At 50.3% G+C, this 70,557-nt stretch overlaps 2 protein-coding genes across 2 annotated transcripts; both read left to right on the forward strand.

Moving 5' to 3' along the window:
• The first annotated feature begins 652 nt into the window (after positions 1-652).
• On the forward strand, positions 653-48,251 carry SCIN (scinderin). Its single transcript, XM_043967094.1, has 16 exons — positions 653-998; positions 7,009-7,163; positions 10,639-10,800; positions 21,523-21,672; positions 31,718-31,810; positions 33,167-33,299; positions 35,663-35,751; positions 36,898-37,113; positions 38,386-38,507; positions 39,840-39,930; positions 41,743-41,913; positions 44,152-44,329; positions 44,722-44,843; positions 45,637-45,714; positions 47,116-47,176; positions 47,811-48,251. Exons 1-16 carry the CDS (start codon positions 794-796, stop codon positions 47,936-47,938), a joined length of 2,154 nt encoding a protein of 717 aa, XP_043823029.1. The 5' UTR covers positions 653-793; the 3' UTR covers positions 47,939-48,251.
• Positions 48,252-60,519: 12,268 nt separating this feature from the next.
• Positions 60,520-61,952, forward strand: ARL4A (ADP ribosylation factor like GTPase 4A). The gene is made up of 2 exons (XM_043969315.1): positions 60,520-60,535; positions 61,128-61,952. The coding sequence occupies exon 2, from the start codon at positions 61,223-61,225 to the stop codon at positions 61,826-61,828; it is 606 nt and encodes a 201-aa protein (XP_043825250.1). The 5' UTR covers positions 60,520-60,535; positions 61,128-61,222; the 3' UTR covers positions 61,829-61,952.
• The last annotated feature ends 8,605 nt before the right edge of the window (positions 61,953-70,557 follow it).

A 70,557-nucleotide genomic window follows, 5' to 3' on the forward strand; every position in this document is an offset into this window, starting at 1 on the left:
GTGCCCACGGTGTGCCTGCCACCGCCACTGGGCGCTGGGACTACAGGGACCCAAAAGGGACAGCCACCAGCCAGGGCAGGGGGGCAGTGTCAAGTGTCACCACGCCCGGCCTCCTTCATCCCTCCCAGTCAGGTTAGGACCCTAGTCGGAGGACTGGGACTTAGGGGGAAAGGGAGCTGAGGGCTGCTACAGAAAAGGGAAACTACCAGGATTGCTCGGTTGCCTAGGCCTGGTTCCTGTTTTCGATCTCAGCACACACCTGGAGCCCAGGGCGGGGCCTCTCCGGAGACAAATTCCCAGGAGGAGCCCCACTGTGTGTGTTTGGGGGGGGCACTCCTTCATAGCCCAGGCCGGCCCGTGGGAGCTACGGACGGAGGAGGCCAGGGAGGCCGGTTTATCACAGTTATCACAGCCTTTCGCTTCACTGATTCAGCCGGGATCACACGCACAAACACACAAGAGTCTCGGGAAGGGAGGTTGTCCTTAGGTGAGGGGGCGGGCAACTCTCCGGGAAGGGGCGGGGGTCAGTGGCTTGGCCCCACCCCTCCTGGCCGAATTAGAGTGTAGAAAGGGGGCAGCCCCGCCCCTGGGCCCCTGGCTCCCTATAAACCTGGGCGCGGCAAACACTCCGCACACTTGGGCTCTCCTCCTGCGCCCCAGTCCGTCCCGTCTTGGCCCATCCCCTGGGAGAAAGCTCTGAGCCTCCGAGGGTCAGCCCCAGCCCCGCGGTTCGCCCCCTGTGTGTGCTGCACCGCTCTCCCACTCTGTCCCCGCGGCCCCCCACCCTCCGATCATGGCTCCGCAGCCCCTGTACCACAAAGAATTCGCCCAGGCTGGCCTCCAGCCGGGCCTGCAAGTGTGGCGCATCGAGAAGATGGAGCTGGTGCCAGTGCCCCCCGAGCAGCACGGCAGCTTCTACATCGGGGACGCCTATCTGGTGCTCTGCACTCGCCAGGGGCCTCGTAACGGCTTCTCCTACCGCCTGCACTTCTGGCTCGGTAGGGATGGGAGTGAGGGAGTCGAGGGTGGGGGACGTGGGGGGACGTGGAGGGTATGGAGGGTATGGAGGGGCGGTGCCGCCCCGAGGGCCGGGCAGGGGCTGCGGAGGGCAGCTCGACTACACTGAGACCTGGGAGTCCTCTTCCCACCGAATTTCGCTTTGCCAACCCGGGGGGAAGGTCAGGGGATGGTTTGTGTACCAGCAGCTGAGAGGGCCGGCTCGGTCGCTGTCATTACCGCCCCCTCGAGCCTTCGGGAAGGGACTGGGGCGCAGGTGCGGGAGGTGAGCGCCAGCCGCTCTTCCCGGCCACGGTGCAGGATGAGGCAGAGTACCCCGGCTCCTGCGGATCTCCCACAGAGAGCTGGGAGGGGCCAGGTTTTCTGGATGATGAAACTGGCTCCCAGTGGGCCCAGATCGGCCCAAGATCAGAGGCTTGTTGGTTCCAGAAGGGAATTTAGAGCCCAACCCCCTCCAACTACAAAGGAGGAAACTGAGGCTCGGGAAGGGTCACACAGGCCTTCAGCGAGTGGGAGAGCTGGGATGTCCGGCTCTCTGACTGTGCGGCCAGTGCCCTGTCCTCGGTCCGCTCTGCTTTCTCTCCTGGCTCTTTTCAAGGCTCAGCCCGGGAGCCACCTCCTGTGGGAAGCTTTCCCTGACCCTCCTCCGGCTGTTCATTCATCCTGTGTTTCCTTGGAGATTCGCCTATTTTAATCCCCTTAGTCTGCATCTTCCCCCACCCCCTGCCCCGCCCAGCCTGGCACCTGCAGGAGTTTAAGGAAAGGTATTGACTTGTCGGCGTTTGGACTTTACAGCGTGGAAGCTGTGTGACCTTGGGACAGTCCCTTCCCCTCTGCGAACCTTCATGTCTTCATCTGGTGAGGGGCGGGCTCTGATATTTATCTGATACCTGCTCGGGGCTGGTGGCCAAAAATCTGTCGCTGGAGTGCTAGACGACAGTGGTTCTGAAGCCCTAAGAGCAGGTCGGGCTTTCCCCCAGTCCTTCATCTTCCTCATCTCACCCTTCTTTCATTGGATGGTAGAGCTGGTGGGACCAGAGCAGCCCCTTCATTTTACCTATGAGGACCTAAATGGGAGCCCTAATGGGGAAGGGACTTGTCCAAGGTCATACAGGTAGTTAGCAGAGCTGGGACTCAAACCCATAACCAGGGCTTCCCCCACTGGACTTCATTGCTCCCCCTTCACTCCCTTTCCCCCAATCCCTGTGGTCCTGCTGAGTGGTCCTCTCTTGAGGATGATCCCAGATGCCATATATAGGTGGGAGCCCAGCCTGAGTCTGAAAAGTGTGAGTGCTCCTTGAAGGGAGGGAACAAGCATTTAATAAGCACCTACCACACTTTACAAATATTATCTCATTTGATCCTCACAACAATGTACGTGCTATTGTCATGCCTACTTTACAGTTGAGGAGAGTGAGGCAAACAGAAGTTAAGTGACTTGCCCAGGGTCACATAGCAGCTACTAAGTGTCTGAGGACCTGGGCTCAAGCCCTCACTCTGATACTTGCTACTTGTGTGACTGGGCAAGTCACAACCTAGCTGGGCCTCAGTTTCCTGATCTGTAAAATGGAAGGGGGTTAGATCAGAGGTATCCAACACTTGTGGCCAGCAATACCCCCAAGAGCTACTGCACCAGATTAAAATGTAATCGGGAAATGTTTGGCAAAATAAATCAAATGATAATAGAACAGAGATAATGTCTGAAACAGGGCTGTCTAAGCCACAGCATCTTGCAAACAATCCTAATGTGTGTGTCCATTTCTATTGAAGTCTGATACCACTGAGCTCAATGATCCCTAGACCCGTCCAGCTCAGGCCATGATATGACAGGAAGCTTTTCCTGGATTTTACTTATTTCCAGTTTCTAGATTTGTTAACAATCTACTTTACAAAGCCTGGAGGCTTCTCTGATAAGGACCGAGGCCAGAGACTCATCCTTGCCATGATCTCAGGAATGTCTTAATTGATTTTTAAAACCAGCTATTGTGTGGGGACCCTTTGGGTGGGGATGCACCCAAAGCATTTCCGTGTCCTTAAGAGCAAAGTCTTGTATTTCTAACTGACCAGGAAGTGGACCAGCAGGTTAAAGGAAGAAAAGTAATTGGGACAAGGGGGAGGGACCTGGCCTACAAAACAGCCCTTCTCCAAGGCTGGCCTGAGCCCTCTGGGCTGCTCTTACAGACCTGCTCATTGTGACTGTGTGTCCTTCCTTGGATCATCGTGTCTGGCGTCCAGGAGCTGGCCAGCACAGGCCAAACAGAGTTTTCCCCAGCTCAGTTTCTTTAGAAGGTGTGGTTGTTTATCTTCCAGCTGAGAAAACGGAGGGCTCAGAAAGTCACTTGAGCTCACACATCGGAGCTGCCAACAGCAGCATCTTTGGCCTCTTGTAGCTGAATTCTTTGCCCTCCTCCTGAGGAGGGTTCAGAACCAGCACAAACTGATTCTTTGTTGGTTGTACCAAGGGCAAAAACTCCACCTGGCCAGAGGAGGTTCGTTTTGTGATAAGAAGGAAGAGAGGAGCAGGAAAGTCTTTCTTCTAATGATTTCCATGGCAAGCCACATTTGAAAACTTATTTTTCATTGTAGTTACTCAAAAGAGGTTTTTAATAGCTACCCTGTGGTGCATTGAGATCTGTTCTGAATCTGGAGCCCAGGTGACCTGGGTTCGAATTCCTCCACTCCCACCAACAGAAGGATTGTGGGCAAATCCCTTAATCTCTCTGAGCTAGTTTCCTCATCTGCAAAGCAGAAGTAAAATTCTGTGAAGTACATAATTTTCCAGGGTTAATTAATTAAGGGGCCTCTTGGGTAGGGATGGTGCAGCCTCCCAAAAAATGGAAGAGAAAGATGGTATCCCAGCAAAAACAAAATAACTCTTAGAGCCATCAGCTCTCCTGTTTACTTAGGAAAAAATGAAAACCCAACCAGTTTCTACTTTGAAATCTTCCCCCAAAGCTTGGGTACATGTCTGACTATGCCCAGCTTTACTCTTCTCCATCATAGATTCTAAGTTGGAAGCCCTTAAGTTGCTGCACCCAGGAGGCGTGTTAATAGAGCACTGAACCCTAGTTCATTCCAGCATCAGACATTCACTAACTGGGATACTCTGGGAAGGCCACTTAGTTTTAGTTTCTTCATCTGCAAAGTATGGATAACAACAGCACCAACTTCCTTTGTTGTGAGGATCAAATGAGATAGTGTTTGTAAAGCATTTTGTAAATCTTAAAATTTGATAAAAATTCTAGTTATAATTATGATTATTATCCACTATTAATCATCCCCTTCTGTGGGGCACTTATAGACATTTAATAAATAGGTAGTGCAGTACTTAGAGTGCTCAGCCTGGAGTCAGGAAGAGCTGAGTTCAAATCCAGCTTCAGACATTTCCTAGTTGTATGACCCTGGGCAAGTCACTTAACCCTGTTTGCCTCGGCAGACCACTCTAGGGTCTGCAGAGAAAACTCCAAATGGAGTCATGAAGAACAGGACATGACTAAACAAGAACGGCTACAACAAATCTCAATGGATTGCCAGAGGAAACTCTGAGTGGGGGGAAAGAAGCCAGAGTTATGATGATCTTGGAGAATCCATTGCTCCAAGGAGAAGCCAAGACTTGGTGTTCTTGCACATGAGCTGTACTTCGGCATCTGTGGGGGTGCTGGGTATTTCCAGGAGATAACATAAGCTCCCCAAGGGGAAGGTGTTTCCTTCACTGTCTCTGTATCCCCAGTCCTGGGGCAGTGCCCAATAAGGGCTTAAGTTTGTTGGGTTTGGAAAGTGCCATGGCCCAGTTGATCTGGGAGCTCACCCCGTCTAGACCGAAGCCTTGTTGGTGCATTCTCCTTCTGTGCTCCCTGGGCACATGCCTCCAGGAATCCTTTCTGGGCTTCCCCCTCCCCCATTTGTGTGGGTAATGCTGGCCAGCATTTACTGAAGGGAAGAGGGATTCTTGACTTTTACTTTGCAAACCTCCTCATTGCTGTCCCCAGGTCTGGAATGTCCTTCCTCCTCCTGAGTGTCCCAGGCTTCCTCTGAACTTCAGCTGAAATCCCAGCTTCTGCAAGAGCTCTCTCCAGGTCTCCTCCTGCCCCGCTCCCTCCCCACTTCCCCTTGGCTGGTGATAACCTTCCATCTACGCTGTGGAGATTTTCCATTTACATGGTTATTGGCCACTGGAAATCAAGCTTTTGAACGCAGGGGCTGCCTTCACTTTTTTTCCTTATCCTCAGGGCTTAGCCTAGTGCCTGGTGTGCCTAGCAAGCACTTAATAAGTGCTGGGGGCATTGATCCACTTTCCCTTTTAAGGCTTGTATAGTCTGGTGGGAAAGGTCCTTTAAATAGGCTCACTTTACAAATGAAGAAACTGAGGACCAGAGAGGTTAAGCAATTTTCCCAGGAGGGCACAGCTAGCATCAGCAGCCAGATTGAATCCCAAATCCAAGGCTTTCTGCTTGCTGGGGATCTGTAAGGATGTAACCAAAAAATAACAACATGGAGTTGTTGGCATGAGTCACTCACCAAGAACCATCTGTCAATCATTGGGTGGGGAGGTTAGGGGGTGGGACTCAATGGAGCTGAGTTGGTCAGTTTGTGGCTTCTCTTCCTAATAAGCATAAAGACCAGAAATAGAAGCTTTGCGGGGGAGGTCAGGTCTCAACATCGATGAGGTGGTGGGGGGGACAGACAAACTGACCTGGACCCTCAAGCAGTAGGACTCCAGGAGTCCCCCGGGGTGAGGGAAATTCTTGGCTGGCTGGCCAGGTGGAGGGCTCTGACTCCCCTTGAAGGCTCTGGGCAGGAATCCTTGGGTCTAGAGCCAAGTCAAGAGGTAGAATGAAAGATCTGAATCGGGGAGGGATGAGAGTTGAAAGTTAATGGTGATTTGCTGGCAAAAGAACACTGAAAAAGGGGGACCTTGATTCAAATTCTGGCTCTGCCCATTACCATCCATTTGAACTTAGGCAAGAAGTGGGGTAAGGGTGTTGGATCTAGTCATGGTAGGAACACCACTTTCCACAGATGAACCTGTGGTCCTAACTCACCCTAAATGAGGAATATTAGGCTGGTGAGATTAAAAGATTGAACAAGTGAATATGTTTAAAGAAATGTGGGCTGGTTTGTCTTTTGCTTTCATACATACAGAGATAAGATTGGGGAACAAAGATGTGCCTTAGAGATCCTGCATCTGCACTGACATTTAATAACAGTGTATCCTTGAGCAAGTATTTCTTTCCTTGGCTCTCAGTTTCTTCATCTCTAAAATGGGAGGGTAGGCGTAATAACCTCTGAGGACCCTTCCAGCTCCATCCAGCTCTACTAAGTATGAGGGGCTTTATTTTCAAATACTGAGCATTCTCTTGGCCATGAGAGCCTGTGGGAGGCCCTTTGTGTTGCTGGCCATGCACCCACTCTCTCCTCTGACCATTGGACCACCCTTCTGCAGAGGCTCTCAGGTACAAGCCCCTCTTGATGCAGAGAAGGCCCAGAGAAGATCCTCAGATCATGGAGCTGGAGTTAGAAGAGCCCTCTGAGGCCACCTAATCTAGCCATCCATCTAGCCATCTGTCTTTACTGATTAGAGAATGGAGGCCTGGGGCAGCTGAGGGTGGGGCTGGGGGGAGGGGTCACTTAGGGCTTCAGGAATACCCTGGTAAGGAACTTTCAGGGCTGGGATTTGAACCCCTCACCCAGAGTGGAGGATGGTGGCAACTTAAACATTTTGGAAAAAAAAGAACCAAACCAAACCAAACCCAGTAATCACCAGCATGGCTAGGGCCCACTGCAGTACCCTCCTGTCTCACAAGGTGTCTGTCCATGTTGACATACTCTTGAGCCTGGTTAGAAGCCCACTCTAAAAGGACCTGAGCCTGGCTATCGTGTGTGGTTCTATAAACTGCCTTCAAAGACCAGCAGAAATCCTGAGGACAGACACTGAGAATCTCAGATCTGGATCCCATTGAATTGATGCCATCTCGTGGCCTCTTATTTTAGGGAAGGAATGCACTCAAGATGAGAGTGGAGCAGCTGCCATCTTCACCATGCAAATGGATGACTATCTTGGTGGGAAGCCCGTGCAGAGCCGAGAAATGCAAGGCTATGAGACCACTGACTTTGTCGGCTATTTCAAAGGAGGGATGACATACAAGGTGAGCCCCCTCCCCAAAGCACAAGCTTCCTAGCTTTCTTCCACCCCAAGTGTGCGGCCTGATTCCCAGTCTGACCTTGGAGGAGAGCTCAGAGGCCAGTAGGGAGCTAAGTGCTCGGCACTCGACATCCAGCTGCTCATCAGGGTCTCTAAAAAAGAGTGTACGGAACCCTTTTATCCCTTTACATTTCTTGGGATTGTTGAAACCCTACAGCCCCGAGGAAATATGTGGGACACTAAGTGTGAGGTTTTATCTGAGCTCTCCTGTGAGTGTCTTATTTTAGTCTCAAAAGATTTGATGAGTTGGAAAACTTGATCATGATTGAAGGTTTTCTCAGTCTTTTTTTGTGTTGGGGCAATGGGGGTTAAGTGACTTACCCAGGGTCACACAGCTAGTAAATGTCAAGTGTCTGAGGGTGGATTTGAACTCAGGTCCTCCCGAATCCAGCACCTGTGCTTTATCCACTGTGCCACCTAGCTGCCCTAGGTCTTCTCGGTCTTAAGAAGCCACAGCATGAGCCAGGCCTCACAGAAGACCTTCTGATCCCTCTGGGACCCAGAACTCATGTTGTCCATTTGTAGAGTCCTTTTGGTTCCTATGTTCGTGACAACTGTCAAGGTCATCATCTCCTGGATCAGCACCAATTGCCTTCAATTTTGCCTTCCTTCCCATCATTCCTAGATAAGGAAAGCCTTGAATAGTGCATCAGGGTCTTGGCTTCTTGATGCAAAGATGGAAGGGACCTTATGAAATCAGAGACAGTTATCTTCCCTTTATACTTCCCTGTGTCTGCCCCTGAAATCATGCTTCCCTCACATGGACCAAATGCACCCAGTGAGTCTGAGCTGTGTGGTATCCTGCTGTTGTCCTACCCTGCTCAGAATCTGCTTGAAGACAATCCAGCTTTGCTCTGCCTTGAGGTCTGTGCCTTAGTCAGCAGCATGAAAGCCCTCCAAGAAGGGGAAACTCCATAGATAGAGGCTTCTGACAAGAACTCAGACCATACCCTGTTACTCAGGCATGATCAGACGCTGAGCAGGCAACAGTATCTGCAACCACAGCTGGACTTGATAGGAAATGCTTTCATGGAGATAAGGGAGCACTAAAAACATCCAAGCTCATGAAACCATTTGCTCTTTCTCTTTCTACCCCACGTGGTGAGTTCTTAGTTTAAAAACAAATAGCTAGCATGCACAGCGACCCCAGAACTTCTAAACTGATGCTAAATACTTGGCAGATCCTCTCAAATGTTTGAGCAGAATTTCTTCTGAGACTGAGAATCAGCCTAGGCTGAGTAGCCTAGCTGGATGCTATAGGGAGGGATTATGGAGGGTGGTGAGTGGTAATAAGCTAAGCGTACTCTAGTGGAACAAAGTCACCCGGGAAATGTTGGAGCACCAAATGTGAGGATTTAAACATGCAGGCAATATGAACCCTTCTATACTCAGGTACCCCTGATGGGACAAGGCAATAAGTAAAATGCCTTATTCCTTTTTCCTCATGAGAGAAAAGATGCTTGTAAAAAAGACTGGGGAGGGCAAGCCTTTCTTTGCTGCCCTTTCATTGCTGGTGCATGCTTCCCCATCCTGCCTTCAGGGTGATATTTGTGCATTTGCTCCTTGCCTGGGAGCTCGGACCTCACCTGGGTGGATGACTGGGATTTGGTTGCCTGTGGCCTGACTCAGGTTACCAGGTGAACTGCATTTGGCAAGAGAAGAGCTGTCAACCTCTTGACTCTTTGTGGTCTTTCTGTTGACACTGAATCCTTAAAGAGAAGAAGCAGGAAGGAAAGACTTACATCTCAGAGCCAAGCAAGGGCTTGGTTTGCCAAGGAGTTTCATCCCAGTCAGAAATGGAGTTTTCATACTCCCTATTGTTGCTGCAGCTCTTTCATTGGTTCCCTAAGACCTCTTTGTTTTATCCAACTGGGTGATTAACCTTTTTTTTAATCTGTTACTTTTTTGTTTTTACACATGAGGTAACATGTAAAGTGCTTTGCCAAACTGAGAGGACTGCAGAAATGCTGGTTCTTGTTGTTTCTTGTTACATAACACTCATTTCCCAGTGTACCTCCCTACCTCCATTGGACCTTGCCATGAAATATAGAAAAAAACAACTGTTGAACAAAATCATTGACCGAGTTGATTAGAATAGTCTGAGAAGGCGAAGACCAATAAGAGCAGGGCCAGGGCTATGCAAAGCTAGAAAAGAAAGGAAGGAAGGAAACAGACATTTATGAAGCACTTTGATGTGCCAGGCACTGTGATCAGTGCTTTACAAGCATCGTGTCATCTGATCCTCACAGCAATCCTAGGAGGTTCAGGTACTATTATCCCCATGATGAGGAGAATGAGGCAGACAGGTTGAGTGACTTGCCCAGGATCACACAGCTAGTATGCATCTGAGTTTGGATTTGAACTCAGGTTCAAAGAGAAGAGTAGCCTAAAGAAGAAGATAATCAATGATTATAATAGCTAGAATTTAAACAGTGGTTTGCATATAATATCTCTGTTTATCCTCCCAGTTACCTACCTGTGAGGTAGATGCTATTGTTATCTCCCCTTTTATAGATGAAGAAACTGAGACTCAATGAGATTTACTGACTTGCCTAGGGTCATACAGCCAGTAAGTTTCTGAGGCAGGATTTAAATTCAGAGCTTCTTGGATCTCAGACCAGCACTCTATTTGTTGCGCGCACACACACACACACACACACACACACACACACACACACACACACACACCCTGCCCCCATTGCTGAATGGTGTCAAATGCAACGAAGAGTTGAATGAGGATTGAGAAAAGGTGTTCAGATTTGCCATTTGCAATGTTAGGAGCCAGATCACAAAGGGTTGAGGAGTGAAAGGAAAGGAAGGAGAGACTATGAATGTAGACATTCCCTGTCCATGGTCCTTGATTTCTCTGCCAAAAGAATGAAGGTGTGTGGCATCAACTGTTCTTGTGGGTTGAACTTGGTCACTACAATTAATGGATGTTCAGCTGCTTTTCTGAGGTGTTTTATTTGCATTTTTGAAGTCATTATGCATATCATTTTCCTGGTTCTGCTTTCTTCACTAGGCATCAGGGCATACACATCTTCCCAAGATTCTTGGAATTTTTCATTATTGTCATTACCTCTAGGACAAGAATATCCTATTTATATTTATGTACCCAAACTTGTTCAATGCTTCCCCATTTCCTGGAGATTCCAGTTCTTTGCTGCCATACTATGGATTGTAATACACAATTTGTTATTTTGGGGACCTTCCTCTCTGTTTTGGTCCTCCTTGTGATATAACCAGCAGTGAGATCTCTGAGTCAAAGGACATGGATATTGTAATGTCTTTTATTTCACTATAGTTGAAACTTAATGATGTGTTTTTTCCATGAACTCCTTGGGTTCTTTGTGCTGCCATCTTGGTAGGGAGAAATATCATTGAACCAGTTTTATGACCGCCCATCGTTTTCGGTTTAGGTTGGAGGTGTGGCATCTGGATTCAATCACATCATCACAAATGATCTGACTGCTGAGAGACTATTGCATGTTAAGGGCCGCCGGGTGGTCCGTGCCACAGAGGTCCCCCTCAGCTGGACCAGCTTCAACAAGGGAGACTGCTTCATCATTGATCTTGGAACGGTAAGTTTGTCAATGTGAAGGACTAGGGAAAAAAAAAGTACTGCACAGCTGTCGCCTGAAGGCGACTTTGCTGAGTTGGGAAGACCATCTTTAGATTGGTCACAGAGTGATGCTGTTTGGGCTTAGCAACAGAGAAAGCTTCCTGAGGGCTAAAGGAATTGTGTGATCTGCATGGGGAACTTAGATGAGACCCAACCACAAAATCATGGATCCTGAAAGAGAAAAGGAAAAAAATAATCACCTCAAGTTGGAATTATTCCATTAGCGTGCTGCTGATCAAGTCCCCCTTCAGCCTAACTGACTTTGTGCCAAGGCTTCTGTGAGGGGATGTAAATATATCTTGCATGAAGAATGGGAGAATTAACAAAGAATGCCAACTGTCACCTCAAAGGTTCTCATCTAATGGTTAAACCAATTATTTGGTTGCTCCTGCCAGATGGTCAGAATTAAAAAACATTCCCAACTAATTTCTTTATTGAAATGTCTTCCTCAACTTTATTCATTGAAGTCATGAAAGCCAGAACTAGTGGTTTCCACTGTTTGTTTTTCTTTTCCTGAGTTTGGGTGAAAGCAGAACTTGAACAAAGGTGGTTCCCTGAGCTCTGAGGTCCTTTTCCTAGATATTGAGCACCAGGGTCAGGGCTGCCCTCATTGATAGCCAAGAATGCCAGATGTGGAGGTGGGGGCTCTAGGTCCAAATCCTAGCTGTGCTCTAGGTATGCAAATCTCATTCCTCATGCGGATAATGAGGGGGTTGTTGGGCCAAATGACCTCAGGTCTCTTCTGTCCTCCAAACCTATTTCCACAAACTAACTCTGGCTGTCATTTGGGATAGCATTAGCTGTTGGCAGAGAGGGGCAGGATGAGCTAAATGTTCCTGGAACATTCAGTGATATAGATAATAAAGAATATTGAGGGCAGCTAGGTGACTCAGTGGATAAAGCACCGGCCCTGGATTCAGGAGGACCTGAGTTCAAATCCGGCCTCAGACACTTGACACTTACTAGCTGTGTGACCCTGGGCAAGTCACTTAACCTCCTGAAAAAAAATGAGGGTCCTGAAATGCATGAAATTGAGTATCAAGGATTTCTCTGTTGTCTTCATTATCTCAGCCCCTTCCTTAGCTTCCTCCCCAGTATGTGAAAGATCTCAAACAAGCTGTCTCATGAGACCGGATGGCAGAATAATCTTTGCATCTCATTGAAACTCATTGTTGTCCTACAATCTCTTGCCATCAGCTTTCCTGGCCAGGGTAGGATGACCTCATCACCCCCAGGCCAGTCAGGCCAGTTCCCATGTAGAAAAGACAGGAGTGTCACCTGCCCCTCCTCCCTAATACACACACATCCACACCTCAAAAGGCTGGAAGGTAACATTCTTTTTTGGCTTGGTCTTGGGGTCAATATTTGGTCGAGGTCATTTGTTTGCTTTCCAATCAGCACCATTTATTCATTCATTCACTCACCTAATAAATACTCACTGGCCCAACACTGCGAGTCTATGTGGAGGAGATGGGATGGCTTTATCAGAAGCTTCCAGAACTTTCTATGGACCTCAGGACTCAGAGCTTCTTTGAGTATTAGAGTTGGGATTCAAGTGTCCTGATGACACATGCAGCATTCTTTTTTTTTGGTGAGGCAATTGGGGTTAAGTGACCTGCCCAGGGTCACACAGCTAGTAAGTGTTAAGTGTCTGAGGCTGGATTTGAACTCAGGTCCTCCTGAATCCAGGGCTGGTGCTCTATCTATCCACTGCACCACCCAGCTGCCCCATGCAGCATTCTTTCCACTGTACCAGACCCGATTCTAAATGAGCCTGGGCTGATCCAGCAGACAACTTTCCTGAGTCCATTGACATTCAAGATCTAGAACTTTTGTGAGTGTTGAAAGCAGGATTCAAGCCCAGGTCTCTACGGCTCTTCCATTATGGCCTTCGGATTTCCACAATTAAGAACTGAGTGAGACCAGTAGTTTCTGTGATAGAGATGCTGATTTTAGGCAGAAATGCTGATTAAATTCCACTGAAGGTTTGGAGGATTTCTCATGTTTTGGGTCCCTTTACTGCTCAGAAAAGCTGTCAGCGTTAAGAACCAGACCAGTATCAACCGCTAGCCAAAGTGCTTATGGTTGTCAGCTACAGAAAGGATGACCTTTAAGCCATCAGCTGTTTGGGGTCTGCTGCCTAATACAGAGACTATGCGTGGGGCTCTGAGGGGGGAGGACGACATATGTCCAACCCAAAGACCTGTGTGTGAATCTTGCCTTGGACCCACCCCTCCTAACCAGGTCATGTAAGCATATGATTTCTTCCCTCTGAACCTGAGTTTCTCATTTCTGAAATGAGTTTGTTAATTCCTGAGCTCCTGTTCTCAAAGACTTCTGAAGTACATGAGGCCACCTATGGCCATGGAGCATGTAGTAACTGTTACTCTAGTAATAATATTTCAATTCACACATGTGTGCTAGGTATTATATTAGGGGCCAGATACCAAAGACAAAGGACCAAATGATCCCTGACCTTAAAGAACTTATATTCTCAGATAGGGGCAGGGGCAGGTAACAATATGTACTTAGACAGTTAAATGCAGGCAGCTGGGTGGCACAGTGGATAAAGCACTGGCCCTGAATTCAGGAGGACCTGAGTTCAAATCTGGCCTCAGACACGACACTTACTAGCTGTGTGACCCTGGGCAAGTCATTTAATCCTCATTGCCCTGCCCCCCCCCCCAAAAAAAAATTAAAAGAAAATTAAATGCAAAAGAGACAAAGTTGTTGCTGGAAGATAGGCATCCCAACTCGGGAGGGTTGGGGACAGATAAACTTTCTGAAGGTGATTGTGCTTAAGTTGAGCTTTGAAGGGAAGGAGGAATTCTGTAAAGGCAGAGGTGAGAAAAAAATACTCTCCAGGCCTGGTGAGAAGCCTGTGCTAAGGTCCAGAGATGGGATATGAGATATCAACTATGGGGCAGCAAGCAGGCTACTTTGGCTATAAGGAGACTGTCATGCAATCAACCTGGAAAAGTAGCCTGAAGTCAGCTTATAGAAGAAAGCTTTAAATGCCAAACCTATGATTTGGCAATAGGGAGCCACTGGACCTTCTTGAACTAGGGAGTGACTTAGTCAGACCCGCATTTTAGGAATGTTACTTTGACATCTTTGTGGAAGATGAATTGGAAAGGAGAGAAATGGGGCAAAGAAATTAATTAAGAGGTAGAAGTGAAGGGCTGAGCAAGGCTGGTGGCCATTTGAGTAAGTGTAAGATATATTGGACAGGTAGACTCTACAAGATAATTTTTAGATGATTAGATATGAGGGTGGACGTAGAAGGAAGACTGGAGGATGATCCCAAGCTTGTGTTCTTTGTGATCACAGACCCCCAAATCCAAAATGGTTTGAGAAAGAAATGTATATGGTTGTTTGGTAGAAGAGAGCAAATGGAAAGGGAGTGACTCTTTCCCCAGATCTCGGAAGATTTACAGCATAGAGGTTGTTGACAAAGGTTTCCCATACAGGAACCCAACATGCCAAGTTAAGCAATTTTGCAGAGAGGGTAGCCTGAAAGCAAGGTAGATTGATATAGAAATGAGTAACTGGAACCCAGAGCAGAAGTTTGGGCTGGAGCCCTCAGGAGCTGTGGTCACCCCAAAACAAGAATGCTCTCGGTGGATCCTGGGTCTGGGGGGATCTGAAAGACCCTGGAGCCGTCTCTGGCATTCCTAGAGTTACTGGGATCAGGCACCATTCTGGGTGTGACCAACCTTTAATCCCATAAGGTTGGATTAAAATAGTATAATAAATTATCACAAACAGTATAATAGATAATTTTTTCCTGCACTCACAAACTTGAGTGACTGAAAGGATAGCAGTGCCCTCCATAGTTAGGAAGAGGTCTTGGCAGACAATGATGAGTTCTCTCAAAGACATGTTGAGTTTGAGATGCCATGGGGACATCTGACTTAGATGTCCAACATAGAGTTGTAGATGTAGGACTGGAGCTCAGGAGAGAGGCTAGGGCTGGAACTATAGGCTAGGGGCATCTGTAGAGAGATGCTCATTAAACCCATAGGAGCTGATGAAGTAACCATGTAAGAGGGAGCCTGTGGTGAGAGAAAGGGGCCCAGGATGGTGAAAACCCAAAGATTTACCCACACATAGAGGTTAGGACATAGAGTATACACCAGCAAAGGAGACTGAGAAGAAGTGGTCAGACAGGTGTGGGTAGGTCTAAGAGGAAATAGTGTCAACTATTTAATAGTTGATCATTTCCCCTTCTGGAGTCTTTAGAAACCTCAGAAAAGAGGTGAGCCTCACTTCCCAAAATCCATGCCACTGGGGTTGCAAGCTCTAACAATTCCTAATAACTCACATTGACCTCCAATACCATGCCTGTGATGGACTCTGCTTCTCTTTTCTGAGGACCTGCCTAGCCAGTTGTAGAGGGACTCTTTATCAGCTTAGATGGTAGATGCTTTTTTGGGGGTAGGGGAGACACAGTTCTTTTTTGTTTTGGGGGCAATGGGGGTCAAGTGACTTGCCCAGGGTCACACAGCTAGTAAGTGTCAAGTGTCTGAGGCCGGATTTGAACTCAGGTCCTCCTGAATCCAGGGCCAGTGCTTTATCACTGCACCACCTAGCTGCCCCCAGGGGACACCGAGTTCTTGAGGACTGTTTACTAAGTCCCAGAGTATCAGGCATCTGCATTAGGGTCAAGTGTACCTGTGTTGATGAAGTCACTGGTCTTAGAATTACTACCCTTCATGGAAGGGCAATGATGACCCAGTGCCTCCACCCAATAAGCACAAGATCTTCTGGTGTCCAGAAAGGGTGCCTGGCCCCCTCCTGGGCCCTTCCTGGTGCCCTGTGATTCATCTGTGTTCCAGTGGCCCCAGGGCTGGAAGCAGCACCTGCAGGGGTTGGGGCTGCATTGGCGCCATCCACTCACTTTCCCTGAACCTCTAAATATGGTTGGAATTGTCAGGGGAGGCTTGGAAACTGTTACTGATTCCACGGTTGGGACCTAGAGCCTCAAACAAGCAAAGCGCAAGGTCCCAACTGGTTTCAAGGAGCCAAGAACTTCCAGTCATTGCTTCTCCCTCCTCCCCAAACTCAGCAGATGGCAAATCGTGGTGAGCAGTGAGGAGAAGGGCTTTGGGGCTTGTCACCACGGTGACAGAAAAACACCGACCCTTGGCAGCTAGGTAGCGCAGTGGATAAAGCACTGGCCTTGGATTCAGGAGGACCTGAGTTCAAATCCAGCCTCAGACACTTGACACTTAACTAGCTGTGTGACCCTGGGCAAGTCATTTAACCCTCATTACCCTATAAAAACAAAGGAAAAAAAAAGAAAAACACCGACCCCAAACAAAAGGGAGGAGCAGGCATCCCCATCTTGACGGTGGCATCTCACCATCCCAAGCAACTTGGTGGCCTGGCAGATGGACCACTGGGCCTGGAGTGAGGAAGACATCGGGCAAGTCATGTCCCCGCTGTCTCCCTCAGTTTCCCTTCTGTCAAGTGGGGATATTAACAGCATCTCCCTCCCAGAGTTGTGGGGAACAAATAATTGTAAGTAGTTAGCCCAGTGCTGGGCACAGAGTCAGTGCTATAGGAACACGTGTTCTCTCCCAGCTGAATCTTTCCTATGGAGACACACTGGTCAAGGACAGTGTTCTGTAGGAAGCCTTCCCTGGTTCCCTTCCTTGTCTTAGGGCCCTCCCTCCCCGAACAGCCAACAGGGAGCCAAACAACCTCGTTTTCTTTGATTTGGTGCTTATTCCTTTATACTCACACACACACACACACATGCCCTCATTAAAGTGTTAGTTCCTGGCAAGTATGGACAATTTCCTTCTTTGTCCTTGTATCTCCACACCAGCACAGGCCTCCACACAGTAGGTGCTTTTTCCACCCTTGCTGACTGGTAGGAGACTAGCCTAATTTCCACAGTTCCTTCCCTCCCCAAACCTCTACTAAGGCCCCACTCAGTATAGAGCTGTGGGCTTGGCTCCTGGGAGAGATGGAGGATTCTGGTGAGATACGGTCCCTGGGCTTGAGAACTTCTGGTGAGGCCTGGGGAGTGAGGGAGAATGTGAAGGATTTTTCGGTCTTGCTTGATCACCTTCTGAAAGCCATTGGGCCACATGAAAACATAGATCAAAGGGCAAACAAATGCACTCAGAATGAAAATGTAAGAAAAACAATCTCCCCAGATGCAGGGAGGGCAGCTGTGGCCTTACATTTAAAAAGGAATCACTTATTTGTCCTGGGAAAGGGGTAAGTAGGAAGGCCTTGGGGCTGGGATGAGTCAGCCTCACATGGGTGCCCAGTGGGTCCAGCTGGGCCTCAGGCCCCCAGGATTGAGCTTCCTTCTAAAATGGGCCCTTTCTGCTTCCTGTTTTATACCCGAGCATGGCCTTGGTTTGCTGGAGTATTAGACTGAATCACTCTGACCACATAGTTTAAAAATAACAATAAAAACAAAAACTGAACTTCCAGTCAAATGCCACAATCCCATTTCCCAGGCCCCTGGGGAGGGGAGGGCCTTGCAGCTCTCAGGCTGTTGGTTCTCGTTTCCCGATGGACTAAACGAATCTCCAGTAATTGAGAATTTTGCTTGTCCTTTCTACCCCCTCCTTTTCCACCCCACCCTTTTCCTCTGTATGATGAGGCAGAATATATAGTTATACACATGTGTGTACATGTATGATCTCACACACACACAAAAATAAACATGTGCGTGTGTTTGTATTTGTGGTCTCCGTGAGTAAGCCCTTGGTTGGGGCCGCAGCCTTGGGACCAACTGGAGAGAATTCAACGGCCTTGGAAGAAGTCCTACAGCGCCACCTCCTAAGGGGGGGTCTCCCGGATTTCTCACCCTTTTTCTCCCCCATTAGCAGTCTTTCCGTTTTGAAGGGACGCGCCTGCCTCCGATTTACCTGCTGACAAATACTGGCCCCCCGCGACGTCACTCCCTTCTCACACGGGCCCCCAACAGCGATGGGCCAGACAAACTGCTCCCCTACTCCCAGGAGAATGTGAGTTTCTCCAGGGAAGAGGAAGTGTGCTTTTGTCTGCCATCCAGCACAGTGACTGGCATACAGTCGGCACTCAATCAATGCTTCTTGGATTCAATTTAGAACTAGTGCTTTCAAGTTTTCAGAACATTTTACAAATGTTATCTCGTTTTATTCTCACAACAGCCAGGGAGGCAGATAAGGAACCTGAGGCTGGGGAATTCGCCTAGGGTCACACAGCTAGGAAATATCTGAGGGGACATTTGAACTCGTGGCTTCCTGACTCTGTATCTGGGGCTCTTTCTACTGCTCCACAGCTGTTTTTTTTTTTTTTTTGTGGGGCAATGGGGGTTAAGTGACTTGCCCAGGGTCACACAGCTAGTAAGTGTCAAGCGTCTGAGGCTGGATTTGAACTCAGGTCCTCCTGAACCCAGGGCCGGTGCTTTATCCACTGCGCCACCTAGCTGCCCCCTCCACAGCTGCTTTAATGCTAGCTGTGATTTAAAGGACTTTTAGCCAGAAAAGATGAGGTTTGGGGTTGGGTTCCTCAGTCCTCAGAAGGGTGAGGCTGTACATTGTCACCACCAGCCCCGATGCCACCTTGGATAGTTTCCTCTCCCTGACTCGGACTGCGGACGAATCCTTGGTGCCATCGCAGGGAAAGACTTCTGTGTGCTCCTTGCAGCCCACTGGGGCCAGCCCTCCTCCACCTCTGCTGGGCTGAACAGCTGATAATTTACGGGAAAGACTGGGGTTGTTGTTGTTGCAACTTTGAAAAAACCCTCCCTTCACAGCATGAAACACAGAGCGACTTTGTCTGGATGCTTCTCAGGAAGTGGTCTTACTCCAGACCTCAGTGAATTGAGTAAATGTCTGGGGTGGCCCCTTTTATTAATAGGTCCATATGTGCTTATGGTCCTGCACTGTAGAGCCTTGTTAGTCAGGAGCAGCCTAAGGCAGCTCACAACATACACACATTCATACTCACTCATGTAGGGACCAGTTTTTAATTGGGGAGTGCTAGCTAAGCGGATCACTGCAATGTTAGGGCAAGGAAGGAGACCGGCAGCCTCCCTCAAAACAGAGCAGGATTTATTTAACAAGAACGAACTTAAAAAAACACAAACAGGATCAGTAGGATTAAGGGAAAGGAAATAAAATGGGGAAAGGGAAATAATACAACCTGAATAACACCACCGCCCAGGAATCAGCTGAGAACACACAGCAGCGTCCTGTTACCTTCGAGCTTCAAGCTAGAATGGCGAAAAACTGCCCTTCTTCCCAGCAAGCCCCAGGCTAACCACACACAGCCCCAAGCCAATTGGCTGGCCACTCTGACAGTCACATGACTGCCCTCACTGGGCTTCCAGTCATTATAATTTCGCCAGGTCCATGTAGGCGTCAACAGGTGCCAGCGCCATGGCGACAGCTACAACCAGTGGGTGGAGCACCCTGCCATGTGTGGAGGCGTTGGCCTGAGCCCCAGGCCAGTGCACGTGCCTGGGTTTTTAAAATTCTAGCCAAAAGATGGAGTCATAAAAACCTCAAATAACAATTAATTCTTTACACACACACTCTCTCTCTCTCTCTCTCTCTCTCTCTCTGTCACACACACACACACACACACACACACACACACACACACACACACACAGAGTTTAGCTTGACCCTTGGGTGCCTTTGTGAGCCTCTCCCTCCAAGGACCACACCCCCTCTGCCTTCTCACCCGAGGGCACTCTCTTCTTAGTCTTCCCATAAATCCTTAGGGAGGGCACCCTTTCCTCCTCTCCTCCCCTTGACAACATATGCCTCCCAGAGGGAATTAGCCCATTTCCTGGAAATCTGAATCAGATGTAAACTGAACTGAATTCTCCAAGAGTGTGGGCTCTCACCTTTCTTTGCCCTTGTCAAACCTCAGTTTCTCCAGCAGGGGTGTGAGCAGGATTTGTTGGCCCTTCACAAGGACAAACTCTGGCCGTGGGCTTCTGACACCTGCCCGGGATAGAGGCCACCTAAGGTGCCTCCGTGAGGCACTGTTGTATGTGGCAGAGGAACCAGAGAGGCCTGGAGGGCCGAGCTCATGCCTCGCTCCCAGGCCCCACTGCAGAATTCCTGGTCATTTGGTTTTTGTGTATTTATCCCCACAGAGTGTCGAGGGTAGGGTTATAATTAGTTATTAAAGCTTGTCCTTTAAACTGGGTAGAGTTGGGTCGGGTGGGGCAGGAACGCCTTTATAAAATGTCAACAACAGCAGAGAGGAGTTCGCTTCAAATGAACAGGGTGTTATTTCTCTCTCCCACGGCCCTTCCCCGACCAAGACCAACTGAAAGGGAACATTCAGATAGACGTGGAGATATATTTAGGGACTTTCTCTGGCCGCTTGTTCACTTGGCCTTTAAGAGATCCTACTTTAAAGAACTCTACAAACCCAGCTCACTCCATAAAGGGCCTGGCCTCCTTGGGGTTAATGGTGAGAGTTGGGCAGAGTCAGGCCAGCTCCGTGATGGGGTGGGGGTGGGGAGGCTCTGTGGTACACAATAAGAAGGAGGCTGTTTGAACATCTTTGGCTCCATTTGTCATTGTTTCTGGACAAGTGAAGGTATTTGTTCCATGTTTGTGCACGTGTGCGTGCACACACACACACACACACACACACACACATTGAGGTGCTGACCCACTTTGTGTTGTTGGGGTCCTTGTGATCTGACCATGGCCTTCTCCTTACCTTCCAAGAGAATTCTTTCTTGGCTGATGATGCAAAGCAAGGGGGTGGCATGGGGGGCAGAAGCTCTTTTCCTTAGAAACTCATTTCTAAAGACCCATGAAAAAGATGCTCTCTGTCCCCAGCTTCCAGGAGCACCCTCTTCTTCTTGTTTTGAACGTGCAACCTGTGGGCCTAACTGGGAAATGTTTAACAAAGCAAATATAATAATGTTAGCCTGTGGTTTCCACGTCAAGGACGTGCACCCACAGAAAAATCATTCTGCACAGTTCAGTGGCCCTGGTTTCTATTTGACTTTGACACCACTGGGGCACACCTCTAGGAGAATTAGCTGTGTGATCTTAGGCTAATCTCCCTACCCTTCTGGGCCTCAGCTAATTAGCTGGAAAGGGGGACAGGTAGACCCCCAGATCTCTCAGGCCCCTGACAACTCTAAGTTTGTATAAAGTGTTAACACATCAGAGGTCTGGTCTTGTTTGGGGTCCTATCTTGACCTTCTAATTTCCAAAGCCATAGTTGTTTCATTTTGCTGAATACCCCCTCCCAGTAACCCTGGGCACTGCTGAGAACATGGAGGGTTATGAAGAAAAAGTGCCTGTGTCCTTACTGAGCCTAACAGCCCCAGAGTCACAGTGGGAGCAGAGCTATGGGGCTTGTGTCCAGGGTGCTGACCCTATCTTGGCAGGCATGGAGCTTAGTTGTCCAAGGACTCCTGGTATGGAGCCTGGCTTGTCTACTTCTTGGCTGCCTTGAATGAGTCCCTTCCCCAGCCGGGCCTCCATTCCCTCTCTGCAGAATGAGGGGGTTGCACTCGGGGGTCTCGGATGTCCCTCCAGCCCTAGAGGAGTGATGTGGTTGGCCTCACAGTAGTTTAGTCTTTGAAAATCAGAGTGAGCCCATTAGGTCCCCAGACCTCTGTGTGTCTTCTATGCCCAGACACCAGCTGAGTCCTCTGGCCAAGTTCAAAGTCTCTGTCTTGGTTTCTTAGGAAATCTACCAGTGGTGCGGCTCGTCCTGTAACAAGTATGAGCGCCTGAAGGCCAACCAAGTGGCCATTGACATCCGAGACTCTGAGAGGAATGGAAGATCCCAACTGATTGTCGTGGAAGATGGGAATGAGCCCCCAGAGCTCCTCAAGGTAGGCACATGTGATGGGTGAGTGGGGCCTCATCATGTTCCCAGGGCAGGAGCTCCCTCCATGTAGGGAGAAAAGACCCCTGGGGGGTCCAGTTAACAATGCTGGGCCCTGCTCTCCCCCCCCCCCAGCCTGATGGTCCCAGGCAAAGGCATGGAGTTGGGCCAGCCTTAGAGAACCAGTCTCCCCTGAGTCCTGGAGGGCCCCTCTCTGGGCCCGAGGTCTTCATGAAACAAGAGCTTGGGATTAGATGATCCTCAAGCCCCAAACTTGGGATCCTGCCATTCATCCCTGCTCTGTGAGCCCTGCCCTGCCCCAAGGGTTGGACGTGGGCATTACTGACCTGCTCCCAAGTCTCCTGGGCTCCCATTGCCTGAGTCTTGCCTGGCCACTGAAAACCCCACACGATCTGCTCCACTTCTCCTTTCCAGACCTCTGATCAGTCTCCAGTGATGGGAGCTGGGACCCCTCACTTGATCCCCCACCTCATTAAACTTCCTCTCCCCCAAGTCCAGTGCTTTGACACAGATCTCGGACCCTGTGAGAGAGAGGGAGGAGGGGGATGGCACTTGGTCCCTCCAGCCCAGGCTAAGGTTCTGAGCTCTTGCCTGAACTGTCCCTGTCATGGGCATCTTCTTTGTCTCCGATGCAGCTTCAAGCCAGCTGTGACTCAGTCTTGGCCTCCCTTCCAGCATTCTCTCTATGACCTTCCTGCTTGCTCAGTCTTTTTCCCTCTTTACTGAAAACACTGCCTTTGAAAGGTGGCACATGAATTATTTAGAAACATGTTCCGAGGGTCCATTGTTCCTTTTGTTATGTGAAAAGCAAATCATGAAAGTGAAGAGAAAGGAAATGGGGCTCGGCTCTATGGACTTAAAACCCACTCACTGCCACCAAAGAGGGGCTCAGGGCCTCCTGACCTTGGGGGAGGGCTGCTTGGGCTACTTCTCTTGGGGGTTTCTCTGGAAAAAAAATAATTTTAGAAACTTTACCAAAAAACTATTTCTTGAAAATGCTGTGTTGGAAACGAGAAAGAGGAAGCAGTTGGCCCAATGGCCCCATGCAATCACGAGGAAGGCCAGGCTGTACTTTTCCACACGGGAAGGACTTGTTCCTGAGGTCATTCGGTGGGTTGGTCAAGCCCAGAGCCATTGGCTGAGCAGACACCTCAGGGAGAGTGGGGAGCAGATCCTAGCTCTGAGCATGTTGTAAGACAGCTGGAGGGGTAGGGTGTCCTCCTGGACTCTGGAATATCCTGCCCCCTCCTCTGTAGCACTCTAATTTTGGAAAGCCCTTTATATGCATTATTTCATTTGACTCTCCCAACAGCCCTGGGAGTAGGTGCTATTATTATCCCCATTTTACAGATGAAGAAACTGAGGCAGGTGACATTAGCCAGGGCCATCGGGCTAGTCGATGACTGAGTGGGTCTAGATCACATTTCCTGGTACCAGTCCATCAGTTTTCTTGAGTAGTCAGTCCTCTTACACTTCTGGGTGTGCCTTTCCCCACCTCCTGTCCATTGCTTACTCTGGGTCATGCCTTTCTGTTTCTTCACACCCACCCTGACTCCCCGCTGCCCTGGACTCTGGAGTCTTTGGAGCTCATGGTGTTTCATGAATGTGAGCCTGTCGTAGCTACAACATAGACTACAGGTATTGTAAAGGTGTGAGAATGGCTCCATTGAGACTTAGCGGAGCAATAACCATTGTCATAGTCACTGCATATGGAGTTGGCAGAGCTTCCTAGGGACCCCTCCTCCATGGAGGCCTCCTGGCCTCTTCTCCCGGTCCACATCCATGTCTCCAGAATTCCTCCTCCTCAGTGAGAGGACGGTGCATGAAGCCCTTTGGAAACCTTGAGGAGTCTGGGCTGCCATTCCTACGTCATTCCCTGGAGGAGGAATCCGGGGGCAGAGAAGATCACGTTGCCTTTTCGTATTTCTGAGGCTGTTACAGGGAAGACGGCTAGACTTGTCTGTTTGGCCACAGAGGGCTGAACTAGGAACAGTGGGCGGCAGGAAATTGGCCAAGATGTCAGGAAACCCTAAAGACGAGAGCTGTCCAAGGTGGAGGGATGCCCTCAGAGGCAGGGACGGAGCTTTCCCTTCGGGTAGGCTCCAAGCAAAGGCTGGTGGGTCTCTTGCATCTATTGGGTGGCGTCTGAGGCGCTGCAGTCTGGGAGATGCTGGGTTCAGTGAGCACACCTGGCTCTGAGGACGCCACCCAGAGAATGGAGCCCACATCAGCCCTGTGAAAGCTGAGTTCTAATCACTCACCTTTCTGCAGACGTGGACTGAGCATCAGCCCTGTTCCAAGCGTGGGGCTGGGGGTTGGGGACCAGGCTGGGATGAACGATGACTCACCCTCCCATGGTCCTGGCATTTCATCGTTACCCACAAAGCAGTTCAGCAATGGGAGCTGCCACTTATGATGACTATGCCCGGGGTGGGGGGGCGGCTTTTGAATAAGGAGGATGGCATGTCAAGGAAGGAGTCTTTGGCCTGGGTCCAGTCCCAGCTGAGGTGCCTACCAGCTCCATGACCAGAGTGGCTCACTGTCTCATCTGTAAAGTGAGGGATGAGGACTTGTGAGAGGAAAGGGCTCTGTTTACCTCCAAGTGCCACAGGGGTGTGAATTCTTGTGAATCTGCCATTGGTGAGAAGCAAGGATGGGGAGGAGGCTGCCTTCCTCCGTGGCTGTGGGTGGTCTTTTTCAAAATTAGAATGGGAAAGCTGGTGGTCCTGGCTCCCCACTAACCACACGGGTCTTTGGAGGCTGCTGCCAGGTAACCCGGACCTTGTCTAAGTCTCCCTTCCTGTCTTCAGTCAAAGAGCAGCAGTAATGTCCATATGGAAACAATCTGAGCATAACTAAAGAGGCCAGACCTCATCTCTGCAGCTCCTGCCCCTGGTCATTAGCTGTGATTAGACATTGAGAGTCTGGTGGGGAACCTGATAAAAGGTCTGTGGTCTCTAAAGATTCAAAGGAAGCCACATCAGTGCCCCCCAGCCCACCCCAATGGCCTCTTGTTCTCATTTCCTGGGATCCTCCCAACTGAGCTTCTGTTTGTCATCCTAAGTCCCCTGATGAAATTGAACCTAAACTACCCAGACCCACCCATGGCCCCAAAGGTTGATGCATGGATCCTGCTGGGGAGGAATGGGAGGACTTCACTGGTGCTCCCCTAGTCCCTGGCACCAGTTCCACCAGGGCCAATGGGGGCGGTACCTACTCAGTGGATTCTCTGGGGAGTGTGCCTCCCCAGGAGCACAGTGCAGTAGATGCACAAGATGTGTTTGTGGGATGAACAAGCTGGATTCATTCCTCTCAGTGGTCCAGGCAAGGCTGTGCCCAAGTTCCCTAGGGCAAGGTGGCAGGGGCCATTTTTAGACCTTCTTCCTGAATGCCAGGGCCACATGGTCCTAGCTCAGATGCTTGCGTGGTTGGAAGGAGGCAGCCAGGCTGGGACCTGAAGGTGCACTGATACTTGGCATGTAGTAGTTGAGGATAAACAGCTACTGACTTTGAATGCTGTACAGATGCTGGCTTGTGCGAACTTGGTGCAAATATTAATGTGTGCTTACCCGTGCCAGGCATGGCACTAAGCATTGGGGATGTCCAGATGAGGGCAGAATAACCCCTGCCCTCCGGGAGTTTATATTCTAATGAGCAGATCACTTGTAGAAAGAGAGGTAGATACACAATGGATTGTTTATTAATCTAGATGTCAGAGGCATGATGGGGAGAGCCCTGAATCTGGAGCTCAATCGGGGTCAAATCCTGCTTCTGCCACTTGCTTCCTGGGTGGCCCTGAATATGTCTTTCCTGTCTAGCCCTTCACTTCTTCATCTGTAAAATGATAGGGGTCCCTTTCTCCTCTGCAAGGTTCTGATACTCAAGAATGTGGGCAGCCCAAGGCTGTCACCCATCCAGAGCCTCTAAAGAACCCCCCCCACACACACACTCTGTATGTCAGACTGGGGGGGCGCCGCTCTCTTCTGTGGCCCCAGGCTCCTTGGCCCCAAGGTTCCCGTAACTTCTTCTTTACTAACCATATCCCTGTGATGTGCAGACAAGGCCAGAACAGCTCCTTGGTCACTGCCACCACCTTGTGAACATCAGTTGTCCTTAAGGGAAGTCACAGGGCTATCAGCAGCCCTAGTTTTTCTTAAACACCAAGAGATACCCGCCTCTTCTTCCTCGCACAAGACTCTGGGCATCTGTGATGTCAGAGGGAGCTGAGCATGTGGGCTTTTTAATAGACCCGTTTGGACTGTGAGGGAAAGAGGCAAGGAAATTATGTCTGGGGCAGGACTGAGATGAAATACCTCAGTAGTCGATGTTCCTGGGGTGGGGGTGGGGGTCTCCTCTTGCCACATACAAGCACATACTTACCTGGTGTGAAGGAGAACGGTCCAATGGAAGGAATGGCCTTGAGGAAGCGAGAGGCTAGGAGAGGAATCTGAGTGTGGGCAGGGCCCTTAGACTGCCCAGTGTGTCCCCTCCCCAATGAGAGCCTCCTCCTTCACTCCCCCCCGGGGGGGGGGTACTTCACCCCCCACCCCTGTCTGATGGGGGATGTGGAATCCCCCAGAGAAAAGAGGCCCTGCAGCCCTGAACATGAGCATTGGGCAGATGGAGAGAGGGAGCGTGGGGTGGGGGAGGGGGGGGCAGGCAGCAGGGCATGACCAATGAGGAACTTTAAATGGAATGAGCCTGACTGGAGGGAAATGTGTGATCAAGGAAGAGGGTGAGCTGGTCCCGGGGCAGGTGAGCACACCTTGGTAGCCCCTGGGACATCAGGAGAAAGTTAGGAAGGTCCCCAGAACATCAGGCAGACAGACCTAGGATGTGGTGTGGCTGGGGTTTTCTAGACCAGCCGGGCTGGAGTCGTTCATCATCTTCATCCTGAGAGGAAGCGATCAGAGATGTGCTGAAGTGCTCGCCTGTTCTTCTGTGTACATGGGGATCTCCTCCACAGCCTCCCCCAGCAAAATGGAAGCTTTTGGAGGGGAGGATTATTCTTTTTTTGTCTTTGTACCATCACCCCCTGGCCCGCTGCCTTCTCAAAATAGGTTCTTGAAGCTTTGCTGAATTGAATTGGTGGGCAATTTTTCATGTCATATTGGGCAGTTTGGGCTCAGCCAGCCTGGACAGGAGAGGCCTCTCTCTCCCCCTTCTTAGGATCCAGAGTCAAGAACCACAAGGAGCCCCAGAGGCCTCCAGCCCATCCCTCTTATTGGCAGATCAGGAAAATGTGCAAAGTTGTGCAAGATTTGATCTGAACCCAGGTCCCCGAGACTCCAGAGCCAGGCTCTGCCCACCATAGCGCGCTGACCATCCAAAGAGGCAGGCTTGTGACCTAGAGGGAGATGAGCTCATCCCTGAAGGCCAGGTTCAAGCCCACACAGCAGCTGGAGGGGCTGAAATATTTTAGATAAGCTATTGATTAGCCAAGCAGCAGCCTCTTTCATCTGTGTTTTATTAGGGGAATTTGGCCCTCTCAAACAGAGGGACTCCTGGATGTTGACCCAAAGGGAGGGGGATTTTGTAGGAGCATTTGCCCTGCAGGGATGACAGGAGGGGGAGGTCAGACATTGAGAGCACTGATGGACAACTCCCAGCAGAAGTGTTTGCCACCGCTGCCACTTGGTGCCACAAAGATAGTAATAGCTAATATTTAGACAGTGATTACTATGTGCCAGACACCGTACTAATGCCTCACCATTGTTTTGTCACTTGATTCTCACAACAGCCTTAGGAGATGCTAATATGATCCCCATTCTACAGTTGAAGAAACTGAAGCAAAAAGAGGCTAAGGGAAAAAAAAAAAAGACGTTAAGGGACTTACCCAGGGTCACACAGCTAACAAGCATCTGAGGCTAGATTTGAGCTCAGATCTTCCTGACACCAGGCCTGGGGCTATCCACAAGCCCAGGGGGTCAGGAACAGAATCACACCAAGTCGTGCTGTCTCTGCTGCCAAGGGCACTGTTCCAACCCTCTGCCACTCTGGCTGCTTCTGAACAATCAGAGCTCTAGCTCTGTAAGCCTCCTGAGGGAGCACTCCAATTTGTCTGCCCCCTGATTCCTTCCCTCCTTCAGCTTTAAAGCCAGCAGCCCTTAATCCTGGTGCCTCTGCCTGGGTGGGCACCAGGTCTGAGAGATAAATGCCTTCTTCCCAAAGGGACCCAGCCCTAATAGCATTCCCTGGTGTTTGCTAGCTCTAGAAACTGCAATGAGGTCAAGTGATGTCTGGAAGTGAGCTGGCCCGACAGACCGATAGCTGGTGAAGTGGATGGAGCCCTGGGCTTGGAGTCAGGAGGACTTGAGATGCTTCCTAGCTCTCTGACCCTAGACAAGTCACTTAACCTCTCTCTGACTCAGTTCTTCATCTGTGAAATGGGGATACTAATAATACCCACCTCCCAGGGTTGTTTTGAGGAGCAAAGGAGGTAACATGTGAAGCCTTTGCCATCCTTCCAGCCCTATACAGTTGGAAGGTGCAATTATACAGCCCACAAAGGGAAATGGAGTCTTTGTTGGGTTGCATCTGCCATGTTGTGACAATATGTCATGACAATATGGTGTGACAATATGTCAGGTTTTTTTTTTTAATAAAGAAAGACATTAGGGTCTAGTCCTATATTATATTCGTGTTTTCATTGTTCAGAAAAAGCAGAATACCTTCCATTAAAAAGAATTTATTTCTTTTAAAAGCATTTATTAAGCACCCACTATATACCAGGCACAGTGTGGAGTAGCACAGATACACAGACAATAGATCCCCAGGCCAAAAGGAACTTGTTCCCCCTTGGAGGACTTGGGTGGGCAGGGCCACAACCATGATCCAGTTCCCCATCCCCCCCATGGTGAAGGGACTCTGAAAAGGCCTCATGTAGGAAGAAGCCTTTGGGCAGTCTTGAAGGGAGTGGGGTCCCAAGGGGCAGCGGGGTCAGGAGGTATTTCTTCAGCTTCCTTTTTACCCAAGCATCTGCCTCATCCATCCTTCCATCTGTTTATTCATCCTTTCTGTAAGTGTTGATGAAAGCTCCTTAGTGTGTGATAACACTGGGGACAGGGAGGCAAACCCTCACGTGGTTTACTGTCTAGCGCTTCCATTGGCTCATCCCCCACCCTGACCCAACCTTTCTAGTTCTGGAAGCTCATGAGCATGGCTCTTTCTGAGGAACCAAAGGCCAGCCCCGGGTGTCTTCCGCCAGTGCCTCAGCCTGGGGAGGTAGAGCCCTGACAGATAAGAAGTGTTTGAGGTGACACCAGCCACCCTGCTGTGGGCAGCTGCCTGCAGTGCAGGGATCTAGAGGTCAGTGGGTTGTGTGCCACCACACCCCAGTTCAACCAGAGACTGGTGACCTTCCTGATAAGGTCTTTTATCACCATCAGCAAAGTGCCCTGAATTGGTGGCCTTTGGCAAACACTCCCGGGAACCAGCTGGAGGCTGCTGCTGCCAGGGGTGGGGCCCGCTGTACCCTGGCCGGCGGGGGGGGGGGGGGGCGGGGGAGGGTGGCGACTGAGGGAGAGGTGAAGGATTTCACTCCCCAGACAAGCAGCTAACACCTGCTACGGATTGATCCATCGTGGTGCCATCAGCCCACACCCAGCTCAGCAGCCGGAGTCCGAATCGGCCCCTGCAGGGAGGTGGGGCCTGTCTGGTTCAGCCCTTATGGAAACGTGATTACCGGCCGGTCAGTCACCTCCCTCCCCCAAAGAGGTAGAGCCTGTCCCATGTAGGAGAGTTCGGATTCTCAGAAAGCCTGGACTTACCCAAGTCTATGCTGCCTCTTCCAAAGTGCTTCTGTCTCCTCTGATTCTGCCAGGCCACTCTGTCCTACACCCTGGTCCGCTCGGCAGGTCCATCCTCTATGACAGAGCAGTAGGGGCTCTTTGTGGCATCCCTGGCCACAACCGGTCACCAGGGCAGACCATGGGGCCCAAAGGGCCCTAGCAAAAGGGCGTGGGGTCTGGTTCACAACTCCTACCCTCCCCCAAAGAACCTCAGTGACCCCGCCTCACCCTCACCTCCCCTTAAGATGAACACCACTGTCCTTCCCTACAACCACTCATCACTTGGTGAGTGTATTGTCTAGAAACCGAGGCTATGGGCTTTCACCATGCCCTAACAGAATGAGAAAGGGTGGCCGTGGGCCAGCCAGCCCGTGGAGGCTTTCTATGTGGCATCCACAGTCTAGATGGCAGTGATGGGCACAAATGCAGCAATCCTAACAAACATTGCTTGGGCGTAAGCTGCTGGTCGGGCACTGTGCGGAGCACTGTTGATACCAAGCAATCTGTGCCCTCAAGGACCTTACAATCTAATAGCTGGTACCCACACAGGGATGTGGTGGCTAAGTCTGGAGACTGAAGAATGGCTGTTTGGGCCCACGACCCAGATTGTGGTTCTGGGCAAAGCCCTCAGGAGCGGCTCCAGGAAGAGGAAGGGCCACAGAGCCTGCTTCTCCCACTTAGCAGCCATGTGACTGACTTTGGCCCCAGATGGCAGTGATGGTCCCTGGGGGGCCTGTATGGCAGGACTCTGTGAAGCTCCAAGAAGACCATGAGTGTGGGTGGACACCAACCATCCAGTGTTCTGGAAACATCCACCGGGGTCAGGACAGAGCATTGGTGGGCACCCCCATACCAGGCTGGCCATGCTAGCAGGCAACATGAGAACATCCAAGTGAGGAAGAAGCATCCAGGAGGAGGATGGACTGGCTCTGTCTCAGGGCCTCGGTTTCCCCCTTGGTAAAAGGAGGGGCTTGTCCTCTAGAGTCCCTTTCAGCTCAGGGCTGGAATCCCATAAGGATTCTGGAGTCTGGGGAGGAGCTGGGGACTCAGCCTGGGTGGGGCCCCCAGACAGCCCTTATCTTTCCTGAGAACTGTTTGCCTTCCTGGGCTTCTGTGGGCCTGCCCTCTGATCAAATATTTGTGATGCCTTGGGTAGCAGATTCCTTGCCCATGTCCCACATCCTGCATCAGCACCTGGTCCTCTGTCATTTGTCTCTTCCATTTGCCTGTATCCTCCATCACTGTAGACCTGGGCTCCAGTGGACTCTAGACGCCAGGAGGACCACAGGACTGTTGTAAGCGATCGGTGAATCTGAGAGTGAGCATTCGATGCTGTGTCCTCCCCTACATGTAGCCAAAGTCAGGGGTGACATGTGCTGTCCATGTGTCTGCTAGTATATAAGAAGACCCAGAGCTGGCCCCTGTGACAGGGGGAAGGGGCCATGGGGCTCCTTGAGGCAGGGCAGCTCAGTGGTGTGTGTCATGGCTTTGGAGGAGGAGGGTCTATATATTAGCCATGTGACCACTGTACCTGTAGCTCAGCCCTGGAAAGAACAGGAAAGGACCATGGGGGAGGCACCCCAGCCCCAGCCCCAGTGCCCGGCCCTCCATCCTGCTGCCTCCAGCATCCCAGGACAAAGACAAGGGTTCCACACCCCTGTGAACTAAAGGGGAGAGGAGAAGGCTGGCCCCCAACTCCTGCTGTCCATGGTCTGGCAGGTTCTTAGGGCAATGAACTCATCTATTATATGTATAGTAGACTGTGAGTCACCCACATTGGTGTGTGTGGGGGGCTTTCCCTAGCTTGGATCCAGACCAATCATCTGCCCACGTATATACATATGCATATATGCATAATAAATATTCATAACACACGCAAGATATTAACTCCAACAGTAACAGGGCTTCCCTGCCGGCTGCCCGCTCCCCTTCCACATTTCTTTTCTGTGACTTTATTGGGGTTTTGTGGTGGGTCCACATGGGCCTGGGGACTGGAATCCAGGTCGCCATGTTCTGATCTAATAGGTCTTGAGGGTAGAGGTTTCTACACCCTTTAGGGTCTCTTCTTTCTCCCAACCTTGAGCTCTAGAAACAATGCTGACACAATAAATATGGCCCAAGAAGGACTGCCTATTGGGTTAAATGCAAGCTGGGTCCCTGGCAATGGATGAAGAGTTGCATCCCTTGGACCTTGATCTCCCCAAAGCCTGGCCTCACTTTCTTCTATTCCTCCCCCTGAAGGTTTTAGGGCAGAAGCCGGAGCTGAGGGATGGAGACGTAGATGATGACACTGTAGCGGACGTCACCAACAGGAAAATGGCCAAACTGTACATGGTGAGTACCAGGATTGGGGTCTTTGATCTCCAGGCCTTGATGGTGACCCTCGAGCCATGGGGGGCTGGATGCGGTCTGGGCTGGGACCTCGGCTCTGGGCCAAGGCTGCCCTTGCATCATCCTTGTTGTCTCTGACACTCATCCAGAACTTCAGGGTTTGCAAAGTGCTTTATCCTGGAGGACTGGGGGACAAGGGATGAACAAGAATCTGCCCCCCATCTTGGGCTGAGGGGCTTTCTCTTGGGAAGACTGAAGTAGGCTCTCCCCTCCCTCCCCCCACCCCAGTCCAAGGCCTGAGGCTCCCTTCATTCAAGAGCAAAAAACAAATGCTACCCAGAAACCAAGGTAGGAAAATGCAATTCTAGTTCCAAGGCTCCCTCTTTTGGAAGCATGCAGTAGTGCAGCAACATGTGATTTTTTTTTTTTCACTTAGGACACAGAGAAGTCTATCCATTATTCATTCATTCATTCACTTATTCATTCATTTGTTTATTATTTTTTATGAGGCAATTGGGGTTAAGTGACTTGCCCAGGGTCACACAGCTAGGGTTAAGTGTCTGAGGCCGGATTTGAGCTCAGGTACTCCTGAATTCAGGGCCGGTGCTCTATCCACTGCGCCACCTAGTTGCTCCCACAGAGAAGTCTAAATGGGGTGCCTAGGCTTGAGATAGCAGAGGTCCATTTCCAGGGGACCTCAAGCAAACCTTCCTTTCACCTTCAGCTTTGTGACATTGTCAAAATAAATGAAAAAAGTCATTTCTTGGCCTTAAAGATGTTGTTAAGAGAGAGTTTTGTGGTTGAGCTGTGCTGCATCGGCGTTTATTGTTTGTGCTGTGTGCTGAGTATTTGGCTTTCCCATTGTCGAGGGACTGGGCTGCTAGCAGGACCCTGAACCCCATGTGCCTTGGCTGGTCTTTAGGACAGCACCCACAGTCCTCCCTGGTCCGACCTCAGCTTACAGTTTGGGAAACACGTTGGAAAGGAAATAGTGCTAGTGAGATGTTCTCTCTAAATCTGTAATTAGTTAATCATCATAAATTTGAAAACACACCTTCTCTTCCAGGAGGTGTAGTGCACAGAGGTCTGGACCTGGAGTCAGGAAGATCTGGCTTCAAATCCTACCTCAGATACTTCTTGGCTGTATGACCCTGGGCAAGTCCCTTAACTCTGGGTCTCGCTCATCTCTAAAATGCAGGGGTGGGTTTGCTGACACTAAGGTTACTTGGGCTCCAGTCCTAGCAATGAGCCCCCCCAAACACCACTGCTGATCTTCAGGCTTTAGGCACAAGCCGACTGGCATAGGGGCACGTACAGAGAGGTCCCAGGCTCTCACAGGGCGCCCTTGTCTTGGGGTAGGTTTCTGATGCTACGGGGGCCATGAAAGTGTCGGTGGTCGCAGAAGAAAACCCGTTTTCGATGGGAATGCTGCTGTCGGAGGAGTGTTTTATCTTGGACAACGAGGGTGCAAAGCAGATTTTTGTGTGGAAAGGTAAGAAGCGTCCTTGGGGCTGACGGGGCTGGTTTGGGCAGCTGAGCCCTCTGGACATCAGAAAATTGTTCCCTTTGATGGAAGGTTCTCACCCTCCTCAGGAAGGACCCAACACACATCGGACATCAGTCACTGCCCTGCTCAGAAGCTTTCAGGGGCTCCCTCTTGCCTCCAAGGCAAATGCTCACTTCTCCAGGGGACGTCCAGCATCCTTACCTGGCCTTCCCAGGCTTGTGGTGCATTGCTGCCCTTCGAACTCATTGAGCCTCACCTAAGGCAAACTGCCCGCATGGTTCTAAGTGACATTGCTTCTCCCTCCTCTGGGGCTTTGCCTGGGCCATACCCCATGCCTGGAAGTCCTTCCTCCCTCACCTCTTTCTTTTAAACTTTCTAGATTTATTCAAAGCAAGCTCATTGCTCATCTCCTATAGGAAGTCCCTCCTGGTCCCCATAGCTAGGAGTCTTCTCTCTTCCCCATGTTGTTATGAATGTGCTCATCCACTTGGGTAGTGAAGTGGATGCAGGTCTGGACTTGGCGTTCAGAAAACCTGAGTTTGAATCCTGCCACGGATACCAGCTGTGTGACTGCAGACTGGTCACCTCACCTGGCAGAGCCAATGCCCTCATAGTACCAACCTATCACACAGAATTGTGGTGAGGGTCAGATGAGATGATTGTAAAGTCTATGGAAGAGCTAGGTCTTCTATTGTGTCCTGCCCCAGACCCCAGAACCCTGAGCTCTAAAGGCGCGAGGGGCTGCAGAGACCGTCTTATCCAGACTTCTCACTCTGCGGAGGAGGAAACTCAAGCTCCAGAACAGCAAATACTGTGTCCATGATCACACATGGAGTAAATACATGGAGCAGTGCTGAGGACAGGCTTGTCTTTCCTTCCCTCCCTCCTTCCTTCCCTCTTTCCTTCCCTCCTTCCTTCCCTCTTTCCTTCCTTCCTTCCTTCCTTCCTTCCTTCCTTCCTTCCTTCCTTCCTTCCTTCCTTCCTTCCTTCCTTCCTTCCCTCCCTCCTTCCTTCCCTCTTTCCTTCCCTCCTTCCTTCCCTCCTTCCTTCCTTCCTTCCTTCCTTCCTTCCTTCCTTCCTTCCTTCCTTCCTTCCTTCCCTCCCTCCTTCCCTCCCTCCTTCCTTCCCTCTTTCCTTCCCTCCTTCCTTCCTTCCTTCCCTCCCTCCCTTCCTTCCCTCTTTCCTTCCTTCCTTCCTTCCTTCCTTCCTTCCTTCCTTCCTTCCTTCCTTCCTTCCTTCCTTCCTTCCTTCCTTCCTTCCTTCCTTCCTTCCTTCCTTCCTTCCTTCCTTCCTTCTTCCCTCCCTCCCTTCTTCCTGCCTTCCGTCTTTCCTCCCTCCTTCTCTTCCCTATTCCCTTCCTAATTAATTCCCTTCCCTTCTTCCCTCTTCATTTCTTTCTCTCTCTCCCTCCCTATCAACTTTCTACCTTCTGATTACAAACACCAGACAGTCACACTCAAGGATGTCCTCTTTGAGAACAAGGGACAAATGACAACCAACATTCTGTGAAAAAGAGCTGTTCCCCCAGGGACCCAACTAGGAAGCTCCAGTTGCTCAAGGCAGCCTCCCCTCTCCTCCCCTCCCCTTCTTCCCCTCCCTCCTCTTCCACTGATCCCCCTTGTTTAATACCATACTTTGCATGTAGTGGCTCCCCAACACATGCTTGTGAATCCCTGGTTTCTCCGAGGAAACAAGGGGAGAAGTAAAATATGAAAAGAATCTTTTGAAAGCCCAACTTTGATCTGAGATCAGCAGCGTCTGTTTGCTCTGGACCTGACGCCCTTAGATCGGTGTGAGGGAAAAATCCATCCTTTTCTCAATAATTCTCAGGAACTCAGCAGCGAAGTGACAAAGGCTTTATTTTCTTCTCATGAGAAGGAGGCACCCTAGTGTGCAGCTAGTGGGTGCCCAGAAAGGGGGCTCCAAGGCCCTGTTTTATACCCTAGTCCCTAACGTGAATGGACCCTCCCCTTTTTCTTCACTGCTGGGGTTACAATCTACAAGCAAAAACTAGCTAATCTGAACACAGTATTCCCACCCCTCTTCCTTGTATGGGCATAACTCAGGAGTGGACCTTATACTTCCTTATATGGACACAACTCTGGAGCGGACCTTATTGAAACCAGGGCTCCTAGAACCATGTGACCTTGCTAACCTGAGGGGGAGGAGGGGATCTGAGACCTTTGTCCTATAAACAGGTCAAGGGGAGTATGACTGACTGTTATATCCACATTGAGAGGAGACAACTACCCAATCTCACAGTCGTGGGCAGGCCGGGGACGCTTCCATTCGCCGATCATGTGACCGGCCTGGATCTTGGCCCATTGCTGGCGTCTCTTATGTTTTAGGCAGAGATGCCAACCCGGAGGAGAGGAAGGCGGCCATGAAGACGGCAGAGGAGTTCCTGCAGGAAATGAGCTACCCCCTCAACACCCAAGTAGGTGCAAAAAGAACAGGAGCAGACACTGGCCAGGAGGGGGTGCCCCAGGCCCCTCTGCAAAGCTCCAGGGTTCGCCCCCTCCCTCTAACCCAGCCCCAGCCAACGAGCCTTTGGGAAGAGCTTGCTGATTTCCAGGATCTGGGTCCCTGGTCTGGACACCCAGACAAAGTCCTGCCCTCAGGGAGCTTCCGCTCGCAAGCCCGAGCACTCTCACGGAGGGAGGAGGGAAGAGGGAGGAGGGAAGAGGGAGGAGCTCCCCCTCCAGAGAGGGGGACACACAGCCCATGTGATGGCGGCTGTGACCTCTCCTCTCCTGGGTCTTCTCTGCTATCAACAAAGAGCCGATGAGGCCATTTCCTTATTCTCTGAGGATGCATGTGTGCGTGTATCCATGTGCACACGTCTGCACACCATGAGTGCTCTGCTGCTGTATATGCACATATGTGTGTGCACACCATGCATGCTCTGCTGCAGTATGTGCACATGCACATGTGCTCTGCTGCTATATGTGCATATGCGTGTGTATACCACATATGCTCTGCTGCTGTGTGCACATGCACACATCTGCACACCATGTATGCTCTGCTGCTGTATGTTCACACCCATGCATGCTCTACTGCTGTGTGTGCACATGTACATGTCTGCACACCACACGTGATCTGCTGCTGTGCATGCACATGCATACGTGCTCTGCACACACATGCAGCACCAGTTTTGGTCAATCTGAAGTCCCTCATCACTGAGTTGGCTGCTAGGCCATGGAGGTCTGTCTTCTGGGGGAGAGTGCATGATCTGCATCAGTGGAGGGAGCCAGCCCACAGGGACGGCCACCACCACCACCAAGTCGTGCCTAACCACGTCACTCTCCTGCTCCCTTTCGGCAGCCCCCTTCCCCTCTGGGATTCCATACTGACTCCTCACCCACAAAAGTTGCCGTGAGCAACCTCAGAGTGAGCATCAGAGAACTTGAGGCTGGACAGTCTTGCCCTCCCAACAATTGTCCTTCTGTTAGGGTTAGGGATTACAGAGTATTAGCCCAGATCACTCAGTTGGATCCAGTCCAGCACCGCCATTGAACAGCACCCTCGGCCTTGAGGCTGGAATAGGGCCTTCTCCTCATTCTTTGTATTTCACTTATTTCAGATTCAAGTTCTCCCGGAGGGAGGGGAAACCCCAGTCTTCAAGCAGTTTTTTAAGGACTGGAAAGACAAGGACCAAAGTGATGGCTTTGGAAAAGTGTATGTCACTGAGAGAGTGGCCAGGGTCCAGCAGATTCCATTTGATGCCCAAAGGTTACACGAATGTCCCCAGATGGCAGCCCAACACAACATGGTGGATGATGGCTCTGGGTCTGTGGAGGTAGGATTCATGGGGGGACTGAGAGGCAAGAGCACTGGTCAGTGCTAGGGCTGGGGCTTCCAGGCCTTGACTTGGCCACTGACCAGCAAAGGGGAATGAAGCCAATTTCCCAAGCTGTGTGCTGACGGGCTGGACATCACACACACACACACACACACACACACAGATTAGACACTTTTGTTTTCAATTTTGAGCCAAGACTTTATTGTTTTAGGGATATTTCAAAATAGGAACTCCTTCCATAGATGCTGATTGGCAATTCTTTTGTAACTTACTAGTTTTGAGAGTTTCCTGGGATCCTGAGAGATTTCAGTGACTTACCCAGGGTCATGCAGCTAGTATTTGTCAGGCAGGATTTGAACTTGGGTCTGAAAGGGGCTGAAAATCCCAGCCAAGTGCTCTTAGTAAAGGGTTTGGAAGCTTTTGGAGTCATCCCAAAGGACCCATGTGTCAGCTTCATCTGGACTAGATCCTGCCACCCTGACCTAGTTTTCAGTACATGGGTGGGTCCTTGGGCATCTGGAAAGGCAGTGTGGGCTCCCTGAAAAGCAGTTGGGTCAGACTAGTCACATGCCCTCTTCTGTCCAACTCCAGGACATGCCACAGATAAGTGTACAGGTAGACACCTGGCCACAGAGAAGGGTGGCCAGCACCTAAATAAAACATGTGGACTAAGGAGGAGAGAGAGGTCAGCCCAGACCAAGGGTTGTTTTCTTTCCCAGTGGGATTTGGAATTCTCTATCCAGATGCCAGTGCATCCTGTTCCTTGGCCTGTTGGCTCTGTTTGAAGGTGAAAGGCGGAGTTTGGGGATTGGTCAGCAGGGAAACTCACCAAAAGCTTCTTGGGCACAATAGGATTCATTAAAGGGGGGACACTTTCACATTCACACTCATGCTCACACTCACACTCATGCTCATACTCACACTCACTCGTATTCTCACACTCTCACAAACACACTCTCACTCACACTCACACGTACTCTCACTCACACTCATATGTACTCTCACACTCACACACTTTCACTCACACTCACACTCTCACTCACACATTCTCACACTTTCACTCTCACTCACACACTCTCACACTCACACTCTCACTCACACATTCTCACACTTTCACTCTCACTCACACACTCTCACACTCACACTCGCACTCTCACTCACACACTCTCACACTTTCACTCTCACACTCACACTCGCACTCTCTTATACTCTCCTACGCACATTGCCCAATTTTCAGAGTCAGTATTTTTCCTCCTCTCCCAACCCCAGATCTGGAGAGTGGAGAGTAATGGCAGAGTCCCAGTGGACCCAAAGACTTATGGAGAGTTCTATGGGGGAGACTGCTACATCATACTGTACACCTACTCCAAAGGACAGATCATCTATACCTGGTAAGTCTCCATCGTCCCTGTGGTCCCAAGCCTGAGGGGCTTCCACATCCTCTCTGTTCATCGTGCTCCCTAAGCCAGAAGCGTCCTCCTAGGACACCGCTGTGATTTGGGAGGTGGCTGGTGGTGTGTTGGTCAGGAAGACCTGAGTTTGAATGCTGACTCAGACACTTACTAGCTGTGTGGCCCTGGGCAAGTCATTTCACCTTTGTTTGCCTTCTTTTCATCATCTGTAAAGTTGTAATAATAATGGATAATAATAATAATAATAATGATAATCCCAGGGTAGGGATCAAGAGGTAATATTCATCAAGCACTTTGTAAACTAAAGTGCTGCATACTTGGTGGCTATTAGGGTTAAGGGATTTACCCAAGGCCATGCAAACAAAAGTGACAGAGGTACCGCCTGGGGAGACCAGGGCCAAAGCACCAGGACCTTTGGGACTCTTAGTGCAGCTGCCCCTCTGTACAGTCTTGGGGCTCCCAGGGCGAATCCCCGGGCATCTGTCTTGTATCTAGCTCCTCCCTGACCTGAGTTCGTATGTCTGCACCTGAAAATGTCAGGACAGGATTAGCTGGAGGGCTCCCAGCCACTTCCTTCCTCTTCACTGTTTTCTGGGGCAGGGAGTGAGGCAGGCAAGGGAAGATGCCTTGAGCCAGTAATGGGGAAAAGGGTCCTACTTTATGCCAAGTCCCTTTGAAATAGATTGGAACACAATGATCCCCAAACTCTCTGATGTGGGCACACAATCCATCTGGTGCCAGTTACAAGGTTAGACTCTTGAGTCTCTTTCATTTTTGACTCACCATCAGAAGAGGCCATTGTAGCTGAGTGGGGAGAGGACCCGGGTTCAAATCCTACCTCTGATACATGCTAGCTGTGTGACCCTGGGCCAGTCACTGAAATCCCAGAAAACTCTCAAAGAAAGTAAGTTACACACGAATTACACATGAATAGAACAGCATCTATGGAAGGGGTTCCTATTTTGGAACCTCCCCAAAAACAATAAAATCTTAGCTCAAGACTGAAAATAAAAGTGATGTGTGAGTGTGTGTGTGTGTAACAAATCACAGGATTCCAGGCCTTGGGAATTTGAAAGAACCTTGGGAATCATGTAGATATCATTGGAAGTGGCCTCTAAAGCCCTTCATTCTACTGCCTTCCCTCTGTCGATCACCTCCAATTTACTCCACCTGTAGCTTGTTTGTACATGCTCAAAGCTCAGGCTCTGACTGGAAACAGCTGCAGGAGAACCCAATTAGAACCCACCTGGAAACCGACAGGGAAACACCTGGAATACTCAGCTCAGGCACTGCCTTTTTCTCTTCCTGCAGGCAAGGCGCTCATGCCACCCGAGATGAGCTGACCACCTCTGCTTTCTTGACCGTTCAGCTGGACCGCTCCTTGGGAGGGATGCCTGTGCAGGTCAGTGCCCCCCACACACACACACACAAAGCCCCCTCAGGGTCTGTCACACAGAGCTTCTTGCCTTCCAATGGTGCCTTCACCAGGAATTGTTTCCTACAGCTTTAAGAACTCTTTTTTTCTGAACGAAACCTAAGTTGTCCTGATTTTCCTCCATATTTCTCTCCTCACATCCTGGAAAATGGAAAATAAACTTCTTGGAGAAGCATTGCCTCCATCTCATACCTGAACAATCCCTTCCTCCCTCCTTCCTTCCCTCCAAATGGTCAAGAACTTTCCTTACTCCCAGGGTAGAGGACACTTGAGTTCCTGGGAAACAGCCAAGATTTATTCTATGGGCCTCTGCCTGCCTAAAGATTTTCTTTGAAACTTATGCATGTTAACATCAGTCACTCCATAAACATTTATCAAGGCCTGACTTACTATGGGCACTAGGGACACAGACCAAAATGCCCATACCTGCCCTCAGGGTCTATGGACCATGCCGCTGGTAGGTGCTGAGGGGCTGGGGCTGGCACAGTGACAGACCGGCACAAATAAAAGCCTTACACTGAGCTCCAGAGCGCTTCTAGTTTGTAAAGCCAGAACTTGTCCCTTTTGAAAAAGGTGTTGTCAGGAGTCAAACCTATCTTGGGTGTGGTTTTCATTGGAACCACTAGATGGCGCCCCAGGCTGCCATGTTGCATGGAGGAAGCCAGCCTTGCCGGAGGATTCCTGGTAAAGGATGGTTGGTGGAGTGTCTCAGAGGCCTCTCGAAGGCCTTCATGGATGTAGAAGCCAGTCTCCGAGGCTCAGCTCTCAGGCACCTCCTACCAGAGGCCTGCCATTATTTCCCGAGCTTCCTCTCCAAATGGCCTTGGGTTCCTTTGCATTGCAGAGGCAGCACCCCAGGGCAGAGCCAGGGAGGGCTGGGAGCTGGCCTCCAACACACCTGAAGGCTTGGCCTGTGCTGGTCCCTTGGTGGCCTCCCCCCACCTCTCTCAGGATCAGTTTCCCAGTGGCTGATGGCCAGCAGGGACTCTGGACCCTGGACATCACATGCCTGGTTTGTGCCCATGCGCCATGCCCATGTTGGCCTGTCTCTGAACTTGAGGCATGCACTTCTCAACACAAGGCAACCCACGGGGCCAGGACCCTGATCTGTATCCCAGGCCCAGACCCAAGATCGAGCTTAAGAAAGCCTTGTGGGGTGTAGCACTGTTTGACTTTGAGACTGATGAGCTAACAGACAGGTGGGCTCCCTCCCTGTGTGATGCTGCTGCTGGTCCCAGGCTGCATCCCTGGGAGACACCCAGTGCTGGCTGTGACCCTGATCCGTGCTCCTTTGGTCTCCCCCTGCCCCCTTCAAAGCTGGTCTCTCAGTCTTCCTGCTGGGTGGAGGTGGGTGGGGGCACCAAGATGGGGGTAAGGGGTGGGGAAGAGCCTACAAAGCCGAGAAGTAAAGATTCAGCTCAACTAAGGTTAGTTATAGAAGATGCATGTCACATGTGTCTGGGTGTGTAAGACTTGGTACGATAGACATGAAATCTGGGGTTTCCCTGTGGCTTGAGGGATTTCCACGGCTTCATAGAATTAGGCAAAGAGGTAGAAATAAACAGGTCATCTGGACCCACTCCTCCCCCACCCCCTCATGAATTGTGTCCACAACTCCCCAACCAATGATCATCCAGCCTGTTTGCAGACTCAGTCCAGGGGGGGGGGGGGGCATGGCTCACTACTTCCAAAGCCACCCATTCTGATCCTGGAGCATTCCCACTCCCCCAGCAGTATCTGCCTAGTTCTCCCTTTTCTCAGAAGAACCTCTTTCCTCAGGTCCGTGTCTCTCAAGGCAAGGAGCCTGCGCACTTGCTGAGCCTGTTCAAAGACAGACCCCTCATTATTTACAAGAACGGGACTTCCAAGAAAGAAGGACAGGTGCCTCCTGCCCCTACACGCCTCTTTCAGATCCGTCGGAACCTCGGCTCCATCACCAGGATCGTGGAGGTGAGGGTCGGTCATGCATTCAGTGAAACGTAACTCATCTGAGGAACTGCTCAGAAATATCAGCCCTGAAACTTGGGTTCTGATTCTCACTAGCTGTGTGACCTTGGGCAAGTCCCTTCCCATCTCTCAGCCTGTTTCCTCATCTGTAAAAAGGGCATGATCTTGGCATCTACTTTTATGTTTGCTGTGTGAGGCTCCGAGGAGATGATGAATGGGGAGTGTTTCCCTGGCCTTATCAGTACCCTTATCATCATTGTTTGTTATTACAAGTGTCTGACCATTACAAATTGTAACATCGATTTTTTTTTTTTTTTGGTGAGGCAATGAGGGTTAAGTGACTTGCCCAAGGTCACATAGCTAGTAAGTGTCAAGTGTCTGGGGTCAGATTTGAACTCAGGCCTTCCTGAATCCTGGGCTGGTGCTTTATCCACTGTGCCACCTAGCTGCCCGTGTCAGATCATTACAAAGTCACCATTGCCAAAGCGGGTCAGGCCTTCATTCTGGCTTGGGCCTCAAAGATGGGACATCAAACCCTAATCATGACGTCACAGGGCCTAAGGGGCTAGGTTTCCCTGGGGGAAGCATCAGGAAGCTGGGATTCCAGTCCCAGTGGACACATCACTTTACTCCTCTGGGCCCACATTCTTTGTTGATAAAATTGGGTGGCTGATTGCTGCCTCATTTACCCCACTGGGCAACAGTGGGCTTTGGGGCCTCCTCTCCTGTACTTGGGCCCTGCTCTGGGTCCCTGCCCTGTCTCCCCTAGTCTTTACAGTCATAGGTGCTTCCCACAGCCTCACCAAGCCCAGCCTTCATCCTCCATCCCTCGGGAGGGTTATCTTATCCATTCTTCGGCTGCCCCATTCCCAGTGGGAAGCACCACCCTCCTCCCCACCCTAAGTGCCTTCCGGGCAGGGAGGAATACAGTCTGGGGGTGGGGAACCCACCCCTGTGGGTCCAGGATGAAGCCTCAGTTCTGTGCCTTTATTCACACTATAAAAGGTGGCCTGCTCCCATTAGGGAAGGGCTGAGGCCCAGCATGGCTGGAGCTGCCCTTGGACTTGCCCTAGTGTGTCTGTAAACCTCCAGGAGGGGCTGAAATGGGCTTCCTGGTCCTGAGATCTGGGAGGCTCTGGACAAACACGTGGGGCTAAAGACGTCCTGGTCTGGCTCCCCATGGCCCTGAGATGAAACTCCAGCTCCTCGGCCCTCACCTCCACGCCCCTGGCACACCGGCCTTTCTGCTCTTCCCTAGTCCCTTGTCCCTCGTCCCTTGGGTCAGCCTCACAACCCCGGGCTTCCCTCGGTGGGCTCACATGCTCTCCCCCCACCCCCACTGAGGGTGTTTTCATTTCCTATCAGTCTTGCCATGGCTCATTTGTAAACTTGCTGCACTCACATATAAGAACAGCAGCTCCCTGAGCTCAGGACACCCCTCACACTGCTCCTGGAAGCTAGCGGGCCCATAAGAAATGCTCGCCTATTGATTAACAATCTGCCCCATCGCTTTTCAGCGAAAGCAGGTGCCTCTGCTCCCCCATCTCCTCTGTTCAGCCAAACCTGAGGGTCAAAAAGCCTAATGCACCAGCCATTGTGGATGGTCTGGTGCATTGGAGGCGCACCATGGAGGCACACCAGGGATGAGCCCATCCAAGGGACAGTCCTGAATGTAGGAAATGGAGCTTGAAATGCTCCTAAGAAGAGGAAAGGGGGTGGTGAAGGAGCACGATGCCTGTTCTCACTTCCTGTTGAGTTCATGGGAGGGGGGAGCAAGATAGGGAGGAGGAGAGGTCTCTGGGAGGAATGGGAAGCTCAGGGCATCCATCAGAGGAGTCTGAGCAGAGAGCCATGGCCTGTAAGTAGCAGCCACAGTGTAGGAGCTTGGTGGCTGGGGGGGTCATCTGGGGAGTTTAGGATGTCAGAGTGTTGTGATGGGGAGAAAGATGGACAGATGCTCCAACTAGAGTGGCCCAGCGCCAAGATGGCGGTGGGGCGCAATGGGAGGCGGGTGCCCCAAGTCCAGGGCACCACAACCTTCAGGGGTCAGCGCATGGGAGACTAATCTGAACAGCAACACGGACAGAGCCAACAGCGAGGTATCAAACATTTCAGCATCTCATTGGAGCTCAGCCACCCTATGCTGTGCAGTAGTTTAGATGGGTGTCATCCCCCCCATCTTTCTGGCTATGGAGAGGCATACCACCCCCTCACTGGGCCACCATCTCCTTTGGATTCTAGGTGGATGTGGCCGCAGATTCACTGAATTCCAATGACGTTTTTGTCCTGAAACTGCCCCGGAATAGCGGCTACACCTGGATTGGGAGAGGAGCCAGCTCAGAGGAGGAGAAGGAAGCTGAGTACCTGAGGAGTGTTCTGAAGTGCCAGGCCACCAAGATCTCCGAAGGTCAAGAGCCAGGTGTGTGACGGAGGCCAGAGGCCATTGTCCGCAGCTTGGTGGGAGGTGGGTCCTGCGCTGGCCTGGGCCTGGAGGGGGCCCAGCTCGAGCTCCCCTCAGAATTAGGGGATGTTGGGGGCAGCTAGGTGGCACAGTGGATAAAGCACCAGCCCTGGATTCAGGAGGACCTGAGTTCAAATCTGACCTCAGACACTTAACACTTACTAGCTGTATGACCCTGGGCAAGTCACTTAACCCCCATTGCCTCACCAAAAAAAAAAAAAAGAATTAGGGGATGTGGCTCTCCATTCAGAGCCATTAAAGGCAGGAGCAACAAAGTCTAAGGGAACAGCGAGCAATTGCTCCCCGCACTGCAGGGGTCCCTTCAAACCTTTCTTGTGTGTTTTCTACAGAGGAATTCTGGGCTGCTCTGGGCGGGAAGAAAGCATACCAGACATCACCACTGCTCGAAACCCAGGTGGAAGACCACCCTCCTCGGCTCTTTGGCTGCTCCAACAAGACGGGCCGCTTTCTTGTGAGTATCTCCCAGGCTCTGGGCTTCCTGACACGTAGGGGACCCTGGGGCAGAGCCCCCCCCCACCCCGGAGCAGAGACCCCTGGGCCGAGCCGGCCCAGCACTCTGGGGGGCTGATGCCGTCCACCTGCAGGTGCTTAGCTCCCTTTCCTGGGTCCCCTGCTTCATGAAATCATATTGATTCCTCAGCTCCTGGCGAGGCTCACGGTAGTCTGAGGTGTGAACCTGAGAGCTTCGTCCGCTGGCCAGCCCAGAGAACCCTCCCAGGCAGAGGCTGAGCAGCGATGCTCATCACACTGTGTTTTCCCTAGAATGAGGCAACTTTTCATTCTGGAAATTCATGTCCATGTGGAAGCCCTCATTTGAAGGCGTCTGTTCTTCATGTGATGCTTGTCAAAGCAGTGGGGGCTTTTCTTGATGTTTCTTGTTCAGGAGACTGTCTTATGATGATCATCGCAGTGAAGGGAAAAATCAGTGGGGTTCACCCTGGTGTCCTGTAAATAAAGGTGTAGCCCTTGCTCCCAAGGGAGCCTGATGAGCTGGCGTTGGAGTTGGACAGAACTCGGGTGTGGCGCAGGGGCCGCCGTGTGGGAGGGCGCCACAGAGATGGTGGTGGTGGTGTGATTATTATCCACAATAACAGCAAACATAACAACAATGACAAGCAGCCCCTGGGGCTAAGACGGATTTCCTGTGCGCCCCACTTCCCGTCACAGGCCTGGATAGACTCACTATTATCTGTTGAATCAAGTGGGGAAATGAAGGTATAAAGACAAGGTGGCCTATGTTTCAGATTGAGGAGGTTCCAGGAGAATTCACCCAGGATGACTTAGCGGAAGACGACGTCATGCTGCTGGATGCCTGGGAACAGGTAACACCTGAGCTCTGTGGCTGACCTTGCCCTTGCCCAGGAATGATACCTGTGTGTCTGTGTAGAGAAAGTGGTGTCATGTGGGAGCAGACCCAGCTTTGGCTCCCCCTCAGTCTCTCAATGGTGGGTTGTCTCCCGATGCGCCATCTTCCCCTGCCTCTTCACCTTGCTTTTCTTCAGTGGCCCCCTAGCCCAGGGGGGCCTCTGGGGGCAGATCTTCAGTGTTGTGTTACCTGCCCATCACCAGCTCCATCATCCACAGCTTTTACTGCTCAGGTCAAGGCTGGGGAGCAGTTGGGAGCTCCGATAGGTTTATCTGGCTTTGCTCCCCACACTTGGGCTCCTCTCCTTTGGACACTCATACTTTGGTTTAAAGGTGCTGGGGTTTGCGCATAAACGTCCCTGGGCTGTCATAGTGTGGGGTCCTGATAGGACGGTGGTAGGGGGTGACCCACTAGATGAGCCAGGAAGTTAACTGTAATGGATACTTAAAGCCTCAGCTTAGAGTAAGCAAATGAAAGCTTGTGATGCAATGGGTGAAAGTTTGCTCTAGATCAGCAGTAGAGGCAAGAAGAGGGGGCACAGGGTAGTGGACAGAGCTAGCCTTGGGACCCGGAAGATCTGGGTGCAAGTCCCACTTCTGGAATATGCTGGTTCTATGGCCCAGCATTCCACAGAGATCATCCGATGGAGAGAAGGTGCCAACCTGCTTGGGATGGAAGTCTCCCCACCCCCCATCCTGACAAAATCAAATGTCTGGGTAGAAGGAAGAGGAGAAAAAGTACCCCAGGGGACTGAAGAGCTTAGAAACCTCAGCCTTGTGTACAAAATATGAGCTCTCTTTGATTTTTATTCCCAATTAGTCAATCAGCAAGCATTTATCAAACCCTTGCCTTGTGCAGGGCATACAAAGGTGACCAGGTGAGTCAGGCTGCCGTAGTGGCCCTCAGGTTCCCCAACTGGTCCTGATCAAGCTGGCTTGGGAATCTGGTCATAGGCCCCGACCACTGCCCTGAGCGGGTCATTCAAGGCTGAATGTCCCACATCCACCCAGTTGGGTCACTTGAGGAGACTGAAAAAGGGTTTGTGGCGCCTGTTTCCTCTGAAGGCTGTAGAGTCGTCGAGACTTGATGCTGTGGGTGAGAGGGTAACATTCCTCCCAGCCTCCTTCTGGCAGGGTCTGGTGTGTGGTCAGACGCTTGGATGCTTCTGCCGCTCACACAGCTACAAAAGCTTCAGCACTTCTGCCAGGAAGCCACCTCGGCCACAGGGATTGCACATCCCCTCAGGTTTGGGGGCCTCACTCTCCAGCACAAAGTCCCCGAGAGGGATGATGTGGGTTTAGAAGCTCCTTCTCCACAAGGAGAGCAGGCCATGACCACTTTCTTTGTGTCTGCTTAGATATTTCTCTGGATCGGCAGAGAAGCGAATGAAGTGGAAAAATCAGAATCCATGAAGTCTGGTAAGGGGCACCCTCAAACTCACGGCCTGGGGGTGGGGGAGGGGGTGGGGCCAGGAGCCTCTCCCCCGTGGCAGCATGTTCCTGGCTCTGCCTCTTGGGGTCACCCTGCCCCCTTCCACCTGCTGACCCTTCAGACTCTGTACCCCCCCATCAGACTGTGCCCCACCACCTCCACCCCAGTTCCCCCAAACACGTCTTTTGTTTCCTTGATGCCAAATGTGGGGTGGATGGAGTGGTTACTTAAGGCCCCCATGAGTATGTGACAGCTGTGTGCTTGTCGCCCCCTGCGCCTCTCTCAGCACGGTGCCCAGCACACAATAGGCACTCACTGAATGCTTACCGGCTGCAAGGCTGGCATGCATGTGTGTGTTTTTCTGGAGCCACAATGAGGGGGTTCTTTTCCAGTAGGGGGGCAGCTCAATGTCACAGAAGACCATGAGACAGTAATGCCCCCCCAAGGCATTCCGTGCTATGGCTGGAGTCCTCCAAGGGAGGGCGGCCTTGGGGTCTCGCCTTGGCCACGACCTCAGCTCTTTCCTTGGGATAGCATGGATTCTCTTTGGGGCCGTTGTTGTTCTTGCCCAGTTAAATCACAACTGACCAGCCCTGACACTGTCGGTCACTCTCTTTATAGCCAAGGCCTACCTTGACACGGATCCTTCCGGGAGAGACCGGAGAACTCCCATCATCATCGTCAAACAGGGGTACGAGCCTCCCACGTTCACCGGCTGGTTTCTGGGCTGGGACGCAAGCAGATGGTAAAAACAGGGCATTGGAGAATTCCTGGCCAAAGGCAATTTTGTAAGGACCACCACCTCAGGCCGGACCCCCTTGTGTATGCTGCATATTTTTCATAAGCCAGGACTTCTTACACTGATGGCAGAAAGGACAGACTCTGATGGGAAATGTTGGGTCATCAGGTTGGGCACATGGGACCCCCATGACTTTTCAAAGGCAGACACTGAGACCTGACAAGGCTGTGGGATCATAAGGGACTTTAGAGGCTGTGGAGTCAAAGCTTCTCATTTGAAAGGTGAGGAAAGGGAGACTGGGGAGGGGGGGAGGGGCTCAGTGGCAGAGCTGGGGCTCAAACCTTGTCTTCTGAGATCCAGGATAGGACCCTGGCCAGCACAGCTGCCAGCACCTTATACTGGAAAATGTTCTTTGGGTCTGGTGGGCTTCGTAAACTGGGAAATTGTGTGCCTGCCAAGCCCTTCCCATGCCCATCGAGAAGCAGCTGTGATGTCTTTTCCAGGTGACATGTTTTCCCAAAAGAGATCACCTAAAAATTCTGCTCGTAGTAAACTCTTAATCAGTGTTGATTGAATGGAATGATGCTTGTAAGAATATAGCAGGAGGAAGATTGACTTCATTAAGATGGCTTAGTTTCTTTTTCTTCTTTATTGAATATAAATTTCTATGTAATTATGCCAAACATTTTCTAACAAGAACATCATTTTCTAATTATTAGTCTAACTTTCCTGGGCTTTTGAAAAACAAACTAGTTTTTTAGTCTTTTTAAAATCATGACTTTTTAGTAAAAAACAAACAAACAAAAAAGGATTTTGCTTTCATGAACTTGGAAATCTATTTAGTAATAGAAGATAAAATCTTTAATAAGGCTTTGAATATTAAAAGAAACAATTGCTATGAGTGCCTCGCATAGTGACAATCAGATCCAATTGTCCTCAGCTCCTTGTACTATTACATGTGTTTAAGTATTTAAATACATGAATAAACATGAATATTAAATCCATTATGTCTTTAATTTGTCCTTAGTTACTTTATTAATGCTGTTGGCTAATTCTTGATTGATCTTACACACGAGTATAATGATAGCAAATTGCCTAACTTGGTTCTTACAACAACCCCGGGAGGCAGGTGCTGTTATCCACCCCTATCTTACAAATGAGGAAACTGAAGCAAACAGAGTTTTGACGCCTTGCCCTGGGTCCCAGAGCTGGTAAATGTCTGAAGCATGATTTGAATTCAGGTCTTCCCAGCTCCCAGTGGAGCCCTCATCTAGGAAGCCATCCAGCTGCCTCTGGCGGAAGCCGTGAGCGGAGGGAGGGCGGGCCCAAGGCCCGTAGACAAACCGAGGCCCGTAGACAAACCGCCAGGCTCCCATCACACACTTCACCACTGCAGCCTCTTCCCACAAGCTCTGCTTGGACCAGCCGCCTTCATGGCCAGCGAGCGTCCCTGTCCTTTAGTTGTGTTCCTCTCGTTGTGCCCCGTTGGGGTTTTCTTGGCGAAGATCTGCAGTGGTTTCCATTTCCTTCTCCAGTTCATTTTATAGATGAGCAAACTGAGGCACACAGGGTTAGGTGACTTGTCCAGGGTCACCCAGCCAGGAAGGGTCTGAGGCGGGATTTGAACTGAGGAAACAGAGTCCTTCGGACCCCAGGCCTGGCGCTCTGTGCACTATGGCACCCCCTAGCTGCCCTGTGCTCTATGTGGTGGGGAATGTGGTTTGGAGGATGCTCAAGAGCACCTAGGCCAGCCAGAAAGTCTCTCCCCTGCCCCAAGCCCCACAACCCCAGACCTTCCAGAGGCCAGGTTCCTCCTAACAGAAATGAATGTTCCTCATGGAGTAAACACCGTTGCTGGCAGTTTATCAGATTGGCCGACTCAGCAGGAAGGTGCATTGCAGACCATTTAAATGAGGCTAGCCTGACCTTTGGATCAAAGCTTCGCTGGCCTTCGAAGCCTGGATCAGCGTCATCTGGAGCGAGGTTAGGGCAGGTCCCAGTGGCAGGAAATGGTGGGCAGATAGGGCCACCACAGGCTCAGTGCTTTACAGTGATCTTACTTGATCCTCACAAGTCTGCAAAATAGATATTATGAGGAAACTGAGGCAGACAGGTAAAGTGACTAGCCCAGGGTCATACAGCTCATAAGTGTCTGAGATTGGATCTGAATCTAGATCTTTCTGACTCCAGGCTCAGCCTTCTCTCTGTTGGGCTACCTTGAAGCCTCTGTTAAGTGCCAGGAAGTAGCCCCAGTTCCAGGTAAATACTTTGCATCCAATAGCTTTTTTTTTTTTTTTTAGTGAGGCAGTTGGAGTTAAGTAACTTGCCCAGGGTCACACAGCTAATAAGTGTTAAGTGTCTGAGGCCAGATTTGAACTCAGGTACTCCTGACTCCAGGGCTGGTGCTCTATCCACTGTGCCACCTAGCTGCCCCCATCCAATAGCTTTTACAAGAACACAAGTACAAACATTCCCTCCCGACACTCGTCCTTATGCCACCTCAATTTCTGGGCAGATAGGCTTATGACACTGGACCCATCAAGTTCACATCGAGATACACCATGGCCCAAGGAGTTCTTAGCTCCACTGGGCTGGTTCCCAAGGGTCTCTTTGCTCCTGATCTTTCACAACTTGAAATCTTGAAGTTTCCGAGCCATTCACCTCAAATGGATTAGAACTGTAAGGGGCTAAAATTCTAGCTAGTCTGTCTAAAATATCTAATGAGTGGTTGCCAATAAATTATAAGCTTTAGCAAGAGTTTTTAAGTGTTTAAGTATTTATTAAAGAGCATTAGGATCAAGGATAAAGGTAAAAATATAACTATTTCTAAGAGACCCCATCATCCGACCAGCCACGGTGAGGTCAGGAACAAAAAGGACCCAACGCCTCCTGTGAAGCTGGGAACATCCCATCCATTCGAACACACATCTCCAAGTTAATTGGGTGGTAGCCTTGATTGACAGTACCCACTAGCAAACGTCAGATGCCTTCTCCTCATGGTGGAGCTTTCCTACAGTAACTCTCCAGCAGGTGGTGTCATTCTACTTGTTACAGAACAAAGAAGAGACCAGGGACATTTCATGGGGTCACATTACAGTCTCAATGGGAGGAGCCAAAGCTTCTCCCCTTCCAGAGAGATTGCTCACCAAAGCTGAGGAGTCACCAAAAATAGAAGAGAAAATGTCTCTTCTATGGTTCTGGCCATTGGTACCTTTCTGAAGGGTCGCCAGTTCCCAGTATGGAGCCATTTGAACCCCCCCCCCCACTAAGCACATGGTTAGTGGAAGAAGAGAACCAATTATAGATGCCCACATGTGCCCTAGTCTTCCAAGGCTCTTCCTTCACAGGTCATGACAACTTACCTAGAAGTGGAGACCTCGCATCTTCCAAGGACCCCAATGCATGTGCCAATCCCCCATGACACAAGAAAAAGCTGAAGACTGGACTAACCACAACTCTCCCTGAAGACTATTTAAAGCCAAAGACACTTCTGAAATTCATGTACACACAATCAGAATCTTCACTCAACAAATGGTTAGAGAAATTCAACAAAGAAGGTCACGTTATCCCTGACTGCAAGGACTTGGGCTCAGCCAGGTCCTGAAACACCCCTAAAATGTGAGAGACACGACACAAGAAAATAGCTGGGGGTGGTCACACGCAGACTGTTCTAGCCTCATTATAGCTTCCGTGACTGGCATCACTCTGGAAATAACAAGGAACACAGTGAACATTCGTTTAAAATACCTGAGGACAGCAGCAACACTAGAATTCTAGTCAACAGAATAAAGTTTGACACCACAGGAAAGGGGGCAATGGGAAAGCTTGGCAGGAGAGGTGTGAAAAGTGATGGGACAGAACCATGAGATTCTAAGCATATTCACTGAGGCAAAAGGAGCGGCAGAAGGAGATTCCTAAGTGAGGGGATGAGAACATGAGGAAATGAAGAATCAGGCTGAGCGATTCCTGGCTCCGGTTCTCGCCTATCTTCTATTCATTCCACTGTCATTGATGATGCTCCTGCAGGTAAGGCAATGGGCCATGTGCTAACAGAAAGCAGTGCCTGCCCACAAGCAGTTTCCATTTCACCAGGCAGGGGCAGCCACCACAGGAAAATGTGAAGGGAACAACATGACCTCCTCCCACAAGGTGTGTCACTTCACTGCTAGGAACCTTTCCAACAGTAGGAGAGGGCAGAGAAAGACAGCAGAGAACGAGTCCATGCAAGACCAGAGCAGAATGCTCCACCCTTTAGCAGTTTTGTGTCATTTTTTTCTAAGAAGTCAAAAGAAACCAACAAGAATGGTAAGCTTCCAATCCTACCTGTCCATGTTAACTCTTGGGAGGAGAGTATTCAGTTAACAAGAAACAAACAAATCTCCAAAAAAATAAAAATAAAAGGGCAGACCAAAAGAAAACGGGAAAGAAGATGGAAGAACTGAGGCTGATGGACCTGAAATAGATTCAAACAACAACAAGCAGAAAATCACTTGAGATAAAAAGAGGTCTATGCCTAAAAAGGGGAAAAGACAGACTAAAGCATGAGGATGTTTAAAAGATCTTTAAGAATCTCTAGGGAGTAGAAGAATGAAGACAGAGGAGCTGTCCCACAGAGTGTCTTATGGGCCTCAGTTTTCTCCCTGTACATGGAAGCCAGGACACGGTGGCCTCCAAGGTGGCTTCCAGCCGTAAATCTAAGCATTCTTGCCTGCCTCTAGAGTGCCAGACAAGCAGAGTATTTGGCCTCTGTCCTCCAAGGTTGCGTGAGTTGACCACTAGCTTCCCAAATCACTAGAATTCAGAGGCAAATACCCTCCCACCACAGCCATTCTCAAATGGGCACGTTCATCTGGAAGCCCATCAGCCAGCTTTGAATGCCGGAGGCAGCTCACTCCACAGAGTAAGGCAGCTTTTCCCCCTTTCCCACTGATATAGAAGTGAAGTCGCTGATTAGCAATTTCCTCTCATAATGCAATCAGGAGAAAGAGAATCACTATTTTCCCCCTTGGTAAGCATCTTGTGTTTTCTTTTTCTTTTGATGGAGATCCACCACCATCAGCTCCTTATTCAGTTGTCATTTTGTGATTTTAATTGACTAGGATATATTTGCATATGTTTCAACTCCTGGGGAAAGATGATTTTTCAATGTGTTTTTGCTCTAATGTAGTCAGAAGTATTCAATAGTCATAGCATTTAGCACCTGTGAAAACAACTCTCTCCTTATTTAGTTGTCATGGAAAAGTCCATACTGTTTAGAGAAATCGGTTTCAATTGCTCATAGAATAGCAAAGACACCTTTATTATGATCATCAGAACAAAATGATTTTCGATTTAGCTCCTATTAACTGCAAACAACAGGAAATGACATGACCACCTCTGTAAGTCCCATAATGTTTTCAATAATTTTTTTTTTGCTTTGTTTTTGGTTTTTGGTGAGGCAATTGGGGTTAAGTGACTTGCCTAGGGTCACACAGCTAGTAAGTGTCAAGTGTCTGAGGCTGGATTTGAACTCAGGTTCTCCTGAATCCAGGGCAGATCCACTGCGCCACCTAGCTGCCCCTCAATAGATTTTTATTGATATTTTTGGGTTTTATGTCACCTCTACTTCCCCCTTTATCTCTCCCTCCCCTCCCAGAGAACCATCTATTGTTGGCTGTTGGTACTTATAAAAACTCTCTGAAGTGTTAAGTGCCTGGTGTAGTGGGCAGGGCATTAGACTTGGAGTCAAGAAATCCTGAGTTCAAATTCCCCTCTGATGCTTAAATCCTGTGTGCCCATGGGCCTCTAAGGTCCCTTCCAACATTAACGTCTCGGTTTTCTTATTTGTAAAAAACAACAAGAACTCCAACTTCACAGAGTTATTATGAAAATCAAATGAGATCAGCATACAGAGCTCCAAGCCTTATATAAATGTTGGTGATTATTAGGAAGGAAGAAAGGAAGGAAGGAAAGACGGATGGACAAGAAGGGGGAAAGACAAAGAACAACAGTGTTTCTTGAATTGAATTATAAATGCAAACCTAATCAGATTGGAGAACATGTTTCTAAATAAAGCTATTCCATGAAATTAACATAGACCCATGGGCTCCTGGTCTGAAAGTGGGATGTCCAGGGAGAAAAGTCAATACTTTCCAGCCCCATCCATCAATGATGTAAACATTCCCCTCCCCATGAAAAATCCCCCACACCCCAACTTCCCTCTTACACCATGTCCTTTAGCACTAATTGGCTGAGTTTAAGCTCTATAAAGACTCATCTTTGATGAGCTTCTCACCCTGGTTACTGGACCCACCCAGCTGAGGGGCCTTGACCATGGAGCAACTTGCCTAAGGTTATATAGGTTGCAAGGAACAGAGAATTTGAACCTAGCTTGTCTGGCTTTGCTGAAATAGAGACTTCACCAAAGTTTCTATGGCCCATTGACTTAGGGAAGTGTCACTCTAGGGCACTAGCCTTAAATTTCTTAGCAGAATACCTTACACAAATCTCATCCAAAGGGTCCTTGAAAGAAGATGTGATTGGGAATGAAAGTGCCCTAAGCCCCATGAGCCTTCTTCATCCAACTGGCATCCAACACTTGCTTTGTATGTGGGCTCCCCCATGGAATGGGATTACCTGGAAATGAGGGACTGGTGCTTTTCTGTTGATATTTCTAGTGCACACAGCAAGCACTCAATATATACACATTCATTCATTCATTGACTCATAAGTGACCTCTTTGCTCCTATACCTCTGGTTTCAATCCCAACAGGGACTTTGATTATAGGATGCTGAAAAAGTTACTGGCAGTTAATTGACCAAAAACATGTTGAAAGTTGCCAGTTTAGGGACAATCAGAATAACAGACTTGCCTTGTCTGTTGGTACAAGCCAGATCCCTTCTGAATGGGAAGAAGAGAACTTGGCTCATTGTTACCGTCCAAATCCCTTGTAGGTCTGGCTTATATGGGGAATATTTTAGTCTAATGTGAAACTGATTAGATCACCCATAACTCCTTCTGCAATATATAAAAGCCTCATATAGAATAGTTTAGGTGAAAGGATGTATAAAATGTTGAGATGTCATAAAAGTTAAAAAAAACCATACCTGTATGTACATATATATATACACACACACACACACACACACACACACACACACACACACACATATATATATGTACTGCTACAATTGCCTAGATGGGCACCTAGGTGACACAGTAGAAAGAATATTGGGCCAGGAGTCAGGAATACTTATCTGAGATTAAATCTGACCTTAGATGCTTACTAGCTGTGTGACCCTGGGCAAGTCAGTTAACTCTGTTTACCTCAGTTTCCTCATCTGTAAAATGGGCTGGAGAAGGGATGACAAACCACTCCAGTATCTTTGCCAAGAAAACCCCAAATGGGGCCATGAAGTCAGACACAACTGAAATGACTGAATAACAAGAATTCTATAGACACATAACAGGCATTGAATAAACACTTATTGGCTGGCTGATAAGCTTTCAGTAGTCGCCAAGATATGTGTTCAATATTTCTGTGCAGAAGGAAGAACTGCAGACCAGGCTGTCTGTGGGTGCCAGTGCTTCTCACATCCCTCATAGACCTTCAGACTGCCTTCCCTTGGACAGCTAACTATAGCCTCCATACCTGGGACTTTGTCTCTCCAGTGGCAAGAGCATCTGTTTGTCCCACAGCCTGATCAGCTGCCAAGGAGGGCTCTTTACTGATGCCATCACACAGCAATGTGTAGACCATTATTGGATTATGTTATTTGGGGGAAGAGAGGACAGGGTAGTTGGATTCTGATTCTTGTCCCAAAGTGTCCCTTCCGTCTGTTGGAAGAACACTGAAATTCAGAAATAAGCATCTAGCCTGTTAGATGCATATGACTTTCTTGTCATTCTGTAATGTCTCAGATGCCTTGGGATTTGGGATCCTAAACCTGGCAAGGCTTTGAAACTCAAGGAACTGTAGAGAGTTTGCTCTAAATGTTGGCTCCTCTAAGAACACCAGACATGAAGTCCCTGGGAACCATGCCTAAAGACCAAATGTCTCTGACAGTGCCTTTCAGGTAAAACTTTCTGAAATGATGTGACTCTAAAATGTGGAATCTCTTTTTTTCAAGTCATGTTCTTTGACCAAACAAACTAACCAAGACTTGAACCAATTTAGACTCAAGTGCTCTAAAGGATCTCTGATTTCATCAATGCTCATCTCTCCAATGATGTGGACAGACTCTAAATTATAGATCAAACATAAACAAAAGGAATTCATATTGGGTCTTTTTTGAACATTTAAAATTAGAGTTTAGAATCCAAAATAGTGAATGGTGATCGATCTTTAGAATTCCAGTCTTTAAAAGTCTAATACCTTTCAGTCCCAAGAATGGGAAATTATTGATTCATCAGTTATAAATACACTCAAGTTTATAAACTGTGAGTTTAGTTCAGAAGGATAAATCTTAATTCTGTTGTAGGAGCTATCCTGCTTAGCCATCCTTGAAAATATTGTAATTAACTGACATCCAGTCACTTTCTAGCTATTTGGAAAGGTCATGGGAGAGATTACTTCTCCTTCCCTTCCTTACATGTGTATGTGCACATATACATGCATATACATATACTCACATACATATATGTGCACACATGAACACACACATGGCTCCAATCAGGAAAGTGGGGCTCAACAAAACAGGCCAGTGTGCTTGAGGAAGAACTTTTGGTCATGAACAGGGAAGAAGAATAATGGTGGTTAATGCTTAAGATTGATCAAGTGCTTCACAATTATTAGTTCATTTTCACAACAACCCTGGAAGGTAGGTACAATTAGTGCTATTATTATCCCTGTCTTACAGATGAGGACACTGATGCAGAGAGAGGCAAAGTGACTTGCCCAGGGTCACATAGCTGATATGAGTCACATTCAAACTCGGATCTTCTAAACACCAGTGCTCTATCCACTGTACTACCAGGCTGCCTCATAGATCTCAGGCCCCGAGAAGCCAGTTAGTTCAACCCCCTTATTTTATAGATGAGAAACAGGCACAGAAGTTAGTGACAACGTAATCTTGATTCAAAGCTGATTCATTCCTTGTCACAGAAAAGTAGGGAGGGCAGGCCCCCACCCCCACCACCTGAACTTTGCCCTGAATGTGACCATGAAAGATGGGGACACTCAGCCTCTGAGGTGCCTTTCTCCCTTCAGGAATCACTGACTCGTTCTTGCTCCATCCACTTGGCAGCAGAAGGGCGGGTGCTCTGGGTCTGTCTGCAGAGCAGAGTGAGGGAGGCCTTGCGGCTCCTCACCTTTCTGGTGGCAAAGGATACCCAGCTCTTCTCTCTTCCGCTTCCCCTTCCTTCTCTCTCTGCTAGGAGTTTGGGGGGGGCACTGTCAAAAGGGGCCCCCTGGGCCCAGGAGAGCTACCTGTTACTTATTTTTAGAAACTCTTTTTATAGAGGCGTCATTTTAATAGGGTTTCTATGTTTATAGCTACCCAGGAATTTCCTGTAATAGTCGACAGCATTAGGAGCCCATTAAATAGGCTCTCTCTTAGGCACTGAGGGTTCAGTTCACCAAGCACTCTGCTAATCCACCCACACAGCCCTGCCCAGGAAAGAGAGGGGTTGTCCATCAATTGGGGAATGGCTGAACAAGTTGTGGTATATGAGTGTAATGGAAAACTATTGTGTTTAAAGAAAGGATGAGCGGGAGGATTCCAGAGAAACCTGGAAAGACTTGCACGAACTGATTATGAGTGAGATGAGCAGAACCAGGAGAACATTGTACACAGTATCAACAACACTATGTGTTGACCAACTGTGATAGACTTGATTCTTCTCAGCAATGCAATGGTCCAAGACAGTTCCAAAGGACTCTTGGAAAATGCTCTCCAAATCAAAAAAAAAAAAAAAAAGAACCGTGGAATCTAGATGCAGATTGAACCATACTATTTCTTTTGTTTTGGGTGCTGTTTTTCTTTTTTGAGGTTTTTCCTTTTTGCTCTGATTCTTCTCTCATAAAATGACTAATGAAGAAATGTTTAATGTGATTGTACATATATAACCTATATTGGATTGCTTGCTGTCTTGGGGAGGGGGAGGAAGGGGAGGGAGGGAGAAAAATTTGAAACTAGGAATCTTATAAAAACGAATGTTGAAAACTCTCTCTAAATGTAACTGGAAAGTAATAAAATGTTTATATGAAAAAAAGGGATGATGGATATATATTTTTGTAACTTCCTAAAGCAGAAAAGACAAATATGGATGCAAATTTCCACCATGAAACAAAATAAGCCACTTGGCAGAGCTGGACCTAATACGGAAAGTGGTGGCCCAGTCTTCCCATGGTGGCGAACCCTTCTTAAGAGGGAATGCTCTTAGAGCATGGCCAGAAAGGCCAGCCCCAAGAATGGACCGCTGAGGAAGGAGGTGGGGCTCAGGATGAGGGTCACTAACTTCAGCTTCAGAACGAGAGTGTCCAGCCCACACAACTGCCACACATTGAGGCGGAATTTGCAAGTCCGATCGCTCCCTCCCTCCACCTCCTACCGAAAATAAGCTCCCTGAGGGTGGTTAGCAACTGGCTGGATGCTCTCCAGGTGCCCGGTGCTTGGAGAATTGGATTGCATTTACATGCACCATGAAGCTCCGAGGCGCTACTGGGCGCGACCCTGTTTTCAAAGTTGTAAAGCCCGGAAGAATCCGCCGTTTTTGTTGCCCCTCGAGATTCCGTGATTAAGCCGAGCGAGTGCTTTGGCTTCTTAGCACACAGTCCGACAGGACCCCGAGTTTGTTCCTCCCACCGGCTTTATCGGTCTCTGACGCGGGGCATCTCGATTCAGCCAGCCAGGCTCGGGACGGGAGCCACTGGAGCACGTCTCAGGAGGGGCGGCTGATCCCGACCATAAATCCTGTCCTGTAGACCCGCCAGCATTTGGAGACCGTCTGCTCGGTTTCACTAGGGAGAGGCGGTCGGGCCATAGCTATCAAAACGCTCCAGAGCGTGGCCACAGTCCCGGGTCGGTCAATTAGTCAGTCAGTAAACCCTGAGTGTCAGTGCCAAAGGCCCGGCCTGCTCTCCAGGAGGCTAACAGGCTGAGGGTTGGGAGCGGGGAGGTCCCCTACCCCGAGGGGCCCGAGGCGGGGTGAATTCCGGAGCTGGGAAGCTCTTGCCCCGAGGCTGGGGCAGTCCAGAGGAGATAACATTTATGAAGCACCTACTGCGGACCAGGGCCAGTCCCGGCCCTCCCCCTCCGGGGGTTTACAGGTCCAAAAGGGTGACCAGGAATTTGCATTTGCAAAGCACCGAGCAAGAAGGCCGGCTGTGGAGTGACCTGAGGGGTGGGTGGGGCAGCACGCGTGGGTCCTGCATTCTAGAGCTTCTTGGGCAAAGGCTGAGGACGCCCCCACCCCACCCAGCCTTTCGAGCCTCTCCTTTCTCCTTACAGCAATTCGGGTTTGTGCGGGTTTTTTTTTTTTTTTTTTGCAGGGCAATGAGGGTTAAGTGACTTGCCCAGGGTCACACAGCTAGTAAGTGTCAAGTGTCTGAAGCCGGATTTGAACCCAGGTACTCCTGAATCCAGGGCCGGTGCTTTACCACACTTAGATGTTGGCGGAGAGGTTTGAATTGCCACCTGCCTCCATCTCTTTCCCTCTCCGATCGTCAGTCTCTTCTTCTGACCAATGGAAGGTTGGATGAGATCACCCGGACATACCCTTAGAAGACGTGACTCCCCTGTGTTTTCTACAGTCGGACACACTGAAACCCACGGAGGTTAGTGCCCCTGAACGGGGTCCTCCCGCTCCAGCAGCCCTTTAGGGGACGCTTTCCAAGACTCCCTAACCCAGACTCCCCTTCCCAGACCAGGCCCTGAGCCTCGGGGGCCCGGGGCCTCCCAATCTGGAGCTCTCCACTTCCTGGGGAGGCTAAAAAGCACGCCGCTCCACGCGTGCCCCACGCCACTCTCGGGGCTGAGGAGGGGCCAGGACTGGGATGGGCGGGGCCGATGGGGCGGGGCCTCCGTACCAGGCGCGTTCCAGACGTTCCCTTGTTTTCGCGTTGCTAGGAAACGGGGCTCGCGACCCTACTGCGGTTGGCGCTAGGGAGGACGGGAGGGAAGGAGGCCGGGTTTCTCCGGAAAGCGGGGAGTAGGAGAGAGGCTTCGTCAGGGGAGGCGGGGCCAGGTGTCGGAGGAGGGGCAGCAAGGCGGGGTTAGGAGGCGGGGTCCGGTCGGAGGCGGGGCTGCGAGGGTAGGGGCCGCGAGCGGCGGCGGCGGGAGGCGGAGCCTGAACCGGGGGGCGGAGTCGGCGGCGCGAGGCGGATTCGAACCTCGACTTTGTTTGGACGTCGCTAGGCGACGGGTCTAAGCGCGTCCAATCAGGAGCCTCGCTGGGTCTGACGCCACGAAGGGGGCGGGGCTCGCAGCAGCCCCGTTAGTGCAGACCAGCGGACCGGCCTGAGGCTCCGGAGCTCGCCTCCCTTCCAGGCTCGCCTTTCGGGCCGCGGCTGCCCCGGCGCTCTCCGTCGGGGAGCAGGGTTCGGGCCCCGGGGCAGGGGCTGCGGCAGGCGCTCGGTCCGCGACATCTCGACGGCCCCGAGCACAGCAGGTCCGGGGCGGGACGCAGGTGAGTCCGGCGGGTTCGAGAGGCGGGGAGAGGGTCTGGAGCAAGAGGGGAGGGAAGGGGAGGGGCAGGGCGGGGCGGGGCGGGGCGGGCGCACCTGCCCCGGGGGAGGGAGGGGCCGGCGGTCGCCTAGGCGCGTGCGCGGCGGCAGGGGCGGGGCCCCGGTGTTCGTGCGCGCGTCCGCGCCGTTCTGGGACTGGCGGGCCGCAGGTGGCGCCAGCCGAGCGGGCGGCGGGAGCGGGGCGGGGGCCGCGGGGGGCGGCGCGGCCAATGGGAGGTGGCGGAGGCGGGGCCTCGGTGCTCCCGGCGGCCAATGGGCGGGGGCGGGGGCGTGGCGCGGGAGGCCGAGCCCGGCTTCCCGGCGCCGACTGCTCAGATCGGCCTCGGGAGCCGAGGCGGACAGACGCGGAGCTCCGTCGGGCTCTGGGCTCGGGGTGCGGGACCGCGGCTGAGCCGCCAGGTGAGGCCGCCAGGTGAGGCCCCCAGGTGAGGCCGGTGGGGCGGGGCCGGGCGGGGGGAGCGCGGGGGCGGGGCGTGCCCTCCCCTCCCGGGGGTCCGAGCGTCCGTCTGACTGCCTGTGTCCTTGGCCCCGCAGCTCGGTGACCGGCCGGCCGGCCGCGGCGGAGGAGGAGGCGGAGGCGGGGCCGGGGCGGCGGCGGCGGCGGGGCCGGCCCCCAGCCCGCCGCGGCCATGGGGAACGGGCTGTCGGAGCCGGGCCCCGGGCTCCTGGGCGGCCTGCCGGCCTTCCAGTGCTTCCACATCGTGATCCTGGGCCTGGACTGCGCCGGCAAGACCACGGTGCTGTACCGGCTGCGCTTCGACGAGTTCGTGAACACGGTGCCCACCAAGGGCTTCAACGCCGAGAAGGTGCGCGTGACGCTGGGCAACGCCAAGACCGTGACCTTCCACTTCTGGGACGTGGGCGGCCAGGAGAAGCTGCGGCCGCTCTGGAAGTCGTACACGCGGCGCACGGACGGCATCGTCTTCGTGGTGGACTCGGTGGACGTGGAGCGGCTGGACGAGGCCAAGACGGAGCTGCACCGCATCACGCGGCTGGCCGAGAACCAGGGCGTGCCCGTGCTGCTGGTGGCCAACAAGCAGGACCTGCGCGACTCGCTGCCGCCGCCCGAGCTGGCACGCCTGCTGGCGCTGGGCGAGCTGGCCGCCTCCACGCCCTGGCACCTGCAGCCCAGCTGCGCCATCATCGGCGACGGGCTCCGCGAGGGGCTGGAGAAGCTGCACGAGATGATCCTCAAGCGCAGGAAGGCGCAGCGCCAGCAGCGCCGCAAGAGATGAGGCCGGCCGGGACCCCGGCCCCGGACCCCCGCCCGGGACCCCCGCCCAATAAAGCTGTGCACGCTGGCCCGCCGTCTGTCCGCCGCCGGGGAGGGCGGGCGGGGGGCTTTGGGGGCGCTCTGGCGGCCCTGCCGGGGGAAATCCGCCTTGAATCCGGGGGTCCTGCGGGGGGCGGGGAGGGCTGTGCTTGGCCGGCTTGGGCCGCAGTGTGAATGAGGCGGCTGCCGGGCTGAGGTGGCAGGGAGTCAAGCGCATGGATTAGGGGTGCGGGCGCACGGGAGGGGGGTGGTCCGCCCATTCTCGGAGCTCCGCCCGGACGCAGCCTTTGTCCCTAAGAAGGGGTGGCCGTCAGAAGCGCTTAATTTCAGACCCGGAGACGATCGGCCCGACCCCCTTTTCCAGCAGGCACCTGGGACCTGCCCGCCGCGGGGGGCTTGCGCAGGAAACCCCCCTGGGTCCGGGTGAACAAAAGAAGACCTCCGAGCGCTGGCCGGCCCTTGGGGCCGGGGGCTGCGGGAGCCTGGTGGACTGAATCCGGGGCTCCCTCATCACTGTGGGGGGAGGCTCCTCAGCTTTAGGGGTGGCTTTACATTTTGTTTACAAAGTGAACAAACAGTGTTGGATGGGAAAAGGCTATTTCTTTTTGGTACAATCCATCTGGTCATGAAACATTGGAGTACAAGCAGCCGAGAAAGCTAGAGCCGAACTTTGTTTTACACAGTGTGCTGGTGCTCGTGAAATCAGAATGGGGGGAAACCCCTTAACTGCAATGTGAAAATGGGCTTTTATTTTTTATTTGTTTGGGGGTGTTTTGTTTTTTACAAAAAAGGTCATCCTTTTCTACCAACCAGCAATGACTTCTAACTGCCACGTGTTTAGAAAACATCACTGTAATTCCGCGTGTAAAGAAACTTGATTTGTACAAGCAGCCACTGTTTGTTCTGAAGGCGACCAAAAATGCACTTTAGCAGGGTTGTTTTTGTTGTTTTGTTTTATAGTGATACCGCTGATTTTATGGAACCTTGGTTTAAATAAACAAAAGTGAAAAAGGCAGCCCATTCCAGTGAGTTTTCTATGCTCTGGGCCCCGGTGCTAGCAACAGGGTCACTCAGCCCTGCCTATTTATAGAAGTGTGGATGACTTTCACATCAGTAAACACAACCTAAGTCACTGGGGAAGGAATCCGCTTCTTCTCCACCGGCCTTAAGAAGTAGGACGTCAGGAAACCTAAACTGTCATCCAGGGTGTAGTGTGGTACTGGAGAAATGGTAGACTGGGTTGGGCCAGGGGCGAACTGGGGACTCTAGGAAAGAACAGACTTTTTGCTTTTTGTGTTAGGGCTAATAGTTATTATTAGATCATAATGGGAAGCTGTCATCTACATGTCATTAATAAAACACTTGACTATTTAAATGTTCAACCTGCAACACCCTTTGAAATGTTTTCTATAAGCTTCTTAGTGGTTGTGTAATCTGACCTTAGTTTGTTTCCAAGTGAACAAATTTGTCTTCACCTTATTTTACCTATTGTAATTTGATCATCCTGTAATTCTTAGTCTTCCCTTCCCCCCTTTTGGGGCAGCTTGGCCCTTTAGAAGTAGGACCCACTTTTTTTAAAAAAGGCATATTGTGCAGAAATGTCTTTGATGGCATTGCAACATTTATTAAAGGCAGCAAACCCATCTGTGCCCTGCCTGTAACACTGCATGAGTTCTCTAAATGAGCATTGAAATGACCTTTCCCTCTGAGCATAGCAGGAGGGGTGCTGCCCTCTCCACCTCCCCTCAGGACTCTGGGATGATTTAGATGTGTTTCATCTTTCTTTGCTGGGGCCCAGAGGTGAGCCTGGGCTCTCTTAAGGCAAAGTTTAATAAATTCTGCTGTATTGGAAAGACTTCAGCTTACCCCTCCTGAGACCCAGGAATCCGCTGGACCCAGCATGTGCTGAGGACGGAGGCACCCACCGCCCACCCTGGAGGCCGTGGGTGGTGAATTCTATCAGTGCCACCTGTTTCCAATCCCACAACTGCATTATTTTGAATAAATGGCTACTGTTAATGTTACTTCATGGAAAATCATCTTGGGGACTGAGCTCCTGAAAAATTAACTGTTCAGCTACAAAATCTATTCTCCGTTCTCCTGCTCTAGTGTTGTAATCATTTTCACATGGGTTCATAGAAAATTTCTTGGAACAAAATTGGAAGAACTTTAAGGAAAAAAATAATTACTCTGTTCTTGATAAAATGACTTTTTCTCCAAAGGATTTTTTTCCTCGCTGTTCTGACAAATTACTTCATTAGCCCAGTATTTCCATCACCACCAACTCATCTTAGAATCAAGAAAAGTTAACTTCCCAGCACTAACTTTTTTTAAACTTTTAGGGTAGTAAAAGTACTATAGGTTACAGGAATTTGGAAATGCTGTAAGCACAACGAAATGCTTTTTTGGAATATTAAACTCCAAATTTCCAAAGTAGGTGGGAAATGTCAATATTCAGTAAGTTCATCCCTGGCAAAATTCTGGAATGGGTGGATCATTCACGGTATGACTTGGGAGCTATCAAGCCAGGAGCCAATAATGAAGGGTCTGCTATGAACAGTGTTGCATTTCAGTTTCCACAGAAAAGCAGCTGGGATGAAGAGATGTCATGAGACAGTTAGGTGGGACAGCAAGGCCAGTAGAACCAGGGCCTCCAGGTCGCTTGGGCAGCTGTGGGATTGTAAATGACTGTTCCCTCTCCCCAGGAGAGCAGAAATTCATGCTCACATGGGGAGTAGGGGAGGGGGGAGTTACTGACCCAACATTTGTAAAGGTGGGGGGTAGAAAGTATTGGAAGCTGTGGCCATCTCCACTGGGTTTCTTCTAAATCTGTCATTTCTCCCCGTACCTAAATTTTCAGTGTAATTCTACCTATGTTGTAAGTATTTTCCATAATAATGTCCCATTTAATGGTTATTTGAAAATAACAGCACCCAGCCTGGTCCCAGAGTCCACTGTGTACTGATGGCTACTCCCAAGCCATACCGATGGACCCCCCCCCACACACACACACATATGCACTTTTCGTCCCTTGGTCTGGTGTGCCTATTTTCTTCAGCTCTTTGTGCTGGCTTGGCTGAATGCCTGCCTGGCACATAGTAGGCACTTGCTATGAATGACTCAGCCCTCCTTTCTTTGTCTCTTGGTTTTCTCCTAAATGAAGTTGATGCACTCATGAGGAGGGATCTGGCTGCTGGTTTTTCCAACAGAAACTTGCTATCATGAAGGGGTGACTGGGGTCTGATCATCTTGGCTCACATTTACCTGTTGTGGTTGACGTTACTTGTTGGAACCTTCCAGTAACCCTCTGACATGGGTAAACCCTGGGCTGAAGTGTCCTCCTTTTGTAGACAAGGAAGTGGGAACTCAAGGGAAATGGCCTGTCTGTGCTGCCCAGCTTCCAAATGTGAGACACGCAGCATCCCCCCAGGCCCTCCCGGCTTCCATGACCTGTGCCAGGGCCATGATTTCATTTCTCACCTCAGCCAAAGGAGAGGATTATTTGGCAAGTTCTCTCCCTCCTTTGATGAGCAGTAAGCCTCTAGGCCTGTCCCTGTCACAAAGGGACATCCTAACACAGAATTCTCTGGTTGAAAAAAGACTTAGAATGACCTGTAGACAAGCTAAAGGGTAGCGGAAAGAGTCTGAGGAACGGTGTAAATCATGTGTCACGCTCTTGTATGTCTCCACACCGCGGCCTCGCACAGCAGAGGTTTTATCTCATCTAGGAAATCTTGGGAAACACAAGGTGGTCCATGGTGTACTGAGGTTGACTTCCCTTCTGTGAGCCTGCCGTCCACAACATCCCAGAGGAAGGTTATATTTAAAGGAGGAAAACAAACCGTGAAATGAGCAATTACATGGACTCAAAAGTGTACCCCAACTCGGAATCACTAACTGCCCTGGGTATGAAGGCCCTTCGTGCGTGTGTGTGTGTGTGTGCGTGCGTGTGTGTGTGTGTGTGTGTGTGTGTGTGTGCGCGCGCGCGCGCGCGCGCGCGCAGGTGCATGCACACTTGTGTGGCCTTGTGCCTCCCCGCCCCCCTCTCCGCCTGGCACCTTCCTGCACATGCAGTCTAACTCCAGGGTCCCTCCCTTTCACAGCATCTTTTGCAGCCACACCAGACTTGGTGTTTCCTGAGCTCAGCATCCTTATCCCCCCCTCTGCTGTGGCCCAGACCCTCATACTTCCCACTTCCCACTTGGAATCCTTTGCTTCAGCACTCAGCCTAGGGCTCATCTCTTCTGGGAAGCCTTCTAGGGTGTTTGACCTTCAAGGGCTCTCCTTTGCAACTCTTCTCAGTACTTAGGGATTGGGAAGTGGCATTACACTCCCCGAACTGGCAGAATACGATTCTTTCCCCATCATTGTAAGAACATTTCAAAACAAAACTTCAAACTTTTTAGGTATCAGTCTGGACTGGAGTGTTTTCAAAGTGAATTCACCTTTAACAAATTCAATTTCCTCCAAAAAGAGGAGAAATTTTCCCCTGTGAGCCCAGGTAGAAAATGTTCTTAAATTTAACATTCTGTGAAGAGCTGGTTGAAAAAAAAAAAGGATGCAGATACGTGTGTGTACTTTTTAAAAATATGTTTATTCTGAACTAACAAATGAGGGCTGATTATATACCTATAAAAGAGGATTTACTACAGCTTTTTTCCCCCAGATCCCACTTCCTGGGTCTAGGATTTCAAATTGTCCATTAAGAAAGAAAAAACCAACCCCACAACCCTTTCTCTTTTTTAGGACCATAACTTGTGAGCGACACATCTACTTCCTGACACCTCTATGAGAATTCCCACCCCACCCCCACCCACCTCTGGGAAAAATTGAAATATCCCAGAACCAGTCATCAATGGGTTAAGCTCTCCTGGAGGGTTATGGGCAGTTATTTCTGGTGAGACCTGCCTTTGAGAGCAGAACCTGTTTGGAAATGGGAAGTACTGATGCTTTGCTATGTGGGACCCTGACCCAGTGTAATGCCACTTCCCAATCCCTAGATTGTAGAGGGGAAAGGAAGCTTACTGGACACAAGTGGAGCCTGAGCAGGCCAAAGGATGCAGGAGAGAAAAGACCCCATCATGGTAAATAAAGGAGGAAAATGGTAATGGGGAGAGAGGCAGAAGAAACCAGGAAGGAGGCTAGGTGGGGGTGGGGGTGGGGAGAGAAAGACCCAAGCTCCAAGGGGCTCCAAGAGGCTTGAGGGAAAAGGCAGGGATTCCCTGTCACTATGTGAGGTCTCAACCCAGTGTTCTTACTTCATTCTCAGCTCAGTTGGTGAAGAGGCTCACTCTCTTTCAAATGATCTATTTTTTTTTCTGCCATTGATATCTCTTGTTTATTTCTCTTCCTTGATAGAAACCTTGCAGTCAACATGGGTGGTCTCCCCACCCTTTAGAAAGTTCCCCTGCGTTCAGGGTCACCAGATCCCATTATCTCTTCCTTAAACACCTCTCTGATTCCCCCTTTCCTTTCCCTTCCCATGGTTTGCTTAGTCCAGACCCTTGCCCCCATGTTTGAAATGTCCCAGTGAAAGTTCAGGTGTGATGGGTGTCCTTTGGTGTTAAGTAAAACATCCCTGCTGTGTGAGATCTGAGGCTTTGAAACCCTTGGAGTTTTTTATTCCTACGCTAGAGTTGGTGTGGGCTAATGGTGGTAGCCAGGAAGCCTGGGCTCTCAGAGTAGCCTCGGACACAAAGTGGGTGGTCCGGGGCAAGTTACTGCTGCTTCCTATGCTCTGAGGTGGCTTCCTAAGGCTACGTACGGGTCAGGTTGCAGGTGAGTTTCCACATAGATGGAGGGAAGCCTCAATTTTGTCCCTTGTCTCTTTTTTTTAAATTAAATTTTCTTCTCTATTAGGAACTTAATCATTATTGACCAAGGTTAACATGTAAACATTCAAAGAACAAAAAAAAACCCATTGTTTATTTAAGCACAGACTTCTCTTTATAGTTTTTAGAAAGTACCTATTAAATTTAGCACCGTGGTAACACAAAGGTCCTATTTGTTCGGGCCCCCTTTTGGCTATTTTTGGGTACTGGGTAGTGTTGTAATGTTTTGTTGATGCTCTTGCCCCCCCCCCTTTTCTTTTTTTGTGGGAGAAGTTTCCCTCTGCTGATCAAATCATGTGTCTGGACTGCCCCTCCCCCTTTGCCATACCCAATAACACACACACACACACACACACACACACACACACACACACACAAATGATTATATTTGATTCCCTTCCACTTAAAGATTGGCCAATCTACCTTCCTCTTTAAGGCCTTTCAGTCCTTCCTGGACCACTACCAGAAAAGCACAAATGCCACTCTCACGAGGGCACCCCCATACATGCTAACTAGCCCAACACGGCTCCCCATTGTCTTCTTGATCCAGTCCAGACTGCTCTGCCTAAGTGTCTCTGGAGTTCAGCCAGTGGTGCCTGTCCACCTTTATTTCCAACTCACCCTGGGGACTCCTCAGAGAGGCAGGACTTGGGATCCATGCCGGAGCGGGGGCCGGGTCCAAGCATGTCCCACCAAGCCAGAAAGGTTCTGAGTATCTGCTGGCTGTCTGAGGACCAGCCAGCTGGGGTGGGGAGAGGCTCGTTCCTAACTGAATGACAGGGTGATGGACTTGGGCCAATGAACCCCTTGAAGGTCATCTGAAAAAGTCACAGAAAGGGTGATTGATTTGTATAGTGCAAGTACTCACACCTGCCTTTGAACCAGTTAGCTGCCATCTGCACCACCTCTGCTTCAGATCAGGCTGGGCTAAATCATTCGTGAAGTCATTCAGTCCATTGCCATTTGTCCAGTGCCCACTGCATGGTAGACACTCATTAAGACAAAGGCCTGTCTTCTAAAAAGAGGGTTGAGGCAATTATGGGAAATGTACTTTAATAATCTATTTTTCTTAATAGTATTTTATTTTTTCCAATTACATGTAAAGATAGTTTTCAACATTCATTTTTGTAAGAAGATTTTGATTTCCTATTTTTCTCCCTCCCTTCCCTCCCCAAGACAGCAAGCAATCTAATATAGGTTATATCTCTATATATGCAATCATGTTAAATCCATTTCCACTTTAGTCATGTTGTGAAAGAAGAATCAGAACAAAACTGAAACACATCTTCAAAAACGGTGAAAATTGTATGCTTCTGTCTGCATTCAGACTCCATGTTCTTTTTCTGGATGTGGAGAGCATTTTCCATCATGCATCCTTTGGAATTGTCTTGGATCCTTGTATTGGTGAGAAGAGCTAAGTCTGTTACAACTGATCATCACAGAAGGTGGTGTGACTGAATACAATGTTCTCCTGGTTCTGCTCACTTCACTCAGCATCAGTTCATGTAAGTCTTTCCAGGTTTTCCTGAAATCATCCCGCTCATCATTTCTTATAGCAAAATAGTATTCCACTCCATTCATATACTGAAACTTGTTCAGCCATCCCCCCAACTGAAGGGCAACCCCTCAAGCATACCTCAATCTCAATTATGTGAAGTACCATGAGCACTACAAAGAGAGCAGCTGTCCCGGCTCAAAGAGGGGAGCTTTCTCCTGAGGGAAGATCACCAGCACTTGGGCTGAGCCTTCAAGGATGGGATGGGACCCAACCCTAGACAACTTTGCAGAAAGGAAGAAGAGGCAGGGAGGATGGGGTAGTATTAGGAGGTCTGGCAATACAGGAAAGGGGGAGTTATCATTAACACAATGATAGAGTGTTAAGTTTTACAAGGCACCGTCTTCACTCCCCCCCAAATGTGGCCACCCTTTTTGGGGTGGTGGGGTTGAAGGAAAAGAAGTAATGCCTCTGCAGGTGCCCAGCCTGAAAACAGGCTGGCTGTGTGAGAATGGACTTTGTCAAAGTGTTTGCACCGAGTCTGTCCTAAATCTCAATACATTGTGCTGACTGCCAACAGCTGTGTGGTCACCTCTGCCGGCCAATCAGGATTCATCTCGAAAGTCTGGGAGCCACAGGCTCTTTTTCAGGCTTTCTGGATGCATCCCTCCACCCTGCAGCCCAATCACTCCTCTTAACAAAGGAGTAAGATGAAATCAAGCCAACAGGGACCTTGACGAGGCTGGTGTGTGGGGCCTCCTTCTGTCCCTGTTACCCAGCGGCCCACCTTGGCTCCTCCTCGAGGCATCCGGGTGCCTTCTCCTGTCTTCTCATGATGTTTGCTTTTACGCTGTTTGGGGGGGCGGGGAGAGGTAATACCCCCGGATTGTTCCCTTGCTCTGCTCCGTCCTCCTCAGCTCACGGGAGTCTTCCCAAGTTTCTCTTTTTATCTTGGTTCTTCCCCTGCATCACTCTCTCCTCTTTCCTTATGTTCCCCAGTTTTTTTCAACCATTCTCAAGTCGGTGCCCGTTGGTTTCCATTTGTTTGCTACCACAACGAGTATTTTGCTACATGTATATCCTTTCAATCCAAAGTACTTCCCACTGAAGAGAAATCTTGGTGTGAAAGCGGTGGTCCACTCTTAGAAAACGGTTGGGGGACCTTGGTCAGTTATCCTGATTATTCTGGGAGCCAGATGCTTCTTCACTTTATGGTGTAAAGCATCTGGGGATATATCGATACGTGCGTGTGCGTGTGCGTGTGAGTGTGAACGTGGGGATGGTGCGGTAAGGCTTGAAGGCAGCACTTGGTATTGGAGGACCAGTGCAAGCCCGAGCCAAAGTGAAGCAGCCTGTGCTGGTCTC

This window comes from Dromiciops gliroides, chromosome 5 (genome assembly GCF_019393635.1).
Source record: "Dromiciops gliroides isolate mDroGli1 chromosome 5, mDroGli1.pri, whole genome shotgun sequence".
Lineage (NCBI taxonomy): Eukaryota > Metazoa > Chordata > Mammalia > Microbiotheria > Microbiotheriidae > Dromiciops > Dromiciops gliroides.

Coding starts and splice junctions, on each gene's coding strand:
- SCIN (XM_043967094.1), top strand. CDS start 794: ATGGCTCCGCAGCCCCTGTACCACAAAGAATTCGCCCAGGCTGGCCTC. Junction 37,114..38,385: donor ATGGCTCTGGGTCTGTGGAG/GTAGGATTCATG, acceptor TCCCAACCCCAG/ATCTGGAGAGTGGAGAGTAA. Junction 41,914..44,151: donor CCATCACCAGGATCGTGGAG/GTGAGGGTCGGT, acceptor TTTGGATTCTAG/GTGGATGTGGCCGCAGATTC.
- ARL4A (XM_043969315.1), top strand. CDS start 61,223: ATGGGGAACGGGCTGTCGGAGCCGGGCCCCGGGCTCCTGGGCGGCCTG.